We start from the raw sequence: 72,089 nt of genomic DNA, 5'->3' as shown, positions 1-72,089 counted from the left end.
TTCAGCATAAGTGCAACTAGTAACCCGTCATATAATGCTGCATACTCTACCTCATTATTGCTTCCAGCTTCCAAATGAGCTCCCTCCTTCTGAATCAACTTGCTATCTGAATTAGTAATCATGTAGCCTCCTTTAGCTTGATGTAAACTCTTCCTGTATGAGCCATCAAAATGCAAGATAGATGCTCCTGGAATGATAGCATGCTCCTCCTTATCTATCTTCTTCTCCACTTCCTTCACCAAAATGGGACCCTCTTTGTATGTTAACAGATCTGCCAATGTGGCTCTAGAAGTGCTCTCCACTAGAAATGAGAAAGTATATTCTTGTAGCTCAAACAACCACTTCATCATGCTTCGAGAAAGTGTTGAATTATTAACAAGCTGAGGCAATAAAGGGTAGCAAGTCAAAACCACAAATGGCTTCGAGACAAGATATGCATTGAACTTCCTGCAAGCATACACCAAGCTTGATAGAATCAGCTCTGCCTTTGTATATCTCCTCTCTACTTCTGTCTTAACTCTTCTAGCATAATACACAAGCCTCATGTAATGGGACTTCTCCCCTTTCTGCAATAAGATGATAGCATCTGGTCCATATGAAGGGTTCACATAAAAGGTCTAAGAGAAATCTCGAGCTTTCACATAAGCAATCTCTCCCAACACTTCCTTTACTCTATTGAACACTACTTCACAATCCTCACTCCATTGCAGAGGTTCTTCTTTCATAGCTTGTTGTAGAGGATACAATAGCTGAGAGACTAAATGTATAAATCTTGTCATATACTTCACTTTTTGCAAAAGTCTACAACTGTCTAGATGTAGAGGGAGCTGGAAGTAAGATAAGGGCCTTCGCCTTCTCTGGATCAGGCTCAATGCCATTTTGAGATACTATATGTCCCAATAATTTCACTTTGGAGCATCCTAAATGACACTTCCTTGGATTGAATTGTCCTCCTGCTTCATCCATTCTATGGAACACTTGATCTAGCCTCCATGCGTGATCTCTCTTGGAACTGTACACACATATATCATCCAGAAATGCTCTCACAAATTTATCAATGAAAGGGACTAACACTTCATCAGTATTCTCCGTATAACATGCCGATGCACATTCTTTAATCCAAATGGCACTACTCTATAACAAAAGCAACCTCAAGGTGTGATGAATGTAGTTTTGATTCTATCTTCCTCTACAATTGAAATTTGAAAGTATCCAGAATATCCATCACACACACTGTATTTCTCATACCCTACCACTCTATCCAATATATCATCAATAAAAGAAAGAGGATAATGATTGCTTTTTGTTACCACACTAAGAGTTTTGTAATCAATGCATACTCTCCATCCTCCTGTGTGCTTAGGAATGATTACCACTAAACTATCCCAATCTGAATGTTCCAGTAGATATATCAAGCTAGCCTTGAGCAACTTATTTAACTCCTCTCTTAGCACAAGCAAAAGTTCACTGTGTGTCCTCCTTAATTTCTCAAAAATAGGTCTGCTACCTTCTTTTAGCTCAATGTGCATTGGCTCACATCTGAAACCCTGGATCTCTTCATGTGAAGTAATAAACAGCTGAGGATACTGGATGAATGACCTTCATATACTCCTCCTTCTCCACTTCTTCCAGACGGGAATTCAACATGGATAGCAATATCTCCTCTCTCTATTTGGGAAAGTGGGGGTTGCATCAAGTTATCCATATATTCAAGCTTACTCTCCTCCTTAGCTTCTTGTATCTCTATTGCCTACAATTCATATGCATCAGACTCCTTCAATAGAAATGATACTTGCCCCTCCTCCTCAGATGTAGTACTTTCTTCTGTCTCATTTTCTGACTCCTCTTCCATACTTGTTTCTTTTGGTTCTTCTTCTATTTCTTGTTTTCTGCTCATATCAAATTTCTTGGCCTTTCCCTTCTTATTATGCACTGTAATTGTACCCATCTTACATTTTTGTATTGCTCCCACCTGTCTGAGCCAAGGTTTTCCCAAAATCAGCGGGTATGCTCCCAAACCAGCAGGCATAATGTGGTAATTAATGCAACATGATACTCTAAAAGCGTCCACTACTACTCCTGTGCATATACCCAGACACTTCACCTTCACATGGTTTGCTAGTCGAAGCCTAAAATCTGAATGTGAATTCAATTTTAGCCCCAACCTCTCCATACATGCCTGAGTCATGACACTTATCTGTGCACCACCTGAGGATGAGCAGTTCTAAAGGTAGCAACTTGAGTTTGTAGCCACGCTTTTGCATCTCCCTGTAAGCAATAATTCAGGATCTGAAACAAAATCTCAGGGGTTTCCCTATCTTTCATAATTATTGTAAATTCCATCCTTTCCAGGAATCTTACTGCATTCTCATATGGCATCCCCCAGTACTTTGGAAAGTCCTGTGCCACCCTCACAATCCTTCAATTACCACACCCTGGCCTATCTCAACCACAACAAAATTGGTAAGCAACAGTAAACACACTACTGAAGAAGTTCACTTTGCATCTGAAGAGCATTACTTTTCCTTCGGGCAAGCACTTTCAGAGCTCTCTGCACTTTAGCACGGAGTCGGATCACACATACCTAGACTTCAATGCATCTGCCCTTCCTGTGACCACACCCTCCACACTGCTCACACTGTATCACTCTCATGTGGATTTTTCCCCATTGCTTGCAACACAGCTCAAAACATCTACTCTTTCAGTCTTGTAAACTGAAGTGAAATCCTCCGTGAAGGCACTAAAAAGATGATTGCAAAAAAGATAGAGCACTATACTACCTTTATAAGTACTACAATATCTTCCATATTCTCACCCCCTTCCCCAAACACCAGACACCATATACTCCCTCAACCGTAGAATTCTTCACCTCGGACAAGTTCACAGCAAAACACATCATCTAGAAGAGGTCCTATTGATGGCAATGGCAAATCAATTCATTCAGAGTATAAAACTTCTACATGTACACCATTACCAAATTCAATGCTCTGCACAGACGGACCCAATTCAAAGATCAAGTACATGAATATACAATTTCCTATTCTTTTGGTATTTATATCCACTCATCAAACTCAACATCCCATACAAAGACTCATCAGAGAATTTCTTTTGGGAGGTTTTCCATTGCTGGTAACACAACACCCTGCCACTCTTCATCATTTACATACAATAGTAGGTGCCACACACCTTGTGTTTCAAAGTTGAGGATTTCTTCAAACTAAAAGTTCTAGACTGAAGCACACTGTATCATACTGTGATTCTACCTCTAAATAAAAATACATTTTTTTTTTCATTTCCTCTAGTAACATCCTCTACTGGTATCACTCTATCTCCTTCCACAAAAAATATCTATAGAATAAAACCCCACATTCAAGTCACTCTGATATGATATCTACACTCTAGTCTTAGAAAAATTTATATTCGGGTATCATATCTATCTCCTGTGATCAACGACTGGCACTCCTGTGATCACCACGATCCTTTGATATAAGTAGAAAAGCTACTACTTCAAATCAATTGCAATCCTTCACTCTTTTGTAGTCATCCTGTAGAACTGATGGTGCAACTCACGATTGAGTGATGATAGATGCCTTTACATAGCATTTTTATTCACACACACCATTTGTAAAGACCCTCCTTTTTGGCTGTCTGATCTTCAAGGTCCTTTCGCATATTTTGCAACTCCTTGTCCACCATGTCCCCATCATTTCTCACTTCTTCAAGTCTATCTCAAAGCTCTGCTTCTTCTCTTTTGTGCCTTTCCAGGTCGATGAATTTTGTAGCGGCCTTAGCTTTCTCTTGTGCCTGCAAGGCCCTCTCTTGTGCCTCCTCTACCTTGGCTTCTGCACCTTTCTTGAGACTTTTCTCAAGTTGTGTTGCCTTTGCTGCATTGGTGGCTTTCTCTTGTAGAAAAGTCACCTTCTGAGACATCTGCTTCTCGTATTGCTCAAAAATCCCTTTGAGGGTAGATGCCATCGGGTGCATTGCAACTCTAGCGAAGTGAGATGACAATTGGGATTTACCATCCATACAAATCTTCATGTTGGTTAACACGCTTTTGCAGATCACACTTGAGAAAGACACATCATGTCCTTTCAATTGCTCTACTACTACTTCAACCTACCAAAACTTGTAGGCATTAGGGAAAAAGGGAGCTCATTTTGGGGCCCTGTAAGAAATTCACTATTTATTTATTTATTTCTCTCCTAAAAGACCTCAAAAATAGTAAAATACAGAAATGTGGCTCAGAACTGTCAATAAGGACTACAGAACTATCAGTTCAGAAAGGAATAAGATAATCTTTTGTCTGACTAACACGATTTTGCATTAAATATCTCCTTAGATTTTTTTTTGTTTACTGAAGATTCTGCATCTCTTTTGCCGACGTGTGCGGGCCTTTTATAAAGAATCCATCACTGAACTTGGTGATTGCAAGTTTTCAAAATATTTACATGGATATCGCCACACTTCCAGGATTCATGTTACAAAACGACTATGAGATTGACAAGCAAACTTCGCAACCTCAAAAGCACAAAAAATGGCCGATACTAGTGAGTCACTATCTCAGAAGAAGTGATTACACCATCTTCACATCGACTTAGAAGAACAATATGCTCCAGCATAAAAAAGACGAAAGGATACGGTGCTGAATGCTCAACAATAGGAAAATATGAGAAGAGAAGGGCTTCAACATATTGACTTATGGTGCGATGGAAGCATATATCCAAAATGTCAAGGAAAAAACTCTACACCTCCATTTGTCAATCCCACCACATTACTGAGATTTGCTGGCAATGGACAAAATGGACTTCTTGGTTATATTTCAGCGCATTCTGCATTTGCAGAAATGTATAAAATGATGTAGCTACAAGAAAAGAGGGCCAAGATGCAGGAGATAGCCATTCGTGCAAAATTGGAGTAGCAGTTGCAGATTGAAATTGAGGAGCATTCAAAGAGTAAAAAAGAGTTGACAAGAGTAAGAAAGAAGAGAACCGTGCTTGGAGACAGACTATGTAGTAGGAAGATTAAAAACATTGCAAATTTGAAGGCTGGGACTAGTGGATGCAAGCGAAGAATTTAGGAAGCAAGGTTAGATTGAAATTTATCATTTTGTATACTCAAAAAGGCTCTCAAATGACTATATCTATTTCGTCCATTACCACAAAATAAGAATGGAGGTGTTGAATGATATAGGCATATTGTGTTGTTACTATAGGAAATTATTGGAGCCTGCAAAAGAAAATATGGATCCGAACTTTCTTCCTGTTAAACAAATGAAAGGATTGCTTTCTTGTGGTGTAGCAAAAGGTTTGATTGAGGAAAAAAATACAAAACAGTCAAACGCAATGTTGTAGAGGACTTTGTATCCAATAATCAAGTTGATGGCACTACAATCCAAGAGGCTCTTGATGTTAGTAGAGTTAGCAGGAAGGGATATAGTTCGATTTTCCATGCGATATCCTCAACTTTGAAAGATTAAAGGATTAAACGAGTTTTACTGCCAAATGCAGCAACCGTGTGGAGGATAAGAGGTCATTTGAATGAAAGTATAGATGAGTTTATTGGGCAATATATCCATATTGAAGAAATATTTCATGGTGGTAAAGGAACCATTGTGTATGACCCTTGGAACAATATATTTGTAGATCTACAACAACTTTAAAGAAGAATGGTTGAGTTTTATGGAATAACATTTGAGGAGTGCAAAGGCATTTGAAATTTGTTATCAAACTAGATGACTGTGAGGTTGTAAAGGAAAAGAAAATGGAAAGGTTTACCATTACATTGATGAATGGACACTTGATACATCATTGAATGAAGCGAGTTCGAGGTATTTTAGTGTGCAGTCGGAGAAACACATATGGTGGTTAGAAACACAAGGTGTGTGGCACATGCTGTTGTATGTAAATGATGAAGAGTGGCAGGGTGTTGTGTTACCGACAATGGAAGACCTCCTAGAAGAAATTCCCTGGATGAGACTTTGTACAAATGTTGAGTTTGATGAGTGGATATAAATACCAAAAAAATAGGAAATTGTATATTCATGTACTTGATCTTGGAATTGGGTCTGTCTGTGCAGAGCATGGAATTTGATAATGATGTACATGTAGAAGTTTTATACTTTGAATGGATTGATTATCATCAGTAGGACCTCTTCTGAATGACGTGTTTTGCTTTGAACTTGTCCAGGGTGAAGACTTCCAGGGTTGAGGGAGTATATGGTGTCTGGTGTTTGGGGAAGGGGTGAGAATATGGAGGAGATTGTAGTAGTTATAAAGGCAGTATAGTGCTCTATCTTTTTTGCAATCAATGGCTCTGCAACATGAAGAACGCTTTGAACATTGAAAAAGACCAGATGATGGAGGAGCTGAAAAGGGAGAATGCAGAAACCAAAAAGGTGATGCAACACCTTCCTAGGCCAGGAAGGATGCAAAGATCAGCCACATTGGTGCAAGTTCCAGCCACTAGGATGGCTAGCCACCGTAGTGGAGCAATTGATAGTAGCCACGGTGAGGGTTGTTTTTTTGAAACACTATTAAATAGATGTTTACATGAGCTTGTCGTGGATTTCGACAGTTATGAAAAGCAATCCATCGTCCTATGAGATTTCCAAACTAGAGTGGAAGTCTTGGAAACCACCCATTTAGATCTTTTTCAGCAATTTACGTAGCTTCAATAGATGATGAGGGAATCTGATGAAGGTGTTGCACAGAGTGAGGAAAAAGTGGAGGAGATGAAGGAGAACATCCGCAGCCTTAGGAGGAGGGAGGAAGGAATCAAGAAGCAACTTCGTCATGTACAGAGCAAGACTATGGTATTGATGGCTGCAATAGTTAAATGGGATGCCTATCCTACTATGCAGCAGGGTCTGAAATGCATAGTCTGCCATACGCCCATCATAGATCAGTGATGTATCTGATGGCCTGCATGCTACCACCCTATGTACCTTTTTTGCTTTGGAGTGTTTGTGCATACAAAATTGTTATGTAGAGAATGCCATTTGACATTGCCCAGGTCATGGACAAATTAAATGTGTTTGCCTCCTACAGCTATCTATGACGAGAAAATAGATGTTGCAGCAAATCAATTTGCCATTTGGGCAAAAGATCTTAAAGACAAGGAGCTCCAATTGAAGAAGGCCAAGACCGAACCTGAGTGTGAGGAAAAGAAGCTTGAAGGGAGGAACTAGTCCCCTTCAAGAAAGGAGCAAGAAGGGCCGAGCCTACAAAGCTCAAATCAAGGAAAGAGGAAGCGGCCCTTGTAGGAAGGAACCAACCCCAATCTAGAAAGGAGCAAGGAGGGCTGAGCCTGCAATCAGGGAGCTCAACAAGGAGTCCTTGAGATCTTATATGAAGTAAAGGAGCCTTTGGATTGTAATCTATGTGTAATCTATTGAATTGTTAATCTTCTCCATAGTTTACTTGGGCAATGTTTTCTTAGCTATGTGACTAGATAGTGTCCTTTGATCCACACCAACATGGTGATAATAATGAGATAAAAGATTTGATTTGACAAGTAATGTGAGACAAAAGATTTCGATTAGTGAAATGTGAGACTGAAAGATTTTGATTAGTGAACTATTGTACCATGAAAGATTTCGATTAGACAACTAATGTGAGATGAAAGATTAAGATTAGACAACTAACATGAGACTGAAGAATGAGAAGGTCAGGCTCAATGAACTCTCTCCCTATTTAAGTGTGGTGCAAACACAACTAAGAGCCCATTACAAAATGTAGACCCAAAACTCTATACACTGATCCAAAGTCTGTACACTGATCCACCTACTACGAATTTATGGCATACCCAAAAGACTTTGGAATTCTTTTGTATTATCTGAAAACGATGTTGGGGATGAAATCCTCATAGAAATAGATCCAAAGAAAAAGGAGGAAAATAGCTGCAAGGAGGACATGCTTTGATGGTAGGTTTATTACTTGGAGTCAGCACAGATGCTGAATATTAATTTCCCTAGCTATTTTTTTTCCTTCTCCTTTAAGGTACTTTCAAGCTCATGATGTAGGTTTCTTTTGGTAGGACATGATAGAGGTGTGAAGATGTATAGACTGCAAAGACCAGGATGAAGAGGACCCCTAGGGAAAGGAGGAGTTACTATGGGCATATAAGTCGGTAGATTCAAGCAAACAGAGTGTAATACGACTGTGTGAAGAGGTCTGCCATTGTGCAATAGACTGGCCTCAAGAGCCGGGAGATGCTTGCTATAGAGAGGCTGATGAGATTGTTGGGAGTTTGAAATCTCCTTGAAAAAGCAAAATGTCATGTTTTGAAATAATTAAAATCTTGTATACATTTTTTGAACTTTGTGGATATTCTCATGGTGCTCGTAATACCTGATTTTGTATAGACTTGCTTCCATGTTAGTACTTAAATGTTTTAAGTAGCTCGGTGGTTGAAATCTGATGGTTAACTATACCCAATCTAAAGGGCACTAGCACTTGCAACAAATTTTAGGGTAGCACGATAGTAGTGTACGGATAGCATGTACGGATAGCATGGTAGTAGTACATGATTAGTGCAGGATAAGTTATCTCCAGCATGGTGGTTGGTTGCACTAGAATATGAAAAGCCACCAACATGGTGGTTTTCTTCTATTATTACAAGATGAATGGATTCATTATGGAAAACCAACATGGTGGTTGTTTGGATATACTAAAAGCAAGCATGGGATGAAATATGACAGTTTCCAAAATGATAAACAGTCTAAAGGGCACTGTTTTAGTATAGCACTATGCAACAAATTTTAGGATAGCATGGAAGTAGTGTAGGGATAGCATGGCAGTAGTGTAGGACAAGTTATCGCTAGCATGGTGGTTGGTTTGCACTAGGATATGAACAACCACTAGTGCGGTGGTTTTCTTCTATTATTAAAAGATGAATGGATTTGTAGGATGTGTGGATTCCTTATCGGAAACCAGTGCAGTGGTTGTTGGGATATACTAAAATCAAGAATGGGTTTTACCATTTGGGATTTACAAAAAAAATTTAATAAAACTAGCACAGTGGATGTTTGGGATATACTAAAAAGAAGCAATCTCAATACAAATTCCATTTTGTAGGACAAGTGGACATATTGTTTCTGTTAGTACTATCTCAGGCATGCTCGTTCACTGCTCCAAGACACCCCAAGATGTGCTCATGCATGCCTAAATACAATTTGAAGACACTCTTGCCCTTCTTTCATTGTGGCGCACGTTGCATCTGGAACTTAATATCTCTTACTAGATGAGAGTACACACATGTTTGAGGACTCTTATGTAGCAGTTTGTAATTGCAGCCTCTCTTGGATGTTTTTTTGCACCAAAAAGCTATGACTACTACATCCCACTTCTCATAGGTTGTCTCCCAATTATCCTTAGATGTCTCCTCAACCTTGCACTTAGGTTTTGTGCACTACAGTAGAAAGTATGGATCATCTTTCTCATTCTCCCTAGAATATGTGCGACAACTGCAAAGTCATCCCCCTCGTCTAGACAGTCAGTGAGATCATCAAAACTCTCTCCAAACTGTGGCGAGTCATTTGTCTCTCCATTGTTTGTGACTCCATATGAACGCAGAGGAAAAACTTGAACTCACTCCCATGTCTTCTAAAGTTGCAATGTTCTCACAATTGTCATGATCCCCTATGATGCACACACTGCAAAAACAAGAAAGTTTTCTCGTTTTAATCAGTTGGTTGTTTGAAAAGCCCCATATGCTGTGTAGACCACAAACTCCTTTAATTTTCTCACAATCATGCCGACTTCTCCTTTGCACTTCATCCACTTTCACCTCATGGAACACTCTATGTACTACAGTATTCTTAAGGCTTTGTTTACTGTATGTTGAATGTGCACTTGTGGAGAGGTTGGCTGTAAGCCATGTTACAACATCATGGGCATCATTGAGTTTTTCTTGAGGGCATTATAATTGGTGTTTAAACAAAGCTTGCTTAATAACAACACCACATCCATCTTGTTCACCCTTGCCATGGCTAGACCCAAAGAAATTCCACATCATGTCTATACCAGTCAGGGATTAGAACCTTGAGATGAAGTAGAATCCACATGCTGATTTAAATTGAGAGGCAGCACCATCTAACCACACCTAATGTTGTTTTATATTTTTTGCATGGGGATTTTCCTTTTTCAACCATTCCCAATGTAGTAGAAAAGCATGCTACACAAATATGGTGTCATGTTCCCTATCATCTGAAATGTAGAAATGGTAAGTGCATTGCACTGACCTAGACTCCTATGAGTAAGTAAAAGTAGATTGGCATCAAGCATGGAAGAATCAAGCAAATGAATATACATGATATGCACAAGAATTGTTATCTGCTTGTTGTACTAGTGAGCATTTTGTATCTCATCTTGTTCTTGAAAAGAATAATTTTCTGCAAAATCTATGACAGATACAATAGTGTCATCGGGAAAATTGGCAAGGCATGTCCTAAACTTCTTATCTTGCCAGCTGGCCGTGAAATTGTGAAGCACATATTTTGGGATGGATTGAACCATGTGAGCTACAAGCTCCCTTGGTTGGGTGCTCTTATATGATACTAGCCATATATTTTTTTAAATGGATCCTTCAACATTGACATTTTTAAATCTCCTCCATTTTAGAGCAACGTGGTTGTCTTCCCTCATTTCATTTGGATAGACAATGAATGTCTTCTTCTTCACTGTAGAGGCCCCAACAGCCCCTACAGGGAAGAGAATACACAAGGGACTCTCAAAATAGTAGCAAGAAGAGAGATGAGACAAGAATGGAAGGAATGAATAACTGCATTGATAATTGTATTGCCTTGTATGCATACATATAGAGATGTCTATACCCCTTCATTGCCCACACATGTGCCTCTTGGTATTTCCGTGTGCACACACCTTGCGGCTATCCTCCTTCGGATGATATTCCATCATACATAGGCCGCCTTATCGCCACAATCATCCATGTGAGCTTGGTGACATCTGCATTGCACTCGACCACATCCACTGCACATGATGCTGCTCCGTAGGACTCCGCAATACTGTTGCTGATGAATACTCCCTGCAATGGACTTCACATAGCAGAGATGGCCATCATTTTCTCAAATTTAGAATAATACACCATCAATCAAAAGGTTGCAATGAATCAAATACTGAATACAAGCACTCCCATCTGCTCTCCACTAGTAGTATGGCCTATCATTGTACTTGCCTCCATGCACCCACGACTCCAAGCCCTTGCACATTGGAATAGTGGCCCACAGATCATTAGCTCTGCGGGGAACCACTCGGATCTATCTCATGGTCATTCAAGGCTCTCACATGCATGAGCAGGTGCAAAACTCCACCCAGAGGATGTCACTCATGTGCACACCATCCGCTCATTGATCTTTGCCCATGGTTGTGCACATATGATAAACACCCCCCAAAGCCACATCGCATCTCTGTTAGGGTCGCAAATGCGCCAAGTGAGGAAGAGGAAGAGACAATCGAGATGAATAGTATCCTGTATGGACTCATAATCCCTATTGAGATGCACTTCTTGCGAGACAGAGAATGGCTTCGCCCTTTGTAAAAGACAGGAGGAGCGCTCCCATTGAAGCCTCCCTCTAGATATGCTCCATCTTTTGGCCAAACTACATTGCCATAGCCATAAGTGCCCTTGGTCTCGAACAGCTAGCATGTATGATCAAACTCTGATGTGGGCTTGCCCATCAACAGTGGTGGGTTTGCCTTGAAATACTTGAGAAGCGACAAATGTGTTTCGAGAGCCTGCTCTTTTGATAACTCTAACTGCATGGGAGATGACACCTTCCACATTAGCCATGGTCTGCTTGAGGTAGGTTGCGAATGACAAATAGGGAGGGATGGAGAGAGCGAGAGAGATCATAGTGCATTAGAATCACGTGTAGCTTAACTTCAATCATCCCAAGGCCAATGAGCAAGAACCTTGTGGTCACCATGTGTAGAGGCCCCAATAGCCCCTACAAGGAAGAGAATCCACAAGGGACTCTCAAAATAGCAACAAGAAGAGAGATGAGACAAGAATGGAAGGAATGAATAACTGCCTTCATAACCATGTTGCCTTGTATGTATACATATAGAGACATCTATGCCCCTTCATTGCCCACACATGTGCCTCTTAGTATTCCCATGTCTCTTGGCATCCCCACTTAGGGCTAAACCCATTAGGCCCTAACGTTCTGATTCAAACTACAATGCTTGCATGTGCTGGGAATGCATTCAATCTTGTGCCACTCATGGTCTTCCTTTGGGCAAACCACTGGCTCTCACAGAGACCTCAGGCTACAAAACCTGCCCTCCCTTGCAACACATGATGAGGATCTAGGTGGCCTATAGACTATGCATTCATTGGGTAGGTATGGGCATCGATCCCCATGGAGCAATGCTCCAACACGACTAGATCTCAAGTCATTCATAGCTTGTCGGGCCAAGTCAAAGTCTATCTGTGTTTTGCAACAACAAACATTCCTGTCTAGAGTAACCTCACATACTAGGGCTTACAATGATCAAAGCTCCTTTGCCCAATTGGAATGTTCGGATTCTAATCCACAAACTTGAGATACAACTCCATCTACTAACCCAACATGTAGGAACAACATAACAATGAGCCCCCTTTTTGCTACTACTAAAAGAATGCAAAACACAGTCTAATTAAAGTATATAATGAAGCAAAACAATTTTCAACCACCACACTAGTTTAGGACAGTCACAATTTCAATCACCGGGCTGGTTTAGGATAGTCAACCATCGGGATGATTTAGGACACATTTAGGACAATCACAATTTCAACCACCCAGATGGTTTAGGACACTATCATAGTTTCAACCACTGAGATGGTTTAGCCTGATGGTCTCAACTTCACATTTTAGAAAATAACAAGTATATTGCCTTTCATTTCTGAATTTTGCCATTAGAAAATAAAAATATATTGCTTTTCATTTTTGAATTCCACAATTTAACAGTGGTATATGACTCGAATAACAAGAAATTAAATTTAACGAATTTCAGTACTAAGAAACACAATAATTTCAACCATCGATATGGTCAATAACTAATGTATGTTCAACCACGCTGGTTCAAGACAATCACATAACTGGTGATTGAGTTGAAGCAGCCACGATTGCATGATGTTTTAACCACTGGGTTGGTTTAGTAAAATAACAATATATTGCGACATATATTCCCATTAATTTCTACTCAACCATGCCACCAGGATGGACAACAGCTAATGTCTGTTTAACCATGCTGGTTCAGGACAATCACATCACTAGCAATTGAACTGAACCAGCCTATGGTTTCATGATGTTCCAACCACCGGGCTAGTTTAGGACAATCACATTTAGTCCAAGCCTAGTTTAAGAAATGAAACAAGTAAACTATCCTAAAGCTCAATCACAAATAACCACCGGGCTGGTTTAGGCACCATTGACCTATGTTGTATCTAGCATCATGTGTATGATGTGCTCCTCAAACACCTTGCATCTCGTTCACTTCTTACAAATGTCCTTTTTGTATGGAGAAACTCTCGTATTTTTGTGACAAAACGTCATCACTGTAGCAATGAATTTGACATTTAGATTGTCTCTCCTTTTCTAGCATTCTGTTCAAGCCCACAGACTTCTCGGATCGGGATCATAATGCATTGCTTCTACTCTATGTTCAATCGCTAGAGCCACGTTTTTCCTTATGATTGACAACATCTTAGACATTGTGTGTCCAAGCCATTTCTCCTTTGTTTTAGGGGACACTAACATAGCTAATGCCTCCCTCTTTGCAGCTGGTTGATCTAAGCTGTGCACCCCTTTCACTTTCTATAGGCCATTTCTCAAGTTAGAGAGCATCGCCTCTTGGGCGTGCATCTCCCAAAGTGTTGGTAGGGTTGTTACTCTACAAACTTTAGGGTGCAGTCTAAAGCTTGTGAAGACTCGACACTAGTAATCACCTAAATTACCTGATGTTGTTGCCTCGAATGCTCCCACACGATAGCTCATGTTCTTCGCTCTAATGGCAATGATCGAATGCGTGCATCTACAACTACTTCTTACTACTGCTCTACAAGGAGTCTTCTTTTTTCTCATTGTTTCTCCCTTCGCAATTGTTGCAAAAGTGTCTTTTGCTGCTGATTCAATACCATGCCAATGCTTTCCTCGACCTGCACTCTGTTCCTTGTTCCTTGACCTGGCTTTTTGACATTCCTATCTCGCAACCTCTGTCTGCTTCTCTTGCAAGCCATGGCGAGCTCTATGTTTCCATTGACACCATGGCCACAATCAGTCCAGAATAGACGTAGAGAAGCTAGCTGGTGAGGCAAGCAAAGAATAGAAGGTAACTTACCTGAAAGAAGACAATGGCAAACCAAAGTCTTCTCAAGGTCACATCGAGGTGCATTAGGTTTCAGGGCATATGCAGGGTGGGGACAGGTTGTAGGTACTTAATCTTCTAAGATTTGATGGGCGGGAGATGTGAAAATTCAAAATTTGTGGGAGTAGCAAAATTTCAGCTACCAGTTTTTCCCCCTCCAACGATACACGTCAGCAGAATTGGATATCCCAAATAGGTGCAATGTGGCCTAAAATGCTTCAAAACAAAAATAGGCCAAAGGTCATGCTATTGGGTTTGATGCTGTGTATTTTTAAACGAAACGACCTTTGGCATGCTTATGAGCCATATAGCAAGAAAGTGCATGGAAAAATAAACAATTCAAAATTCTAAATAGTGTTGGATTTATTAAAATATCTTTGCACATGCACACATTTCACTTTTCCAACTTCTTCCATTTTAGGGTGAATCTAGATACCAATACTAACAACTATCAATGTTTTAAGACCACCATGCACTATTCCCAATAGTTTGGATTCCAAATTTTCAATCCGTTTTGGTTTTCAACAAATTAGAAGAAAGTTATGGAGTGTTTGTCCCTGATGCTAATAGGACCAAATGTGCCGAAAGTGTATTTTCTTAGGCTACACTGAAGAGGCAAAGGGTTACCGTCTCTATAATCATGTTATCAAAAAGGTAATAGTAAGTCACGATGTGGTCTTCTCAGAACAGCCGCATCAATTGGAGGAGGATGTTTCCTTCCCAGACAACTAGGACCAGGATATCCATCTAGTACAACCACCAACGGTAGAACGAACTCCCCCAACGGTGCTTGGGAGGATTCAAGATAAAGAAGAGGATGAAGAGCCTGCAGAACCACAATGGAAATGGCCATTCCCGAAGTGGGTAAAGCAGCTTTTGGATGGCAAAGAACCTCCATCCATTGAGGAGGAACCATCCGAACACCATCAGTCTAAGAGATTAGAGGAGCAAAGAAGGGCGCAGGAACACTTGGTCAACTACGCTTTGATGACAGAGCTGATTTGTGCTGAAGAACCCAAGTGTCTTGAAGAGGCACAGGGTGATGATAGGTGGATGGAGGCTATGCAGTCAGAGTATGGCTCCATAATGAAGAACAATACTTGGGACCTTGTGGATCGACCACCAAAATGCGAGGTAATCGGCACCAAGTGGGTGTACAAGACCAAGTGCAAGTCTGATGGCACGTTGGATAAGTACAAGGCTCGGCTCATGGCAAAAGGATTCGCATAGCTACATGGTTTTGATTATCAGGATACTTTCGCCCCCTCAACTTGACCAACCATAATTCGCAATGTTTTGGCTTTAGCAGCACAGGAAAGTTGGCCCATGTTTCAGATGGATGTAATATCCACCTTTCTGAATGGAGATCTCAAGGAGGAGATATATGTGGAACAACCACTAGGTTTTGTGATCCCCGATCCCTGCTTCATAAGGTAAAGTTTGTAAACTAAAGAAGGTACTTTATGGGCTGAAACAGGCCCCACGAGCATGGTACCAATGGATTGATGCCTAATTTCTGCAAAACGGGTTCAGGAGGAGCTCATCTGATGCAAATTGGTATATCTATAGAGAAGGAGGCAAGTGTATGATCATTGTCCTTTATGTGGACCACCTTGTCATAACAGGAAACCATGAAGAAAAGATCTCGCAGACAAAGCAGTTGCTAGGAAGAGAGTTTGAAATGACACGGACTGATGCATTTTTGTTTGAGGATTGAAGTTTGGCAAGAGCAAAAACAGATCTCCATCTCATAGCTGAAGTATGCTAGAGAGATACTGAAGGCATTTGGCATGGCTGAGTGCAAGACAGTTGGTACCCCTATGGAGGTTAACCTGAAGCACTCAAACGAGGATTCATCACCACTAGTGGACAAAGCGAAGTACAGAAGGCTTGTGGGCAGTTTGATTTACTTGTGCGATTTACTTGTGCAACACGCGGCCGAACATCAGTTTTGTGACTGGTGTATTAAGCAGGTTTTCCAATAAGCCCCAAGAGAACCATTGGAGGGCAAGGATGAGGGTGCTGAAATACATCAAAGGCATACTTGATTATGGCATCACCTATACCAAGGGCAACATCTTGACCAAATTTTGTGACTCAATTAAGTAGGAGACATGGACAGTAGGAGATCAGTGATAGGTTACTGTTTCTCACTTGGATCTGGAGCTGTATCATGGGTCAGCAAGAAGCAACCTACAATTGCTCTTTCTTCTACAGAGGCTGAGTACAAATCAACATGTTTTGCTTCTTGTGAGGCAGCGTGGTTGAGAAGGATTTTAGGGGACATGGGTGCAGTGTAGAATAAGCCTATGCAGTTATCATGTGAGAATTAGAGTTGCATGGCAATGGCCAAGAACCCTATGTACCACGCTTGCACAAAACTCATTGAGATTCAATATCACTTTGTACGTGAGCTCATCATGGATGGAGAGGTTGACTTGGTGTACTGTCCGACTATAGAGAATGCTATGGACATCTTCATGAAAGCTCTTAGAAGAGACTTGCTAGAGAGGCATCTTCATCGACTTGGCATTGGGCCAAAAAAGTAAGTTCATTTGCAGGTGGACACTGAGGGGGGGTGTTAAATATCAATGCTCCACTCTCGTGTAACTACGTGGGAACCAGCTAACTCTACTTACAAGACCCCCATATGAGGAGAAGGCATTTGAGTAGCTCAGTATCTGGTAGGTCCTGGTTTTGACACCAGACGGGGGCCATGTGTGGCCTAACTGCCGGGGACGGCTTTAGATAGAGTTGGCACACTACAACTAGGCTACATGCAAGTGCGGGAAGGCATCCCATGACTGACCACACTAAGGCTAGATGGAGCATTTCCCGAGGCAGCCCACTCTCGGGCTGCGGGCCCGTTTGGAGACCGAAATGATCTCGGATGGCTCTGGGCCAAACGACAACCGTAGATCAGTTGATCTATTCTATGCCACGGTTCTAACCTGTGTTCGATGGCCTATTTCGGGACCAACCTCCAATCGCAGCATTACTTCAATCCTCAAACATTACTCTAGCATTTACTCTAGCACTAAATGTCCAAAACTATAAAAAATGCTTTGCAGAAGTCTAGCTCAACTTAAAGGGCATAATTCACACAACTGGAGAAGAGTTTAAGAGGGATTTCTGTGCAAAACTAAGCTTGAATACCAAGGTAATTTCAACATAGGCCATAGATGAAATAGTGCGCCTTCTTGTCTGGGAGAACTGTGCCTTCTTTGACTCTCTTTTCAACACTTATTTCATTAATTTTGGACTTATCAATGTACAAATTCATTTTTACATATACTTTTGGACTAGTTTTCATATAAAATTTAAGAAAAACCCAATCTTCAAAGCACATATAAAAACATAAAAACAAGCATTTTTTAATATATTTTTTAAGGACATGAAACTAAAATTATAAAATTTAACGCAGCCTACATAAGTTACATGAAAAAATAAGATTCGGTTGTTGTAAACTCTCTTAATATTTAATGGTGTTAATAAACACCTTCAAAAGTTAAGCCTGAGATTTTCAAGACTACATAAGCTACATGAAAAAATAAGATTCGGTTGTTGTAAACTCTCTTAATATTTAATGGTGTTAATAAACACCTTCAAAAGTTAAGCCTGAGATTTTCAAGACTACAGCCATTCAATTTGATGAATTTTCTATTTTCAAGTCCTTAGCCTAAATTCAACCCATTCAAGAGCTGAGCTCATCTCTTCCTCATCGATGTAGTTAAAATTATAGAAGAGAAGTAAGGATTGATGAATTTTCTCCTGCATAACACTTTGTATATCCGAATGGCTTGCGCTTCCTCGGGGGAAAATCTTCCATAACGAGCCACACGTGAAGATATCTCACTTTGAAAGTCTATCAACTCTCTCCTATATGACTGCAATTTATCTATTTCAGTAGTAGCCATACTTATTTTTCTTTCCTCTTCCTTCTCTAAGTCCTTCTGACAAGCAAAGTCATCCTTCTCGTACTGGGTTAATGGAGCTAGATTTTGCTTTCTCTCCTCTCTCTTTCCTTGGTTCTCGGCAATCCATTCTTTGAGGCTGCTAATGGCTTGCTCGACAGAATCGATTACCTTAAAAAGATCCATAATGGCTGCAAGATGAAAGGAGTATGCTTGAGAAGAGGAGGTAAGGTTGCGGGCAAGATGGAAGGAGCAAGCTTGAGGAGAGGAGTAAGGTAAGAAGAGTAAAGTGGAAGAAGTGTGGAGAGGAGTAAGGTAAGAAGAGTAAAGTGGAAGAAGTTTTTGCTGCGGGTGAGATATAGAAGACGAACGAGGTGAGGAAGGTAACGAGAGCGAGGAAAGATATAGAAGACGAACGAGGTGAGGAAGGTAACGAGAGTGAGGAAGGTAACTAGAGGAGGTAAGGCAAGATGAAAGGAGTATGCTTGAGAAGAGGAGGCAAGGCTGCGGGCAAGATGGAAGGAGCAAGCTTGAGGAGAGGAGTAAGGTAAGAAGAGCAAAGTGGAAGAAGTGTCTGCTGCGGGTGAGATATAGAAGATGAACGACTACTAGGGAATTTATAGAACTACAGATGCAAGACCGTAATGCGAGATGACTAGATGCAAGATCGTAATGCGAGACATTATAAAATAAAATGATGGGATGCAAGACCGTAATGGGAGACATTTGAGACATGTAAGATAGTGATAGTACATTGAAATCTATAAAATAAAATGATGGAACACAAGAATGATATAATTAATAGAATCTCATCATGAGATATTCTTTTAATATAATATAAGTTAGTAATTATTAGAATCTCATCATGAGATATTCTTTTAATATAATATAAGTTAGACTTGCTGTACATAATAAATGATAGATTTTGAGTACATTGAAATCTATAAAATAAAGTGATGGAACATAAGAATGAATTCTTTTAATATAATATAAGTTAGACTTGCTGTACATAATAAATGATAGATTTTGAGTACATTGAAATCTATAAAATAAAGTGATGGAACTAAGAATGATATAATTATTAGATTCTCATCATAAGATATTGATTGTACATAATAAATTAGACTTTCAAAAAAGTAAAACCTAATGTATTGTAATGAATAAATATCATAAAATATCCTAATGTATTGCAACATTTAACATAAGTTTTAAAAACACTATCATTAATCAATACAAACAAGATAAAAATCTTCAAGGACTCATGTTTCTTTCTACATGTTTTACAACTAAATAGAGTCTGATGAGTCCTCTTGAGGCTGTGATTCTCTAAGAGTACATTGAGTCTCTAATTGTGTGGATGGTGTACATTGAGATTCTACTTCTAGTGCAATCGGGATAGACTTAATCTCTTCCTAGTCCTTTACAAGATGTGATGCACATTGAGTCTCCACTTCTTGTATAGAAAGAATGCATTGAGTCTCTAATTCAAGTGTAGACTGTAATGCTTCTACTTGAGGCTGTGATACAGAAGGAGACTGAATTGTCTCTTCTTTTTCTTTGGCTCCCTCAGGTTCTTCATTGAGTCCATCATGTTGTTTCCCAATGATAGCAGTTAGATAGTGAACAGTCTTAGCCACAAAATCTTGTAGCTCGAGCTTGGTATATGCTTCTATGGAGACATGTTCAAAAATTTCATTGAGATACAACATGAAGTTGTAGGCAATTCTCCACCCACTACTAAACATGTCTTTTTGCTCCACTGCGACGCGTGTCTGGAAATTTGGTTGGTCTTGATGCTCCCAGATTTTCATAATCGCAGAAACTAACGTGTTTGCAGACCTGTCCATCATGACATATGACAAAGTGAATTTGTGTAGTAAATAGTAAGATGCATGTTCATAATGATATGATAAAAGAACACTTACCTGAACACCCCGTGAAAGCTTGTAATTGAGTTGACAAACCAACAATGGTTGTCATCAAGGTCCCATACTATCAGCTCCAATGTGAACTACATCACCAATAAAGAGCGATAAGATTTATCACAATATTAAGTATTAATTGACACAATATTATAAATAAGAGAGTAAAAGAAAGATTGAGACCATACTTACTTCTCATAGTATGGCATAAAGACAAGTAGTATGCCATCCAAGTCTAAAGGTTGTACAATTGAACAAACATCATCTACTGTCTTCTTGGTATCACTAAGTACAGCTGAAAGAAGAGAATCGAGCATACAGACGTGATTCTGTACTGATCTAGGAAAATGAGATATAACCATACTGCAGCAATAAATAAACAAATGTTAGAAGCAGATTGAATCAAATGATTGAAGTATCAAGCCAAGAGATGTTCATATCAAACCTGAGGATGGCCATCATGACTTTGTCATTAGCCTCTTTCAAAGGGTCGGAGAGGATTATAACTTCCTCGCTACCAAAAGTCAAAACACGAGGTTGCTTGCTAATGATGACCTTAACCTCAGAAGAGCTCCCCATTTCGTCCAATACAGCGGTTACATCAGGACAACTTATGGGCGTAGCAACCAATGTTTCCTCTGGATGCTCCACCACGTTATCAATAAATGCCTTAATGATAGATGACATAAATGAATATAGATGCAAGTCTGTATATGTGGACAATGAGGTTTCACCGCCTCTCAAATTAAAAATTTGCGCAAGGAGCAAAAATCAGTTATATCCAACTCTCCACCCACAACTGTGGTCATCATTCTGCTTCACTGCAGGGCATGTTACATACTCTATTTGATCTTCCAAGTCACCCTCCATTTGCATAAGTGCATCTATAGCACTTACCAACTTTCGAGCAGATCTACACATCAAAATAGAAAACATAAATGAATGTGCGCATTGCATAGGATGCATCTCATTGACATAATTATGACACAAGTAGGTTATACTTACTCTGACACATTGCCATGGATAGATGCTATTGAATTGACAAAGAAGCATTGCTTGGCTAAGATGTCCACAATTACGAAGCTCCAATGCAAGCTGCATTATCAATTAAGAATAATTATTATTTGATATAATCCTCCACAATGTAAGAGATAAGCTAGGTAGGGATTGATACTCACTCCTCGTGATATGCGGTAAAGATAACTCGCGCCGCAGTCAAATCAATAGGTTGCAACCACTTAAAAACATCATCTATGGTCTTTTTCTTATTGCTAAGTACACTAGAAACAAGAGGATCGACCATATATGCACATCTTTGTATATATAGCGGAAGCTATTGTAAAACCATACTGCAATAAAAAGAAAAGAATATTAGTTCATTTGATCCAATGGAAATACAAAAGCATAAAGTCAGTAAAAAGTTTGTGTCAAACCTGAGGATGGCTATTATAACCTTGTCATTGACCTCTTTCTTGAAGTTTATGAGGATTGAAATGTCCTCTTCATCGAATATAAAAGTAAGAGGTTGTTCTCGAACTTGAAACCTAACTTGAAATGACTTCTCCATTTGCTGCAATGTATGATTATTTTCTAGAGTCATCCGACGGATAGCCAGAGCAGCTTTGCTTTCTTGAGATGAGCTTTCTATATTCTCTGCTCCAGCTATGTCCTCCTCATCCTCCTCCTCTCCCTTCTCCTATAAAAGGATAAAATAATTATGAGATTCAAAATTTTAAATTAATTATAAATTTAAAAAGACCTTTAAATGAATAAAGAAAATTAAACATAAGTCTTCATACCTCTACATATCTTCGTGGTCTTTTTATGTAACCTTCAGAGGCAAGGTTAGTGTCATATCCATCTTCTTCTGCTTCCTTGCTATCGCTGGTGTCCTCACTATTATATCCAGAGCTTTGATCATTTTCATCATCTTTCTTGCTCTCATCATACATGATCATCTCTATGTCATCCTCTTCATGTGAGATCGGACCTTTCTTATCAAACTTTATTGTGAGAGAAGCCACGGTATCAAGGTATTCCAAGCAAGCAGGGCTCTCAATAATATTTACATTGTGTCCTTTTCTGATAAGAGCTTCAAACAGATGTCCCATTCGGCACAATGTGACTTCCCATCCGGACGGTAGCAAAAATTCCATCATACTAATTAAAAGATCAGAACTTTTTGCTAGCCTTTCATAGTGATTTGCATTGCGATGGAGGGGACTTGGAGCTTCATGCTCTTCCAGTAGTAGTTGCAATCTCTTTGCATTCCCTCTTATATTGTTTTGTAAGGAGTGATCATTGTAAGGGCTCTTCATGCACAAGAAAAAGGTTTCTAGACTCTGTATCTTGAGACCGCATTCTCTCTTGTCCCTTTTTCTTGAGTATATCCCATTGTAAATCTTGAGCTCATTGCCATATTGTTTTTCTAGGGTAGCAGACATTTGTTCCTTGTCATCTTTATCAGCAAATCTGACTATATTACATTGTCCCACTCTACCAATGGTGGTATGTAATATTCTGTCAAGGAGTTGACGGATGTCATTCGGTGATATTTCATAGACAAAGAAAAGCTGAGGTCTCTCCCAAGCAATGTCGTCAGACAAAAAATCACTCAATGAAACTCCCTTGCACTCAACACTCTTTCCAGACTCTGAAATGATTTCATGTATGAAATAAAAGCCCTTGTTCAAAGTTTTTTCTTTTCTGAGAGTGTGGTTATTGATGACTTTTTGTGCATATGCATACACATTTTCCGGAATGTCACTTCTCATAGAGGGAGTAATTTCAGATCCATCATCTTCTACCTTCACCCATTTATGCGCCCAAGCCTTCTGTTTAGCTGACAGTAAAGCTGATGCCATCTGCCTCACAATGTTATGATCAATTTTACATTGGCTAATTGGAATATTTTTTTCTCTCAATAAATATTCAATTGCACTCTTTACTGCATCACGCTTGACCTGTTGGATGATGCAATCTTCCATGCAATGATCTTTATCCTTTTTGCCAAAAGCCCATTCTTTGGACATTAATTTCTCTGCAGCAAGACTTGCGTATTTGTCTAGTAGGTCTCTTAAAGGCCTCCACATCTGAGCTGTCATCTCTTTTTTCTCAATCTTCTTTGCCTTCTCTTTATCCAATGATGGAGCCTCATATGTAACATCTCCTTTCTCACATGCAAGACACACGTCTTTGATCTGATGAAAAACTTCATCACTACGGAAAAGTATGCTTGTGTAGTCTTGATACCTATCCCTTACTGTCTTGAAGCTTGTAATCACCTCTGCTCTTTCTTGCTTTCCCCTTGGTACAATGGCACTCAAGCATGTGTAGAAGTCAACAAGATTATCCGCTTCCACTTTAGTTGCAGTTCTTTTGAGAGTGGTCAAAGGAGAATTAAAAGTTTTCCATATGGTCCTAGCTTTGAGCAACATCTCTGAAATGGAGGTGATTTTTCGTAGTGCATAAATGTCATGATTAAGTCTTTCTGACTCAATCAAATATTTTTTCTCGTTCTTGAAGATACAGATGCATGCAGAATAGTAGTGAAATTGAGGCACACTCATGAAGGTTTGATAAGTAATTTCTCCTTTCTTGTATGCATCTCTAGAGCGCTCAGTACAAGCATAGGCATAGTGCTGAACATCTATTGCCTCAAATGTACAATGAGCTAAGAAATTTCTCTTGGCATCCCTTATATGTCGTTCTGGATCATTCACTGAACTTTGTCCTTCTTGAAGTGAGGGAACTTGTTTTCCGAGGAACTTAGTGAATTGCATCTCAAAATCTATAGGCTGACAGAAATTGATGGATTGACTATAATCTCCCATGACTGGCCAAAATGTTCTTGGACGGAGTACTTAATTAGAAACAACTGGTTTTTTTCCATCAATCAAAGCCTGAAAAATCTTTTCAGCATAGGCTGTATCTAAGGTCCTGCTGTTGGTGAAGACACTTGCTTTGACCACTGTTGAAGCATGTATAACTTGAGTCTTCTGGCCCCATATATATCCTGGATCCTCATCTATCACAGCCTCATTCAAGCGAAGATTTAGGTTCTTCATTGATAACATTTCTGCTTCTAGATCTGACTCCATTTCAAGACCCTCCGCATCCTCTTCATGTTGTTCCTCTTCTCTTCTTTGCCCTTTCTTTGTATATGAATGACCTCTTTTTCCAGTTATAGGACTTGGAACTGTAGCTCGTGAAGTACTTGCCTTTCGCATTTGATGTCGAGGTTTATTTTTTAGGGGCTCAATGTGAACTGCTTTAGATCGCCCTACTTCTTCTTCTATTGCCTCAACTTCAGTTATACTTACGCCGCTTATTCGTGATTTGCATTGGGTTGTAGTTCCTTTCCCTCTCTTTCCTCGCCTTCTTCTCTTTCCCTTCCCTCTTCTTTCTCATGGAATCACACTGACACAACCTGATAGACACTTAAGTGACACAATTGTTAGGTTGATGCTTACAAAGCTCTCACAAGGAGTTGCGGAGTCATTGTCAACATTCCTCCAAGATCCCGACAACACATGAGTCACCACCGGACTACACAATTTTTGGCACCATTGTCCGGGAGTTCGAGGTATGCCTTTGCCATGCATAAGCTTTCTATTGTAATCACCCATTACACAATGCTTTCTAGCTTAACTAGGAATGTTGTTAGTGGACAATAGGATTGGTTTGAGAGTGTGTTTGGAGTAGAAATTGTCATTTTATAACCGTAGAGTGATTTTGATTCATTTGAGCTTGTTTTGGAGTGTTTTTTTGTTGTCAAATCATAGGAGTAGTTAGTTTGAGTGGTTGCCAAGGTATGGTACTGTCAAATCTCACTAAAAACACTAAGAAATGGAGTTCAAATTAGATTTGGAAGAAGTGTGAGTCAAGGATGTTTTTATCAAAGCTATACTTTAATATAAATTCTTGGCGAAAGTTTATCGAGTTAGTTTTTTGGTTTCACAATATTTGTAGAACAAATTACAATTTTATATATTTTCTTTTGAATTTTAAAGAAAAAGTTGCAAATCTTGGCATAACTTTATGTTTTTTCTCATAAAAGTTTCAAATCTTGGCGAATTTTTAAAACCTTTATTTTTATTAGGGCATACAAACTTTCAACACCAATATAAAAGTTTCACTTCTTAACGAAACTAATAGGAAAAAATCATCCATGACTTAAGGGCTTCACTTGTTCTGTTATTCCATCAACTTCATGAGTTACACCATCCAAGTGAGTAATACAATGAACAAGAGATGTGTGTGCATGTCCTGTCTTATCTGATGCATGTCGTGTCTCACTCAATTCAATTTATGTCTGAGATGCATGTGCATGTCCGGTCTCCACCAATTCAATTCCTGTCTCAGATGTAGATCCCTTGTAAGCATCCACGTGTACAAGACCCTCATCCATTGCTACAATGTGTTCTGTCTCATCCACTCCACTTCCTCTCTCATTTGTATTACCATGAACCAGGTCTACATGGCGTGTCTCATCACTTCCTTTCTCATGTGTGGATTCTTGCACCTTAGGTCCCTCCAATGAAGTTGAACCTTGTTGGATGACACCCTGAAAGTATTCAAGGATAATCTTTGACTGCATTTTTCTTGCTTCCTCAATGGGAAATTCCTCCCACACATGTTGAAGGATCTCCAATGCAAGAACCAATTCAGGAAATCTAGGTGCTTTTGGCGGCGGCATCACAAAGTGCATTGCATCTTTCTTAGAAAGAAGAAACGATCTGTTGCTCATTCTTGACTTTGTGTAAATCATCATTGTACTGCTGTCTTTTTCAATTTTTATTCCTACTAAGGTGCCCCCTTGAATCAAATTGCTCTTTGAGAAAGATACATTTGATGCCCACTCATCTTTCTCCAACTCTCTCTTTGTCATCACTAGAATGAGATTTCCTTTACTTAAGACCAAGAACCATGCTTTCTTTGTTGTGTCAACAACTGTCTAGTTTGTGAAGTCCTTTGGGGCATAAATTCTTCCATTGTATTTCAGTGTCATACCATTGACAAATGCTGTAGCCTCAAGATCCATCCTTTATTCAAGCACAACACAAATTTTAAGTACTTTGACAAACTACAATTACTTTGAAAAATCAAAAGTACAATGAGTCCCATTAATACACCTCAAGTTTTTATTCTTCCCAATCATATAAGTATCAATTTCATGCTTTGGGAATAGCCTAAAAGGCTTTACAAGGCTTAGAGCATAAATGCTTTGGGAATAGCCTAAAAGGCTTTACAAGGCTTAGAGCATAAATGTGAAAAAAAATAAGGATTTACAAAGATCTCTGAATACAAATTTGAAGTCTGTCATATATAAGTGCAAAATGCTCTGTCAACTCCCGCAACTGATATAAGTGTAAAATGCTCTGTCAACTTCCACAACTGTAATCTATCATGTCCACTGATACAACTTTCAATCATCTTGAAAGTTTAAAAACCTTAATCGTTGCTTAAATGGTAGGGTTGTTGTGACTGTGAAACCGAATGTGAACGAATGGACTGACTCCAATTAGGAACTAGTCGGGAAATTTTGAGCATGGCTTTGATTGGTTTTTTTGGAGTTCTCTCCTCTAAGGACACACTAATCTATGCTAATCTAGACTACACCAACCGTCGAAGCGAAGAAAAGCAAGAAAAATTTTCTTTTCCATTGTTCTTTTTAATATCCTTAGGTTGCGAATTAAAAGCAAAAAATAATCTATTTTCCATTATTCTTTTTAATACACTAAGGTTGTGAGTTTTAAAAAGATAAATTTTATATTTTATCTTTTTTAAACTCACACCCCTTTCTCTCTCTCTCCCCCCCTTCTCTCTCGCTGCCGCCCCCATCCTCCCACCCCACCTCCCCCATTCTCACTCCCACGCCCACGTCCATTCTTTCACCTTCCCCATTCCCACTCCCTCTCCCACTCCCATCCTCCCACCCCTTTCTCTCTCTCTCCCCCCCCCATTCTCTCTCGCTGCCGCGGCAGCGGCCCCCCCCTTCTCTCTCTCTCCCTTCCCCTTCTCATTTTAAAAAAGATAAAATTTATATTTTCAAAAACTAATTTACTTACAACTCATAAGAATTGAACATTCACATTAATAAGAAGTTAAAATCTTGATAAATTTGAATTTAAATAATAAAAACTATAAAGTAGTTTAACTTAAATTTTAACTTAAAGTTTATGAAAAAATAACGTAAAATAAAGAAAACAAGACTTAAAATTAAAATTTTAATATTTACCTACATTCACATTAATAAGAAGTTAAAATCTTAATAAATTTGAATTTAAATAATAAAAACTATAAAGTAGTTTAACTTAAAGTTTATGAAAAAATAACGTAAAATAAAGAAAACAAGACTTAAAATTAAAATTTTAATATTTACCTTGAAGAATATATTATTTCTCCCTAAAAATAAATAAATTAAAGTAATAATAACGAATGTAAGTTAAACTACTTTTAAAATTTTAATTTAAAATGTAATAAAATCCCCCCCCTTCTCTCTCTCCCCCCCCCCCTCTCTCGCTGCCGCGGCAGCGGCCCCCCCCTCTCTCTCTCCCCTCCCCTCCCCTCCCTCTCCCCCCCCTCTCTCTCGTTGCCCCCCCTTATCTCTCTCCCCCCCCTCCTCTCTCGTTGCCGCGGCAGCGGCCCCCGCCTCTCTCTTCCCTCTCCCCCCCCCTTCCCTCTCCCCCCCCTCCCCCTCTCTCGCTGCCGCGGCAGCGGCTCCCCCCTCTCTCTCCCCTCCCCTCCCCTCCCTCTCCCCCCTCTCTCTCTCTCCCTCCCCTCTCTCTCGCTGCCCCCCCTTCTCTCTCTCCCCCCCTCCCTCTCTCGCTGCCGCGGCAGCGGCAGCAGCACCCCCCTCTCTCTCTCCCCTCCCCTCCCCTCCCTCTCCCCCCTCTCTCTCTCTCCCTCCCCTCTCTCTCGCTGCCCCCCCTTCTCTCTCTCCCCCCTCCCTCTCTCGCTGTCGCGGCAGTGGCAGCGGCCCCCCCCTCTCTCTCTCTCCCTCCCCTCTCTCTCGTTGCCCCCGCCCCCCCCTTCCCTCTCCCCCCCTCCCCCTCTCTCGCTGTCGCAGCAGCAGCAGCGGCCCCCCCCGTCTCTCTCTCCCCCTCCCCTCTCTCTCGCTGCCCCCGCTCCCCCCCCCTTCCCTCTCCCCCCCTCCCCCTCTCTCGCTATCGTGGCTCCCCCCTCTCTCTCTCCCCTCCCCTCCCCTCCCTCTCCCCCCTCTCTCTCGCTGCCCCCCCTTCTCTCTCTCCCCCCCCTCCCTCTCTCGTTGCTGTAGTAGCGGCAGCGGCCCCCCCTCTCTCTCTCTCCCTCCCCTCTCTCTCGCTGCCCCCCCTTCTCTCTCTCCCCCCTCCCTCCTCTCTCGTTGCCGCGGCAGCGGCCCCCCCTCTCTGTCTCTCCCTCCCCTCTCTCTCGCGCCCCCCCCTCTCTCTCTCCCCCCCTCGTTCCTCTCTTGCTACCGCGGTAGCCCCCCCCCTCCTCTCTCTCCCCCCTCCCCCTCCTCCCTCTCCCTCCCTCTCTCCGCTGCCGCGACAGCCCTCCCCTCCCTCTCCCCTCCCCTCTCTCTCCCCTCCCCTCCCCTCTCTCCCCCCCTCTCCGCTGCCGCGGCAGCGGCCTCCCCCTCCCCTCTCTCTCTCCCCCCCCTCGTGGCTTCCCCCCTCTCTCCCCTCTCTTCCCCCCCTCCCCCTTCTCTCCCCCCTCCCTTTCTCTCCCCTCTCTTTCCCCCCCCTTCTCTCCTCTCTCTCCCTCTCTCTTTCTCTCTCTCTTTTGCTGCCGAGGCAGCAAGACTCTCTCTCTTATATTCTCTCTCTAAAAATCTTTCCTTCACTTTTCTCTCTCTATAATAAAATTTCAAAGAATACAAATTTTAAAAAAAGTTGAAATCGATGCTTGTGCTTGCTTTTGCTCTTCCTCCTCTTTTTGCTTCTCCTCTTGCTCTTCCTTGTTGAAATGAGAGAAACAATGAGAGAAGGAGAGTATATATAAGAAAAACTAGGGTTTTAAGTGCTTCTCTCTCATTGGTCCTTCTATAACATTATCTCCTCTCCCATTGGCCTCTCTATTAGATTATCTTCTCTCTCTCTCCCACCCACTCCCAGCCTCCCACCCCATTCCCACTCCCACTCCCACCCCCATCCTCCCACCCCACCTCCCCCATTCTCACTCCCACGCCCACGCCCATTCTTTCACCTTCCCCATTCCCACTCCCTCTCCTACTCCCATCCTCCCACCCCACCCCTCCCACTCCCACCCTCACCCCACCCCCACCTCCCCCATTCCCACTCCCACTCCCACTCCCATTCTCCCACCCACTCCCATCCTCCCACCTACACCTCTCACTCCCACTCCCATCCTCCCACCCCCACCCCTCCCCCCCCATTCCCACTCCCACTCCCATTCTCCCACCCTTATCCTCCCACCTCACCCCTCCCACTCCCATCCTCCCACTCCCTCTCCCACTCCCACTCCCACTCCCATTTTCCCACCCCCCCACCTCCCCCATTCCCACTCCCACTCCCATTTTCCCACCCCCCCCCACCTCCCCCATTCCCACTCCCTCCCCCATCCTCCCACCCCACCCCTCCCACCCCCACCTCCCCCATTCCCACTCCCATCCTCCCACCTCACCCCTCCCACTTCCACCCCCACCTCCCCCATTCCCACTCCCTCTCCCACTCCCATCCTCCCACTCCCACTCCCCACCCCTCCCACTCCCACTCCCATCCTCCCACCCTCACCCCACCCCCACCTCCCCCATTCCCACTCCCTCTCCCACTCCCACTCCCATTCTCCCACCCCCACCCCCACCTCCCCCATTCCCACTCCCTCTCCCACTCCCACTCCCATTCTCCCACCCCCACCCCCACCCCCACCTCCCCCATTCCCACTCCCTCTCCCACTCCCACTCCCATCCTCCCACCCCCACCCCCACCCCCACCCCCACCGCCCCCATTCCCACTCCCTCTCCCACTCTCCCTTTCTCCCACTACCACCCTCCCAACTATCAATTCCACTATTACTTATGAATTCTAATTAAAACTATTACTTAAATAAATGATATTACTTGAAAACACTCATAGGATTTAAGGTTTAGGATTTCATGGTTTGGGTTTAGGATTTGGGGTTTGGTGAGTTAGGGTTTAGGGTTTAGGGTTTAGGGTTCAAGGTTTGAGGGTTAAGGTTTGGGGGTTAGGGTTTAGAGTTTGGTGGTTTAGGGTTTAGGGTTTGGGGGTTAGGGTTTAGGATTTAGGGTTTAGGGTTTAGGATTTAGGATTTAGGGTTTAGGGTTTGGGGGTTAGGGTTTAGGGTTTAGGGTTTGGGGGTTAGGGTTTAGGGTTTGGGAGTTAGAGTTTAAGGTTTAGGGTTTAGGGTTTGGGGTTTAGGGTTTGGGGTTTAGGGTTTAGGGTTTGGGAGTTAGGGTTTTGGGTTTAGGGTTTAGGGTTTAGCGTTTGGGAGTTAGGGTTTAGCTTCTAGGGTTTAGGGTATAGGGTTTGGGAGTTAGGGTTTAGGGTTTAGGGTTTAGGGTTTAGGGTTTGGGGGTTAGGGTTTAGGGTTTGGGAGTTAGAGTTTAAGGTTTAGGGTTTAGGGTTTGGGGTTTAGGGTTTAGGGTTTAGGGTTTAGGGTTTAGGAGTTAGGGTTTAGGGTTTAGGATTTAGGGTTTAGGAGTTAGGGTTTAGGGTTTGGGGGTTAGGGTTTAGAGTTTAGGGTTTAGGGGTTAGGGTCTAGGGTTTAGGGTTTAGGGTTTAGGGTTTAGGAGTTAGGGATTAGAGTTTAGGGTTGGGGGTTAGGGTTTAGGGTTTGGGAGATACGGGTTAGGGTTTGGGGTTTGGGAGTTAGGGTTTAGGGTTTAGGGTTTGGGGGTTAGGGATAAGGGTTTAGGGTTTAGGGTTTAGGGTTTGGGAGTTAGGGTTTAGGGCTTAGGAGTTAGGGTTTAGGGTTTGGGGTTTAGGGTTTAGGGTTTGGGAGTTAGGGTTTGGGGTTTGGGGGTTAGGGTTTAGGGTTTAGGGTTTGGGGGTTAGGGTTTAGGGTTTAGGGTTTGGGAGTTAGGGTTTAGGATTTAGGATTTAGGGTTTAGGGTTGTTATTGGTTAGGGTTTAGGGTTGTTTTGGTTTACGGTTTAGGGAAACAGACTACCCAACCTCAACCGTGTTGCTCTCCCAAACCCTGTTGTAGGCTCCGTGTAGGTGTGGACAGGCTTAAACAGGCTGGCGCAGGCAGGCTCACGATTCAAGGAGCTGCTTCAAGGCACTAGGCAAGGCTGTGGTACAAACTCAATACTGTCTCACTCATTAGCACCCCCCTCAGCACAGGTTTCACTGACAACAGTGAATTGAGAATGTTGTTAGATAATTTTAGGGACGTATTCCCACATCACCAGTCAATTAAGTATGTGTGTGATGGATCAGAATTAAGGGGAAGGAAAGCTAGATGGGCAGAATTAATGCAAGATTTTGATTTCAAAATACGTTATCGCAAGGGTTCGTTGAATAGTGTGGCAGATGCCTTAAGTCGATTCTTGTTAATTACCGAAACAACAAATGAAGAAAGTGAAATCAAAACACACTGATAGACATCATAATGAGAACTGTTTAATATATTCCGAAGCTGCATCGCAGATATAATAGGCCCCTGAGAAGAGGGAATTTTATCACACTGAATACAAAATTGGGCGTCCTTATCTATAAAAGAAAGCGTATGCTCCGTCCATCCGATCTGAATATTGTGGGTTTTAAACCACTCTATCCCGATCAACAAGTCTATAAATCATTAATAAAGTAGATTATTGAGAAGAGACTAATGTTCTTTATAATGGTTGTTATAGCTTGTTTGCAAAGGAAACTCACAAAGGAGATGGCTACAAAATTTATTCTGGGGATGGAGGTGATTTTATGTCGCAAAAGAGAAGTAGTTGCATTTGCTACAATCCATGAAAGTGATCCAAATTCTATTTGTCACTTTAGAAGACTTGGCGAAGATAAGGTGGCGGTTATAGTATCAAGGATTCTTAGTGCACATGTTGAGCTAAAGCATAAGTGTGGGGATATGGAAATCCTTGGAGATGTTATGCCCTATAATACTTCTAACAAAGCATTTATTGCATGGGACAGAGATGAGACTTATCCAACACATGTCATCAGGAATACAAAGTGCATATCTTTGGATTTTAGAGTGGGAGATATTTTACAAATGTTATCATTTACAAATAAGTATGTAGCAGAAGGTCAAGTCTTCGGATTTGAACAAGTTGAACACTAGACATTTGCGCAGATGAGAATTCAAAAAGTTACTGATGATGGTATGGATGATAACTCAATGTCATTGGATGGTCCCTACTATGAGGTAGGTAAGGATTTGAGATGGAGCATGCAATTTTTAAAGATTGGAAAAACTCGGCATGTGGTTTTTAATGATAAACATAATGTATACTACAACATCAAAGAATTGAAAGAATATGCCAATGTACCAAGCTCTATTCCTTCAGAGATGGATGATTCCAATGCACTCAACTATAGCACTGACGTCTTATTAGAAGTCGATGAGTTCATTGGTACCGAGAAAGAAAAATATTTCACAAGTGATGCCTTATCCGGGGTGGATGAGTTCATGCACATTGAGAACTTGGGCAAAGATGTCAAAAGTGTTATATCTTCAAGCATGGATGGCTTCATGGATACTGATAAAGTTCTTGGAGTCAAAGCAGGTAACTATGGAATTATGGAAATCATGCACGATAGTATAATGAGTGATGTTCTCTCTGGAGTAGAGGAGTTTCAAGACTATGGAGTTATGAAATCCATAGAAAGTGCATCAATGAGCGATGTTCTCTCAGGAATAGATGAGTTTGAAGATCATTTTGGACACTCTATCACCACTGACTATGAAGTTATGAAATCCATAGAAAGTGCATCAATGAGTGATGTTCTCTCAGGAATAGATGAGTTTGAAGATCATTCGGGACACTCTAATGCCATTGTGACAAGTGGTTCTACGATTGTATCAAAAAAAGGGATGAGATCAACAAAGGACTATTCGGTGTTTGACTTTGATTGTGAACTTGTAAATGTTACAAATGGTTTGACGAATGTATTAAAAGCAAGGATGACATCAACAAAGGAATATTCAGTATTTGACTGTCAGAGTGATAAGATCAAGGATGCAACATCTCATGAAAACAACGTGACAAATAAATCTTACAAGGAGAACTACACAAATCCAAATAAGAATGTACAGAAGGTCCCAAAACGGACATACAGATGCATGAAAAGACAACGAGTGCAGGCAGATCCAGAAAAGCAACCAAAGAGAATAAGAGTAATGAATTTTCTGTTATGCTAAAAGCAATGCGATCTACATGCTATAAGCATACATGTATGCGATCCATTAACTTACATGACATCAAGGGTTGTAGAGAACATGTCTGGCAAAGGAAAGGAAGCAGAAGAAATGAATACCTACTCACGAGATTGTCTTGCTTTCTTGTAAATGATAAGAGAAGGCGAAGTTCAGGACATCAAATAAGGCCTCTTATAAATGGAAAAAGTATATGCAATAATGCATATCGCATTATTATAGGATTATCACATGGCACATATTGGAATTTGGCTAATAAAGCAAAATATGGAGTTAAATTTAACATTCATGCAAACATAGGAAGGCCCAAAACAAGAGCCTCAACGGTTGCGGCAACAGCAATTTTGAAAGATTACATTTATGAAAATGCTTTACCGCAACCCCACCTATCAGAAATGCATCTTCTGATAGGTTTGACCAAAAAATAAGTATTTAACTCTATTGGAGAAACATAGAGGCAAAGAGGGCATGCACCGGCATCTTTTCATACTTTGTATACTGTTTGGAAAAAAAGCTTTGGACATGTTAAAATCCCAAAGAGGCAAAAAATGTCAAAGTGCAACAACTGTGATGATCTAAAGCGAGCACTTGAGAGTGCAACATCTCCAGAACAAAAAGAAGCTTACAAAAGAAAGAGAGAATTTCATCATGGACTTGTTCGACATTCTAGAATAAAATATGCATTTTGGAAGGAGCAAGCTATTTCTCACCCAATGAGTACATGTGCATTATTGTAGATGGTATGGATCAAAATACAACAACATTAGCTCGATTCGTTAACACTCCACCTAAGCTACAAGGCAAATACTTTTTAAAGACACATCTATGTGGAGTGTTAGTGCATGGATTTAAGTTTTTTGCAAACATATGGATTGATTCCTTGCATCTACACGATAGCAATCAAGTTGTAACATCCGTTATGAAGACAATTCACAATGTACATGCAGAAAAAGGTCGCCTACCAGCAACTTTGAGAATACAAGCAGACAATTGCGGACGAGAGAATAAGAATGTACTCTTCTTTGCATTTTGCTCAATGCTAATCGCTCATAGAATCTTCAATGAGATTGAAGTTGGGTTTTTGTTGGTTGGGCACACACATGAGGATATCGATCAGGCATTTAGCACAGTTTCAAGAGAACTAAAACACAAGGACATGGAGACAATGGATGACTTGATAAGAAAATGTGGGAGGCAAGTTGGTGGCCGTAAGGAAGGAACAATATGCTCAATGGTTGAGAGGATGTATGATTGGAAGAGCTTTATTCTACCTTTCATACAAAAAGGTGGTGATGCCCTGATTGGTCATAGCGCTCCACACTATTTTTGATTTTTCTTAAAGGATGAAAAACCAGTGATGCAATGGCAACACTATTCTCTTGATACAAAATGGGAACCTGAAGAACCTTACTCTCTCTTAACTTCAATCCCGAGCAAAGAAATGCATCCAACATGGGCTCCTATAAAAGAATTCAACGAGAAATCCAAAGGTGAAATAGAAGGCTTAAAAGCTTTTATTGCATACAAAGAGGAAATGCTCCGGAGATTTCCTGATTGGAAGCCCTCTTGGAAGGAACACACTACTCTTGTAATTAGCAAGACCTACCAATTGATAAAGGACCTTGCAAAAATGCGAGAAGATGATATTAAGGCAGAACGGCCTTTATTTTGGCCAAATGTTGGTAATGACTTGCGTCTAGCATGTGGTCTCTTTGAAAATGAGTTTGAATCGTTGCTCCCACATCCATATTGTGGACCCAAGAAGAGAGAGTTTATGCCACAAATAGACATAGATGTCCATTGTTTTGTTGCAGTTCGACCATCGGATGATGAACATGAGAACGTGAAGTTTTGGGTTGTGAAAGTAGTTGACGTGAGCATGGATGACCGGGGGAGAGCTACAACATTTACAGCGGTATGGTATGAGCCAAGGGGCAGGAAGGAGAACCAAGATAATAGTACATCGTATAGAAGTTATTTGAAAAAGGAATGGGTCCCAAACCATGAAGTAATTTCAAGACTTTCCACAGAGACAGTCATAGTATCCTGGAAATCAAGGTCAAAGAAAACAAAGAAGCACATGGGGTATGATGTAGAAGACAAAATAAAATTACCGCAACCAATTATTATGCACATTACAGAGTTCACAAAGATGCTCGCCCGGGAGGAAGTAGAAGGAGATAGTGCAAATGAAGAATGCCCATGATAACACCATTCAAATATCGAGAAAGAGTGAAGGTGGTGGTGGTTGTCAGCAGATGAGAGTGAATGAAGATGGCACCCAAGCGACAAGTGATGACAGAAAGGACATTCTAAACAAGCAAATGTTTGGATCGCTCATTTCTGTGATCATGATAGAAAAGGACATTCAAACAAGCAAATGTTTAGATCGCCCATTTGTACTAAACTCATTGTAAAGGAAAAATTAAATTATTGAAAAGGCCACAGGAGATCCTTTGTACAAAGACTCATCCAGAGCAATATTTGTTGTAAAACTTATGACATGATAATGTAAAATTACAAGCATAGCTATTGCTATTTTTTGGAGTACAAAAGAGGCTTCCATCATGTCTCATGTGTATATAAACCTTTTAATTTCTTGAATATTCAAGAGTGTTATAGTTTTCTGCATTGAAAGTAAAAAGAGTCTTACAGGTCTCTTATGTATACATTTTTAAAATGGTGTGAATCCTCAATAGCATGGTTTTTCATGGATTTAAACTAATAACTCGGATTTTTTATTTTAAGAATATGATTCTTATAAACAAGAAATACAAATTTAGGATTTAATAGTAGTTTTTGCATTATTTGTACAACATTGTAGAGAGATATTTTGAAATGTCTTATGTGAAAATGATAGTGCCAGAAAGTAAACTTTTGATTCTCGAATGACAGTTTCATAAAGTAAACTTTTCAGTTGGGAAGGATTTTAAGGAATAGTCCAAAAGTAGAGATATGAGTCCAAAATTAATGAAATGAGCATTTTTCTTTGATTTCTCCTTGATCCATCAAGCATTGGCCTTTCAAATTCACCAACAGTAGGCTTTAGGCATGGACCAACTTGTGCTAGAAGGGCTCTAGCAATGGTTGAGTAGAAAGGAAGAATTGCATGATTTGTCATCAGAGCTTGCTTGGATCAATGCGCGTGATTTACTTCATCTCGAGCTAAGCCATTTTTGAAGAGGAAGGAGGAAGAAAGCTCAAAAGGAGATGGTGGAGAAGATGATGAGATGGCACTACCAAAATGGGTTCTCCAAAGCCTACCAGCTTTGATACCAAATGCAAAAGAGTGTGGGGTAGAAGAGATGCATCATGGCACAAAGAGTGAGAGCACAAGTGAGGAAAAATACATGTATTAGAATGAAGGAATGACCTCCATTTTATAGAAAGAGAGGATGGTGTAGGCACCTCCCCTACATCAGTGGCAATTAGCCCCTACATTAGTGGGATTGGCCTAAATCAAAGGAACCTCCCATGTGGGGGCCTTTAGCTTACATCATCACTTAGGTCACACACTAGACACATCATAGCACTAGATGTGCTTCTACAACACATGCACAACCATATGACTGCTAGTGGATGCACACATGCACCTAGCAAGCCCTTGCCCTTGATCACACATATCCCAACACTGCTATTGCCTAATTTGTAAGAATAAACACACTAGTCTAGATGACATCTATTATAAACCTTTTTTGTCATCATAAACCTTTCAAACTTCAAATACCACTATCTTGGATCTTGATTTAAACCATAGAATTTTTCAACTTGCATACTAATTCTTCCTTTCCTTTGACCTCGTAATGTACCTGTGTGAATCCTTTTGCCACGACCGAGCCTTGTACTTATCCAACATGCTGTTGGACTTGTTTTGGCTACAACATATAAATTTATTGATCCAAATCTCCATGAAGAAAAGTAGTCTTCACATCTTGTTTTTCTATATGCAAGTCCTTAACAACCACAAGAATCAAAATAGTTATGATTTAAGTCATTTAAACAATAGGAAATAATATTTTGTAAAAATCTATACCTTTCTTTGTTGCAAACCCCTTTACAACAATCCTTGCCTTGTGCTCCCATTTTCCTCCATCTTCTTCTTTGACCCTATAAACCCATTTATTCTACAATGTTGTTTCTTCCATAGGCAAACGAAGCAAACCCCAAGCTTGGTTTTGTAGTAAAGATTCCATTTCCTCATTCATGCCTATCTCCCACTCCTTTCTTGATTCTACCTACATTGCTTCTTCATAAGCTCAACAAAAAATAATTAAAAGAAGGAGTAAATCGCTGAGTTATTATACTTACTCTCATATATCTTCTAATTGAATCTGGAGGCATTTGAGGTTCTTCCTGCTATTGATCCTCGTTCTCATTTTTTGCAACTTTTCAAATTTCATCTCCTATGATTTCATCAATAGTTGTGTATTTTGTGTCTACATATTCTTTCTTCCTTTTTAGCAAGCGAACTTTATATGTAACAGTCTCATTGAATAAATCTTTGCTCCTAATGATTTTTTTACTTTCATAATCCCATAGATGATAACCCCCAAACTCACTACCTCCATATCCACCAAAGATGCACTTTTGGATTTTGCCTCAAGCTTTGTTCTCAATTCCTTATCAACATGTGTCATGGACAAATGCTTCACAACCAGAAAGCTTCAAAAAAGAATAGTTAAGGTTTTAACCTATCCATGCCTCTTCTAGAATGCCACCATCAAAAAAACTTAAACACGACCTTCTTATCAAATAAATAATTGTATTCACTACTTCAATCCAAATCTACAAGGGCAACCATGCATGTAGTCTCAATATGCTCCATGATTGTGTTGTTCATCCTCTCTCACACAGGATTTTCTTGTGGCATTTTTGGAGCTGTCATCTCTCTATTGATTCCATTTTATGAACAATAACTATCAAAATATTTGCTACAGTATTCACCTCCATTATCAATATGAGGCCCTTCAACTTCTTTCCTACCTCATTCTCAACCATATCTTTGCATTTCTTAAAAGTTTCAAAGACATCAGATTTTCTTTGAATGCAATAAATCCAAGTTTTTCTAGCTACATCATCAATAAAATTAACATAATAATGAGCACCACCAAGAGATGATACATTAGTAGGACACCATATGTCTATATAATTATGCACATGCTCTAACTTTTATTTCTTCTTTTCTTTTCCAACTCTGAGAAATGTGACTCTCTTTTGTTTTGCATAAACATAGTTCTCACAAAATTCCAAAACAACCTGCTTCAAACCTGGCAACAACTTTCTTGAGTGAAAAATCTGTATCCTCTACTCACTCATGTGTCCAAGCTTGTGATGAAACAAAGTTGTATCTACTCTTGTAGAAGCTAAAGCAATAGAGAAGTAAGAATTATTGGTACATAAATACAATGTACCTAAGTTTGGTCCTTTTGCTCTATTACCATTGAAACTTTAGTGACCTTCCACAAATTTCTAGAAAATGTGTATGTGCACTGTTCATCATCCAATCATCCTACTAAAATCAAGTTTCTTCTTAAATTAGGAGCATGCCTTACGTCCTTTAGCAACCATTAGTTTTGATTTCACAATTTTATTAGCACCTTTCCCTTTTCCAAAAATCTTCAATGCTTCATCATCACCTAAATCAACTTCTCCGAAATCACCTGTAACATAGTCTTGCAAATATTATCCTAGAGTTGTAGCATGAAGTTGTAGCATGAAATGAAGCTACTGAGTCCACTAACCATGCATCAATGATAGTATCTAATGAAAGAATTAAGGCATCTTGCAATACATTACTTGCAACATTCTCTTCCTACATATTCTCTTGTTGTCCATCTCCTTCCTTTTTTTTTGAGCCTCCTTCTCAGAAACTTCAAGTATGATAGACCCTGCGGAGCCCCTAAATGGAAGGACTATCCCCTTCTCTTAGCCATAGTGAATCTAGAACCATGCACAACCAAAGGGAGCCAGCTTTGGAAAACTCTATGGTGGGCCTTGAACAGATAAAATGTCACATTATCCTCTCTAGAAAAGGGAGCTTTATGGCTTTAGATTCAATCTTAGTTGATACCTTCTTCATCAAACAACAATTAAGTGATGATGACTTCCTGAGGGCATGGCATTTGGTAAAGAAAGGGTTATCTTATTGGGAAGATGCATGGGACAAGACCAACTTTAGGTGGAAGACATGGTTGGAGATAAGAAGAGAATTTAGACTCAACAATGCAGATCAAGAGTTGATTATGAGAAAAATATAGCTGTGGGAGGAAGAGATCATTCAGAAAGGGGCCAGGGTCCTTAACTTCTCGAGAGAGTTTGGCTAGGTAGGCAACTCATCCCTCTTACCTATTCCCACTCCCTCTAAAGGCATTGAAGAGATTGTGACTAAACTTAATGCTAGATGGAACAGTTTTGATAATGAAAGGAAATGGGGTAACTGATTTGAGATGATCTAGGATAGAAGAATCCCAGAGAAAATCTCCACTTTGTTATGGTTAATTCTTCAGAAGGATGTCTGGACTAACTACAAGAGCCTAAGAATTGGTAAGGGACATGGTACATGCAAGCACTATTTGGGTATCAAGGAGGACATATTCCATTTGTTTATAGCTTTCCCAGAGCAAGAAAGGTCTAGAAGTTTGTGCAGTTAAGGATAGGGGAACCAATAAATTGGAGGTCTATTCTTTTGGGAGATGCACTCAAACTTCCTTATGATACATGGGTACACATCAGGGCACATGCATTATGGTTTATTTGGATTTCCAAAAATACTTTCAATTCAATGAAGAGGTCATGCATGCTGATCAAATCTTTTTTAATTGGTATGAAAGCTATTCTCCTACTAACTGATCACTATTTGCAGTGGTCCAAGCCAAGTTCTTATTGGACCAAGAATTTCATAACTATAATGATCAGGTCTAACAACTACATGCAAAGGTTGAAGACCACATCAAGGATGCAGGGAGGTGTACCAATTCAAGGGTTGACCTGCAAGCATAATAATATAATCAACTATAAACTTATGAGCCCCTCACACCTAACTTATTCCCTTCCCTTGCTAATCCTACCCTCAAGGAATACCAAGATGCTCAAACCATTTGCCCAGTTCTTCCCCCCTCCCCTCTGATTCCCCTTCCACAACTAACACTCTTCCATATTTCTCCCCCATGTCCCCAGATTCTCTCCCTGGCCCATCATCACCTCCGACACTACTTGTGCTGCCATTAGAAGAAAATGAACTAGTATTTTATTTTGAACATCAGGATTTGGATAATCCAATCCACATTCCCATGCCAAATTCCAATGATGGGTATGATTTTGATGTGATACCACTTCCCAATAACCCCAACAAGGATTTCTAGAGAAAATATCATGATATGAAAACTCGAGGTGGATCAACCCTGGACAACAACTTCCCTACCAACATTTGTTAGTGCCAAGTTACTGAAGATTGGGTAAGCAAGTTGGATCCCCAACCTGATTGGAACCGTTCCAAGCTCTTTGATGTAATCTTCTTGAAAGAGTACCTGCACACACCGCCATGTCTCAAAACCCATCCCAAGTTCTATGGAGTTCCATGACATCACAGATGGGATGCCAACGTACACACTTTGGGTGAAGATCGCACCACTAATTGGCCAATGGTTGATCCATACTCTTGTGTAGAATGGAATATCCAAGGCACACTTATCTAAGCACTTCAACAGCACAAGCAAATAATGTGCGACAACATTGACTGCATCCTTCGCCAAAGTGCTACCTTCTGTAAAACATTGGAATGCATTTTGGAGATCCCCAGCCACATCAACCGCCATTTTTCTCCACTCAGTTTCAATCCTAATGAATGGATCGATGCTTAGATTGCAAACCAACTCTACCATAGAGTCATCTTCTTAAAAGCACGCCACATATCTCTGTTCGAACAAATGGTGTATACTGTCTACTTGGAAACAGAGAAAAATATTATATGGTGCCAAGGCTTTATAGCAGCATTGACTAGCATGACACAAGTTCCACAACCACTAGATTACACGCATGGCATCCCAGCTCCATGATCACAATAAATGATAACCCGAGCCATAACCTGATGATAGGTAATAAAATGGATCTGAGAGTATGTTGTCCTTGTGCCAACATGGACTTAGGTAGCATAGAATGTGTGTGTAGAGTAGCAAAAAAGCTCCGCTTGTACTTGCATAAGGCTAGGAATAATCTCTCTTAGGAATCCACATGCATGTTTTACATTCGAGTTCTACATGCAACTCCTACATGCAACAGGCAACTTGTACCTCCTACATGCAACTTCTATATGCAAGTTCTACATGTAGAGAGAGAATGTCTTACAATTCCTACATGTAGAGAGAAACTCTCCAACTTGTATAAATACCCCATAATGGAATGAAGCCCACACTCTTTGGGACATTGTGTTGAGTTCTACTTTGGTATTCCAAGAAATTGTCTCCAAGTGTCCATGCTTCCTTGCACTCCATGTCCAAAGCATGTCCTAACCTTGCAACTCCTCCTCCTCCCTCTCCCTCCTCCTCCGTCTCCCTCCTCCTCGCTCCTCACCCTCCCTCTCCTCCTCCCTTCTCCCTTCTCCTCCTCCCCATGCTCTTACACCTTCTTCCTCTCCCACTCCTATGCTCCCCCTAAACCCTTAGTCCCTCAACCTTTGACCTCCATGATCTACGAGGGAGATGAGTTCTCTGCCATGTACTCTACCTTGAACCCTCAATACTCCTTTTGAACCCTAAATCTCTTCTAGACCTTGGAACCTCCTTAACCTTGGAGCCTCCTTTTTAATCTTGAACCTCCCTCTTACCCTCAAACTCTTCCTAAACCCTTCAATCCTCAATCAAGGGAAAAGCCTTCATTCCCCAATCATGATGATGCACATCTCTTTCACACATGCATGCACTATGTTTTCTTACCACCCTTAAGCCTATGTCTCTCATTGGAATATGACCCCAGGTCCTAAGCTACACTTATACTACACTTATACTACAAATGATGACACCGATATATCTGTAGGTGGCAAAAAGCCTCGGAACCCTGTATACTCAGAATACCCTACTCTTCTCATAGAAGCCATGGAAAAGATCCAACACAGATGTGCATTGGATACATGGAGGTTTAAATAACACACCTCAATGCATGTTTTTTTCATGATTGTGCATGACACTAAGTGAAAAACATGGTTTGATGGGTAATCGACCATGGAACCAAATCCAATGAACTTTTTAGGTGCCTTAAAATAGGTGGGATTAATAAGTGTGCAAATCATGATGCCCATCGGATACATGCGACTTCAAATAACACACCTCGGAGCATGTTGTTGGCAATTGTGGATGATACTAGGTGAAAAAAATGGTTTGATGTGTGACCGACCGTGCGAACCAAATTTGGTGGGCAAAATACTTTGAAACTACCTCAAAATATGTGGTATTGACATGCATGCAAAGGGGGATTCCCATCAGATATGTGCAGGTTTGAATAGCACACCTCGAGGCATGTTGGTTTGACGATTATGCACGACAGTAGGTGAAAAACATGGTTTAACGCATGATCGACTATACAAACCACATACGATGGGCATGAAACTTTGTACATGACTCAAAACAGGTTGGATAGATGCACATGCAAAGGGATATGCTCATTGGATACGTGGGACTTTGAATCACACACCTCGAGTATGTTTTTTTATGATTATGCATGACAGTAGGTGAAAAACATGGTTTGATGAGTGATCTATCTTGTGAATCACATTTGATGGGAAAAATAATTTGCACGTGCCTCCACATAGTTGGGTTTGCATGTGTACAAAATAGGATGCCCATCTGATATGTGCAGGTTTGAATAACACACCTCGAGGCATGTATTTTCACGAAATCGTACATGACACTAGGTGAAAAACAAGGTTTCATGGGTGATCAACCATGTGAACCACATCTGATGGGCACAATACATTGCAAGTTCCTTGAAATAGGTGGTATTGATGCATGTGCAAAGAGTCATGCCCATCGGATACATGCAGGTGTTAGTAACACACCTTGAGGCATGTTTTTGGATGACTGTACACTAGGTGAAAAACATGATTTAATGCGTGATCAAAGATGCAAACCAAATCCGATGGGCATGAAGCTTTGCACGTGCCTCAAAATAGATGATATTGACATGTGTGAAAAGTGTGGTGCTCATCAGATACTTGCATGTGTGACTAACACTTCTAGAAGCAGGTTTTTTTACAATTGTGTAGTATACTAGGTGAAAAACATGGTTTGATGTGTGATCAACAATAAGAACCACATCGGATGGATAGCATTCTTTTTATATACCTTAACATAGGGTGTATTTATGTGCCTACAAAACTAGATGCCCATCGAATACATGTGCCTTCGAATAACACACCTTGGAGCGGTTTTTTTAACGATTGTGCATGACACTAGGTGATAAAAATGGTATGATAGGTAATCGTCAACCATATGAACCACATCCGATGGGCACCATACTTTTCATAGGTCTCCACACAGGTGGTATTGATACGCATGCAAAGAGGCATGTTTTTTTATGATTGTGCATGATACTAGGTGAAAAACATGGTTTAATGTAAGATCGACCATCTGAACTACATCCAGTGGGTACCATAATTTGAACATTCCTCACCATAGGTATGATTAACATGCGTGCAAAGGGGTCATCCATGAGATACGTACAAGTTCAAATAATACACATGCAAGCGTGTTTTTTGGCCATTATGCATGACACTAGGTGAAAAATATTGTATAATGTGTGATCAACCATGCAAACCATATATGATGGGTATGGTACTTTGCATGTAACTCAAAGAAATTGTAATTGACATGCATGACAAGGGGTATTTCCATCAGATACATGGAGGCACAAATAACACACCTGCAAGCGTGTTTTTTGAGGATTATGCATGACACTAGGTGAAAAACATGGTTTAATGCATGATCAACCATACAAACCACATCATATGGGCATGATAATTTTCACATGCCTATAAATAGGTGGTATTGACATGCATGCAAAGAGGGATGCCCATCGGATACATGTGACTTTGAATAACACACATGGGAGCACGTTTTTTTATGATTGTGCATGAGACTCAGTGAAAAACATGGTTTGATGGGTGATCGACCCTGCGAACCACATCCGATTGGCATGATACTTTGCACATGCCTTGACATAGAGGGTATTGACATGCATACAAAGGGGCATGCATGCACATCGATACATGTAGGTTTGAATAACAAACCTTGAGGCATGTTTTTTGTTGATTGTGCATGAGACTAGATGAAAAACATCGTTTAATGCGTGATCAACCATACAAACCACATCCTTGTTGGTTCATACAGAAAGCAATGAGGCACAATGAACAAATCGTTATTTAAGAGCAGTTACATATATAGGCAACTTCCTCCATGTTGGTAGATCCCAGATCCACAATCATCTCCATGATCATCTCAATCAGTCACCTCCTATGATCACTCACACAACACACCAACCTGACATACCTAACTACCAAGTCACTAGAATCTTCTAGCACCCCTACACTTACACACTCCTTACATAGGACTCCAAGCCCACAGGCATACACACACACACATCAATTTGCCCCTTCATTCCCCCCACAAATTGATGACCTCATCCCTCATTAGTAATACATGGGATGCTCCATGGCTTGCCCACCATCATGTGGCAACACACATGGCCCCAACCTATGACTCACTCTTAGGATTCTTGGTTTACAACTGGGACATAGAAAATGACTATGTATGAAAAGCCCAATGAGTCCAACAAGGAAAGAATCTCAAAAGACTAACAATCATTTAAGGATGGACTATCCATGGTAGAGAACCATTATTGACCTCACACACACATAACTTAGAAAACAAATGGATTCTCACCCTTGTCAAAATTGACTTGGGTGTTGTAAGTAGTGAGAGCTTTAACATTCTCTGATTATTCTTCTTCTTCAAGCTCTACTTCTTCAACAAGATTGGCTGAACATCTGGGAAGTAGCAAGCTAAGGGTGTCCACTTTTTGTTCACTCCCCAATCCTTAGGAGGTGGAAAAACAAGCTTTTTAGCACACAAAAATGCAAATCTCACCTACTTTCCTATGGATCTAGTCTTTGAAGTCTTTGAACACAACATCACACATGTTATTGTGCACACAATTGTATAGTTTGATCGAAAATTCGATGCACACACAAAAAATTCCTTTGTGTCACACGGCATGGTTCTAGGGTGGTCACACCTTTGTCACGAAGAAAGAGTGTCATATTAGATTCTAAATTTCTCACTCATTTTAGATTAAATGTTATTGAAACTTTGTAGGTGGTCTCTTTACATTATCTAGAGCTTAATTTGATTTATTGATAATTTTTTGAATGATTTATCTAATTATAAATAATTATTTATAATAAATAAAGTCATAAAATACATGCATTTTAGTAGCACACAACATTTTTTTAGTATTTTGAATAATTAAGCAAATCCAATTGGTGGAAGGTTAGTAGACACATAAGGGTGTGTGGTTGAATCATCAAATCCCAAATCCAATGGTTAGATTTAGGAAGATTGAAGTTTAATTCTTACTTTTACTCCTTAGAGGATCAATAAAGAATATTAAAAATAAATCTACTAATTCTCAAACATGACCAAACATTTCAAAAATGTCAATATTTTTAGTCCTCTGCATGATGAATAAGAGGAAAAAAATTTTCTTAAATTTGAGTAAGGGAAACGTATGATATGGTCTCCAAGAGTGAAATCTCCCTTTTGTGGGGGAAAAAGGGCCACCCAAGCCTAATACCAAGACAAGGTAGGCTTGGTGAGGTAGGCTAGAGCATCACTGACCTAGTGGCAAGCCTTTGGAGTGTGCATGCTTCCCATGCGGAAGGTTGAGTCATCTATTTTTGCCTTGCAACCATGCCACGTTGTTAGACCGCGTGGTGCCATGTCATCAAGGAGATGTGACATCACTCCTTGCCATGTCACCTTACATTGCCACACGTGCTACCACATCAGCCACATGTGCCACCTCATCATTCCACATCATAGGAACTCTTGGAGCCATGTCATCACACCTTGCCACCTTGGCATACCTCATCAACCTTGCCACATCACCAATCCCTCCACCTCAATTTGCCATGTCAATCTACCACCTCATGAATGCCAACTCATCATGCCACATCACATTTCCACGTCATGGAAGAGACTCATGTATTCCACACCATATTGCCACATCATGACCATGCATGGTGCCACATCAGCCACATGTATACACATCACGATGTGCGCGAGGCATAGAATACCTCGATTGAGGTTTATGACCATGATGTGCGAGGTATAGAATACCTCGATTGAGGTTTATGACCTGTGTGAGGCATAGAATACCTCGATCGAGGTATATGACCATGGGGCATAGTACCTTGATCGAGGTTTATGACCTGCGGCATTGAATACCTCGATCAAGGTATATGACTGACCTAGGCAAAGCATACCTCGATCGAGGTTTATGACCATGATCGAGGTATTTGGAGGTACAAAACTAGAATAAAATCAAACGATGCAAATATTTGAAATTAACATTGGATTCCAGCCAATTAGTTTCAATCTTAGCACCTTCTCCACCAATAATAATCAAGAGCAATCTGGTGGATGAGTTGAGGCTCTCTATAAGACGCCACGTTTTGGTTCATTTCACCCATTCTTAGTCATTCTTGCCTCCTCAACGTGGAAGGTATAATGCGTAGATTTTTACAAATCCCTACTAGCACGACTAAACCCTAAACCCTAAAATTTATTGGGGATGAAACTTCGCATGGCTCTTAGGCTACCCGAGACGTACATCCATGCAAGATTTGGTCTCCAACTGATTTGGTATGCACCACGTGGAAGGTATAATGCATACATTTTTACAATCCCTACTAGTACGACTAAACCCTAAACCCTAAACCATAAACCCTAAGAAACCCTAAACCCTAAAGCCTAAATCCTAAAAAACCCTAAACCCTATTGGGGATGAAACTTTGCATGGCTCTTAGGCTACCCTAGACGTACATTTATGCAAGATTTGGTCTCTAACTGATTTGGTATGTGCCACATGGAAGGTATAATGCGTACATTTTTGCAAGCACTCCCTACTAGTGACTGCATATGAAAAATGGCACACGTACTAACCAAATATGCATGTGGAATTATCTGTTGGGGATTAAACTTTGCACGGCTCTTAGGCTACCCTAGACGTACATCCATGCAAGATTTGGTCTCCAACTGATTTAGTATGCACCACGTGGAAGGTATAATGCATACATCCACGCAAGATTTGGTCACCAACTGATTTTGTATGTGCCACGTGGAAGATATAATCCCTACTAGTGACTAGGTATGAAAAATGGCAAGCATTGATATATACAAAATTCAATATGATATTCAAAATGATAAATTTCATAGCATGAGAGAGCTCTAGAAAGAGAGAGATAGAGAGAGCGAGAGAGAGACCTTATAATTGAACACCTTTTCAATGCTTAATGTTTACAATTACAACACACGGCATTATTTTTAAAATACCTTATGTATTAGATGTGTGATGAGATATCTGAAATTCAAAATCATACTCTTAATTTTAAATACGCACGTGGGGATGAAACCTCACACGGCTCTTAGGTTTAGTGTAATAATTGCAAGCATTGATATATATGAAATTCAATATGATATTCAAAATGATAAAGTTCATAGCACAAGAGAGAGAGAGAGAGAGAGAAAGAGAGAGAGAGAGAGAGAGAGAGAGAGAGAGAGAGAGAGAGAGATGTTGGAAGGCTGAAAGGAAAGGAAAGAGTGGACACAAACTCAGAATACTTGCATTACTTGGTTGTAGAATGAAGAAGAGTGAGGTCCTTAAGTAGGCACCTCATACATGCTCACTGACGTCACCGATGACCTCAGAGCTCCACAATCATCTCCTCAATCTACTCCTAGATTCTCTCAATCATCATATGTGGCTCTCCACCACCTAACTGTGCTTGTGGGCACCTAACTGTGCCTTTAGCACTCACACATAGAAACATAAGGTGTGCCTGAGGCATACACCTTGAGATATCCCAACAAACCCCCCCTCAAGGAAATGCCTCGGGCTATGTCAAGGATACATCTAGTCTCATAGTTTCTCATGCCATCTCATGGTGGTCAAGGATAAATCTATGGCTAGGTTCTCATGCTAGCAAGGGTTCCCTTGGGTGTAAGGTAAACAAAAGGGATACAAAAAGACCTTCCAATGGTTATCTCCCCTGCATGTACATGCACACAATGTCTGCAGGAGGTACCATGGAACAAAACATACACATGGCCTACATCATAAGGTGACCAGAGGTGTTTACAAAACACACAAAACACAATAGTTTATTTTCATTCATTTTGGAGGACTATCCAAGTTGAGTACCTTGACATAAAAACAGAGATCTGAAGCATACATAGAGATGTGTTTAAAATGCATAATCTTCAAAGGATGCCTCATCTTGTGGAGGCTCATTAACTGAAAGTAGATTTGCATTTTCTGTCTTTGCTTTGGCTCTGCAAAACTTCTCATTATGGTTGTTCTTGCCACAGTGCTTGCATGGATTAATTTTGAAGCAGTCCTTTGAAAGGTGATTTGTCTTTCCACAGTGATTGCAAGGGGTATACTTGCCATTCTGGACTTTTACAGCATAAGCAGTGTCATTGCCTTTCCTGAGCTCCATATGCCTTTCTTCTTCTTGGAGAGCAGAGATAATACCTTCAAGATTAGGATTAGGAAGATTTTTCAAAGTGCTAACAATGTGATCATAATCTTCAGGCATACTCTTAAGTAACAGCATCATCTGGAGTAATAGGAGAGTTGATAGAAGCTAATTGAGTCATAAGACTCCGCATATAGTTGACATGAGCTACTAAAGTAGTACCACTAGCCATCATCAATTCAAAGAAAAAGATTTTAAGTGATAGTTTAGAGATGTGAGAGCTAGCACCAAAAATCATGTCAAGCTTCTGCCAAGCTTCCGAAGGAGACTCCAAGTCAGAGATATGGTGAATATAATCATCTCCTAAAGCAAGAGCAATGATACCGTATGCTTTTTCTTCTCTAGCTGGATCCCTTGCCAGTCGTGTCAGTGGAGTTGAAGATTCTCTAGCATTGGAGGCCGTAGAAGAAGTGGTAGGAGTCAGTTTGACAAGTCCCCATAAGTTCTCCCTCATCAATGCAAATTTTACCTTCATCTGCCATGTGTGGAAGCCCTTTCCATTGAACTTCTCGAGATTAAATAGGGTAGCCATGAGAGGGTCTAACCCAGATATTGGGCAGTGTCTATCTCTCTTACAAGGAAAAAATAACTGAAAGACTTCCAAAATATGAGCACTTGATGTAGCAAAAACTAGTGACCAATATTCAAACAATGATGCTTCTTCTTACATGCTTCATAGAAGTGGGTGAAATAAATACTTTCCAATCAAAACCAGGTCTAGTAATTCAAAACAAAACTGAAGCCACACTTGTACTGAAGTTATTGAAAGCTTCAAAAAACCAGAAATGCTAGAGTAGCATTTTATGTAGCATCATCTTCAAAAACTTGTCCAAAACTGTCAAAACTGAAAAGCTGAACTTGGAGGGCTTGTAGCTCACTCTTCAAAGCAAGGAAAAGAGGGCTTTCTAAAGCAAAAGAAAGCTCATATACCAGAGAGGGTCCAGCACAGAGGTTGGACGAAATGGTGCGCACTTTTGCCTGGGAGAGTTGCTACATACTGAAACTGAGTTTTGACGATTTCTCCCTCGTTACTGAACCAAATGACCTGAAAAATGGCTCAAAATCTTTGTCTTGAGGTCGCCCATTTACTCCTAAGAGGGGTCAGGCAATGGCAGAGCAGGCAGGGAGTATTGAGCAACAGAAGAAATTCGCTGTTTGGAGAATGGCAGCCACCACAGACATTTTTTCTTCAATTGCTTGCAGGTGGAAGTTTGCCCATACTAGAGGAGTTTCCAGCTCAGAGGGTTTGGGCAATGGTCGTTTGTAGGTGGAGAACCAAGCTCTCAAAGATTTTGGAAAGAAAGAGGAAAATGAAGAAGAAGAAGATGAAGAAGAAGATGATGATGTGGCAGAAATGGGCTCAAGGGGGATCAAAGGGCTCTGATACCATGTTGGAAGGCTGAAAGGAAAGGAAAGAGTGGACACAAACTCAGAATACTTGCATTACTTGGTTGTAGAATGAAGAAGAGTGAGGTCCTTAAGTAGGCACCTCATACATGCTCACTGACATCACTGATGACCTCAGAGCTCCACAATCATCTCCTCAATCTACTCCTAGATTCTCTCAATCATCCTATGTGGCTCTCCACCACCTAACTGTGCTTGTGGGCACCTAACTGTGCCTTTAGCACTCACACATAGAAACATAAGGTGTGCCTGAGGCATACACCTTGAGATATCCCAACAAGAGAGACCTTATACTTGAACACTTTTTCAATGCTTAATGTTTACAATTACTTCACATGGCATTATTTTTAAAATACCTTATGTATTAGATGTGTGAATTGAGATATTTGAAATTCAAAATCATACTCTGAATTTTAAATGTTTATGTTAGATTTGAACAAACTATAAACTGAGATAAACAAAGTAAGAAGAACATCATGAAAGTATGAAAATGCTCATACATCATAAAAGTAAGAACAATATCATGAAAGTACCAAAATGATGTGTACATCATCATCATCATCATGCAGAAGTGCATCCCTAAACAAGATATGTGTGAAGCCTAAATAATCATCCTGAATCAAAATCTTATAACTCCACATATGATCCTCTAGTTATTCTCTGACGTGGCTCCTGTATGACCCGCTTCCCAACCATCCGCTGTGTGCCCTTAGGCAAAGCCGGATCAGATGGGCCAACCTCATCTCCTGCATGAGATGGGCTAGCCTCCTCCTGATGAAGAGGAGGGCATGCTGCATGAGCCACCGCTGCCATCTCTGCCTCCCTTGCCTCCTCTATGTATGCGTGTCTCAGCTCCCAAAGTCATGCATCTGTGAATACTCGTGCCTCACATCTAGCGCAAGTAATCGTCTCTACATGTAGAAGACGCTGGCCGCCCAAGCTGCTGCTCCACCCACTACTGCAATGATATCTGAAGCTCTTCCTCTCGCTCAATACGATGTGCCTCCTCTACTCATGCCTCGTCACCTGGCATAAAATCACCATATGAAAAGTGTCACAGAACACACGCTACAACCACTGACGTATCAGCGCCCTCCTGCTACAGCAAAGCTCTGTGTGCCTCCTCCTTATAGTGCTCTGTCAAGACCATGTGGGCAAATCGATCAATGGCCTGACGATGACCACGATATAGACCATCCATGCCTAGTCCTCTGTATGTGGCCACATCAATGTCAGCAAAGCATACAGGGCACACTGATCGTGCCACCATGTGGCGGGTCATGCAATGGAGATGTGCGATGTGGCTGCCAAACCACCCTACAGGGTTAAACTCCTCGTGGCAAAGGACAAAAGTGGCAGTAGGAAACCTGGCTATGACTCGTGCATCTATGGGTGTCCTAATTGGCACATCTACAGGAGGAGCGGGGTACAAGGCCATGCTGGGGTCGATCCTATGGTGAGATGGATCACGACTAATATGTCTCAACTGCAAAATTTAGTGCTTTGCTCGATGGTACGCTATGCATGTCTAAATCCTCTGCTCCTCCAAATCTGCCTCCAATAGTCATACATGAAACTCCATATCTTGTTGCAATAGATGTGCCTGCAATGCAAACATGTCGCATACATGGTGAGAATTAACCAAAAAACTTCAGTTCAAAACACGCAACGAAAAAATAAACTAAAATAATCAGAATAACTAACCTCATCCCTAGACTCGGCCAACAATGCCTCCAACTCTGCAATCCATGTGTCTCAAGTCTCCAACTCATGCTGAGGCGGTGTAGATGTGGGAGGTGGTGTAGATGTGGGAGGCTCCATAGATGTGGGAGGTGGAATCGAAAGTGATCTCGATAGGGCAGAGACCATGTTGTGCAAGGATGATGCCAATGAATGAACATCCCCCCTAATTCATCCTCCAACAGCTCACAATGCCTCTGCAGGGATAGTGTGCAGCTTTGGTGCCTCACATCGATGCCAAACACCTGTAGTCTAATGCTCCTGATGCCCCATCCTACCATGTCCCACTCCTGATCCTAGATAGGTATTAAGGTAGTCTACCCGATAACCAAGCACAAACTCAGCGTATAGCTGCATGGCAAATGACCCGGCTATCTGACGGTTGTGAGGCAATCGACCACCATTCGCAACAAGATATCTCGGATAAATGTGTGCTGCTATGACGAGGTGCCTACAACGTAAAATATGAAAGGGTAGCCCTGATCATGGTCGCATCGCCTTAGTGTGACCATCCCAAAACATATCCTCTACGGCCTGCCTATGAGGTGACTCATGCTCAAACAACTCTCGAATGGCTCTCCAATCCAAGCCATGACCAGTGATCTCTACCTCAGTCTGTGCCTGAAAGGTATCCACAACGTCCTCAACTGTGTCCAATTGACCCAGAGCGTCACTAACTGAATCTATACTCGCAACCAAGTCAGGGGGTGCCCTAGCATCCTGCAGTGCCCTCATCTCAGCTCTCAGAATCGCTATCTGCATACGAATAGTGGTGCCAGAACCTGTGCGTTGGCTAGCGCATGCATTAAAAAAACACATGGAAATTAATATTCTATTTGGGTAATGAAAATAATATTATATTCAATATGACTTATAATCTAGTTACGTAATGAAAACTATTTGTACGTATTCCTTGATGAGGTAGGATGTCGTTGGGATCATCTTGTGCACCTACCGGTAGATGGGCCAAATGTGTGGCTATGCCTACAACAGTGCTATGTTGCAAATTCAATTCATATTTACAATTATTTACAAGTTGTTTACTTTAGAAAGTTGGTTTCTTCAAGCTCATTCTCCTTGTCTATACTACCCACCCTTGCTGTAATTAATAGCAAATAGCTTTTGTTCTAGATGCTCCCTCCATTTTTTGAGGCTCTAGACTACCATGGGCTCTACTAGCATGTCAAAGTATGTAGTAGAGGTGTATTTTTTAAAGAGAGATGTAAACATACTGAGTGATAGAAAGAAAATGTTATGTACAATACATTAAAATGGACTACAAGGAATAGATGCTAACTTGAAAGATATAATTCAAGGCAAGACCTGCATACTAGAATATTCCACATGAAGGTGGACAAATGCACCTCTCAATAATTGCAAGTGGAAGTCAAATTGCACCTCTAAACATATGCCAAACTAAAGTAGAATAGCATCTTGAAATGTATAGAATATATAGGAAATGATAATATTTATAGGATAGAGATAGGTTATGGTCATTGAGATAACCCTGGTTATACTGCTTGACTTGGAGCATCTGTTGAATGATTGGTTAGCATGACTGGCTCCTTGCTAGTTGGGAATAGCTAGCCCTAAACAAGTTTTTGACTAGGCCTTAACTAGATCATCTTGCTCTAGCTTGTTAACTCAGCCTACTTACTCTACCTAAATTATGAAACAACTCTTAACCAACTATATAATCTATAATATTCCACATAAAGAAGATAGATAAATGCACATCGTAATAATTTCTTTTTTTTAATAGATGATTTCTAAAAACAAAATTTAAACGTTATATTTAATTCAAAACTTCACTAATTTAAAAAATAACATGCAAACTACTTTAATCTCTTTTTTTTTTAATAGATGATTTTAAAAAACAAAATATATATTTTTTGACATTTAAATAAAAACTTCACTAACTTAAATAACATAAAAGCTACCTTGGACTCTTATTTTCTTTTTTTTTTAAAGATGATTTTTAAAACTAAAATTTAAACATTTTTTTATTCAAATAAAAATAGCACTAATTTTAAAAATAACATGAAAACTACTTTAATCTCTCTTTTTTTAAATAGATGATTTTAAAAAATAAAATATATACATTTTCACATTTTAAATAAAAAATTACGTACTTAAAAAAATAATTTAAAAAAACTTTAAAATGCATTTGAATTTTTGAAATATTTTATAATTAAATTAGATATTCCTAAAAACTAAAATAATATAAAAGCTACTTTAAACTCTTATTTTCTTTTTTTTAATAGATGATTTCTAGAAACAAAATTTAAACATTATATTTAATTCAAAACTTCACTAATTTAAAAAATAACATGCAAACTACTTTAATCTCTTTTTTTTTTAATAGATGATTTTTAAAAACAAAATATATACTTTTTGCCATTTAAATAAAAACCTCACTAACTTAAATAACATAAAAGCTACCTTAAACTCTTATTTTCTTTTTTTTTAAAAGATGATTTTTAAAACTAAAATTTAAACGTTTTTTTATTTAAATAAAAATAGCACTAATTTGAAAAATAACGTAAAAACTACTTTAATCTCTCTTTTTTTAAATAGATGATTTTAAAAAACAAAATATATACATTTTCACATTTTAAATAAAAATTTATGTAATTAAAAAAAATTATTTGAAAAAACTTTAAAATGCATTTGAAATTTTGAAATATTTTGTAATTAAATTACTTTAAACTCTTATTTTCTTTTTTTTAATTCTAAAAACAAAATTTAAACATTATATTTAATTTAAAACTTCACTAATTTAAAAAATAACATGCAAACTACTTTAATCTCTTTTTTTTTTAATAGATGATTTAAAAAAATGAAATATATACTTTCTGACATTTAAATAAAAACTTCACTAACTTAAATAACATAGAAGCTACCTTAAACTCTTATTTTCTTTTTTTTAAAGATGATTTTTAAAACTAAAATTTAAACGTTTTTTTATTTAAATAAAAATAGCACTAATTTGAAAAATAACATAAAACCTACTTTAGGTGAAAAACATGGTTTAATGCATGATCGACCATACATACCACACCCAATGGGCAAGATAATTCAATAGAAGTATGATTGATGTGTGTCCAAATTGGGATGCCCATCAGATTGTGCATGACACTAGGTAATAAACTTGGTTTGATGGGTGATCGGCCATTGAACCACATCCAATGGGCATGATACTTTTCATGTGCCTCAACATAGATATTATATATGGTTGTGCAAATGGGAATGCCCATTGGATATGTGCATGTTTGAATAACACACCGTGAGGTGTGTTTTTTTACAATTATGCATGACACTAGGTGAAAACAATTGTTTAATGTGTGATCGACCATGTGAACCACATCTGATGGGCATGATACTTAAAATTGCCTCAACATAGGTGGAATTTATTTGTGTGCAAAGGGGTATTCCCATCAGATACGTGCAGGTTTGAATAACACACCTCCAGATGTTTTTTTTAACAATTGTGCATGATGTTAGGTGAAAAACATGGTTTAATGCGTGATCAACCACATGACCACATTCGATGGGCATGATACTTTGGACATGTATCAACATTGGTGGTACTAACATACGTAAAAATCGGGGTGCTCATCGGATATGTGCATGTGTGAATAACAATCCTAGAAGCAGGTATTTAGACGATTGTATAGAACACTAGGTCAAAAACATCCTTTCATGCATGATTGACCATACGAATCACATCCCATGGGCATTGTGACGCCAAATTTTGATATTTTTAATTTGGCATTGGTATTTTTTTTCTCTATGATAAGAGTTTTGAGTATCAAGTGATAGCCTAGCGGCTCTCACTTAGTTCTATTTTCTAAGATATTGTATGGGATTGAGAGGATCAGTGGAATGGATCATTGTAAATACCATAGGTATGAATTATAAATACCTTGGTATGGGGTGCGAGTTATTTGTGTATGGGATATTATGGGGTTTTTAGATAATAGGAAGAGTGAGTCATATAAAGAGATGGGCTCATGTCCATGTGTTCCAATAATATAAGAGAGGCCACATGCCAAGCATATGCAAGGCATGTGGAGGAGTGTGGATTCAAGAGGAATCCTTCTAGAATTCCCATGTGGAATAAGGAGGATGTGGACATATGGAAAAGAGAGGGCCCCTATGGGCTCCATGTGGGGAGAATCTTGACTTTCTTAATATTTTAACTCTTGAGCATCTTTTGATGGGACACATGGCAAGAGTAGCCAAAAAGGACATGGATCATGACATAGGGGCTTATGTGATTGATGGGGAAAGGAATCTACAAGAGTTAATTGTAAATGGGTGAAGGAGGGTGATAAAATCTCTATAAAAGGAACCCTCCTCTCCCTTGTTCATCATCTCTCCACCATTAGGCCTCATGTTGCTATAGCTCTAGTCTCCTCAAGCCTCTTCCATGAGCCTTATCTCCCTCTTGTAGATATTCTCTTATGTAGACTCTTGAGTCCATCTCTCTTTAGTTCATTCTCTCTCTATGAGTAGTCTTGGAGCTTCCGCTCCCTCTTGTACGTATGAAACCTCTTCTTCTTTCTTGTCTTTGTAGTATTTTGAGTTGCATTGGAGTGGAGTCTCACTCTATTGACAATGAAGATCACTTCATATTCCCTCTCTTGAGTCTCTCTTCCCTTTTCTTTCTTTCAAAGCCTTAAAAGTTCTTTCTATTCAACCACTCATTGCACACACATGGTCCATCCATTTCTCAAGCCACCAAGGGAGTTACTTACCCTATCCTAGGCAAAATCGATGAGTGGTGGATCGTTGATAAAGGTGGAGTCTTGAGGGAGCATCCTGCTCAGTCGAAATTAGCATGGGTGGAGGGTAGTTTTCATGACATTTTGACCCCCTGTTAGTGTTTTGTTCATAACTTTTCACTCGTTATCCCATTTTGATGAAATTTATATCAACGCAAAGCTCTCTTCAAGCCGCATGTCTCAAAATTGTTAAACCTTGAATCAAATACTATAGTAAAAAGTTATGAGTCTTTGAGTTGATAGTCTGTCTTCATGACAATTTTCAACCTCGTCTAGTAAACTGCCCATAACTTTCTGGCTGTTTCTTTGTTTCTTACATATCATCGCGAAGGCCATCTCAAGTGCATATCTATATGTGTTTGAATGTTTGGTATCATGTCTCTACCAAAAGTTATAGGCCTCTGTGTCTAATGATAGTTTGCAGAGTGTTCTGAGCTAAGTGTAAAGGTATCTATGAAGGAGGTACAATGTTTCCTCGGAACCTACCCATTTGACCCAATCAGTGTTGAGATATTGAGCTCCACTCGTGATATTCCAAGGTGACCATTGTGCATTTATGTCATCAACTTGTTAGCTGCAAATGCGGTTGGTACACCGCCCATGAATAATAGCTGGATGACAGCTATCTTTATGTACTCTAGTTAGTGGCTCAGTTAGTATGCCACTTATGTTAGTTGAGTTTGGTTTGAGACCCACATATAGGGTTCATCTATTCCTTTTTGTAAGAGAGAGTTTTTGGATTTCACAACTAAGAAGAGGAAAACTGTTTTCAGCCTCCACCTTTGTGTGTATTCCCCCATTATGTATGTGAGAAAGCTACAAGTGAGACTCCTTACCTCTCTCCCTCTCTCTTAACATGGTATCAGAGCTCAGTTCATGGTAAGGAGCTCATAGAATCAAACCAAGTTCGCAGTGTCTTGGTAAGAAGATTAGTGTTGCTTTCCTTTTTCGAGTTTGGGAGCAAATCTCTGTAGGTAGCACAGCCGAAAAGTGCAAGAGTGCACTGTCTCAGATTGAGACGCCCTTCGCAGAGTGCGACAAGAGGTTAGTATATGCTAGGGTTGGTGACATTATTTTTTTGATTTGAGGCCATTTTAGGGCTCGTTTTAGTGGCGTAAGTTTTTCCACAAGCACTTAGAAAATTGGCTTGTTTTGGATGTGCGACAATTGTTCTAAAGGTTGGTGAAAAGTTGCCGTTGGAATTGCATCATATTCCTATGCACAGAGATATTGGGAGTGACAGTATCATTCTTATTGCCTGTTGATGCAAAATTGTCACTAGGAAGTGACTGTGTGGTCCAATACCACTTTCGTCAGTTTTGTAGATTTGCCTTGTGAGGCAGAAGTTGTGTTTTTTGCAGTGACAGAATATTTTGCAATGTTCTGTAATGGCGTCTGACTCTCTTTCACAGATTGTCACTGAAAGCTTGACAAGAACAACTTCCAAGCATGGAAGTTTAGAATGATGAATTTCCTGATGGGAAAAGGCTATTGGGAGTTCATTACAGGAAATAAAGAAGAACCAGTTCTTCCTAATGTTCCCCAATCAACAGGAAATGCAGGCATTTAAAGGCTGGCATGAGAGAGTGATAAAAGTTATGTACTGGCTGTCTATCAGTATTTTAGATTCTATGATTGTGCATATTCAAGATGCAAGCACGCCAAAGGAGGCATGGGATACTTTGGCAAAAATGTATAGCACAAATATGCAAGCCAGGAAAATGCAGCTCAAGCAGGAGTGTGCAATGTGCACAGAGAAAATATGAGCATCAATGACTACCACATGAAGGTGAAGAAGATTGCAGATGCACTTGCTTCCATTGGGTTGCCAGTGGAAGATGATGATTTAGTTTCTATGACCTTGAATGGTCTAGGAAAGGATTATGCACAGTTCTGGACATCCATTGCCATTCGTGAAAAATTTCCTGATTTTGAGGAGTTGATTGCTCTTCTAATTTCTGAAGAGTAGAGAAATGGTGGTGCATCTTCTTTAGGAGAAACTTCAAAAGAAATTGTCTTCTACTCAAATGCTAGAAGAGGTAGAGGCAGAGGTAGAGTAGGCTGATCTAGAGGCCGTGGCAGAAATCAAAATATGCAACAAATTCAAGAAAACTAGTCCTATGGAGGAGGACATGGTGACCTTAGAGGCAGGGGGAGCCAAAGAGGTTGTTGTGGATGGCAGAGAGGCCAAAATGCAAACAGCAATGTTGAATGCTACTATTGTGGTAAAATGGGTCATATGGCTAAAGACTGCTACAAAAAGCAGAATGACATTATGAATGGAAAATTGCAGCAAGGCAATTATGCATCCTCTAGTAGATAGGGTGATGACAGAAATGAGCATTTGTTTATGGTGCAGCACATGACCAATTTTGTGACAAGTGCAGAAGAAAGCAATGATGTATGGTATGTTGACTCAAGTGCGTCAAAGCACATGACAGGTCATGCAGAATGGATGCAGGATGCAAGGAAAATGAAAAAACCAAGATTTGTGGAAATTGGTGATGATACTGCACATCCTATTGTGCAGATGGATAAAATTTCTTTGTCTATGCAGGATGGGAAAAAGAAATACCTGTCTGATGTAAATCATGTTCCGAACATCACCAAGAACCTGGTTTCTATTGGTCAAATGGTTGAGTAGGCTTGCAAGTCATATTTAATCCTCATGGATGCTTTGTTGAGGATATGAAAAATAAAGGTCGCTTGATAGCAAAAGGGAAGAAGAAGGGCAAGATGTTTACGTTAGATGTGGACATGCCTGAATTGAGTGCATCAATGTTTGCACATGGGACCGGTGTAGTTGCAGATATTGATATTTGGCATAAACGCATTGGTCATGTTAATGTACATGGACTTAAATTAATTCAGGCCCAAAATATTGTTGTAGGATTGCCCAAGTTCAAGGTTGCAGAAATGCATAAGATATGTGAAGCTTGTCAATTTGGAAAACAGGCAAGGAAAGCATTTCCTAGACATGTTCAAGAGAGTAAGAGGCCATTGGAATTAATCCACTCTGATGTATGGACTACTAAAGCTGCATCTATTAGAGGGTGTCATTATTTTGTCACTATTATTGATGACTACAGCAGAAAAGTTTGGGTGTATTTTATGAAAAAGAAAAGTGAAGTGCTTGGGCCTTTCAAAGCATTTAAAGATATGGTTGAAAAAGAAACAGGTTTGTAAATAAAATGCCTAAGGTCAGATGGAGGGGGAGAGTACCTCTCAAATGAGTTTGCAAGGTTCCTACAAGAGCATGGCATAAAGCAGCATATTCATGCAGTCATACCCCACAGCAAAATGGACTTGCAGAAAGGAAAAACAGGCATATTGGAGAGGTATCTCGTGCCATTCTCAACAAAAAAGACTTGCCAGATTTCTATTGGGCTGAAGCAGTTGCTACAGCAGTCTACATAATGTACAGGACTCCCACTATAGCAATACATGGCATGACACCAGAGGAGAGGGTTACTGGTAGGAAACCAAATATTTCTCATTTGAAAGTTTTTGGTTGCATTGCCTATGTTCATGTGCTAGATGAGTTGAGATCCAAGTTGAGATCCAAGTTGGATCCAAAAGTTGAGAAGTGCATCTTTATTGGTTATTCTCTATAGCAGAAAGGGTATAGATGCTATAACCATTCTACTCGTAAGTTTACAGTAAGCAGAGATGTTGTTTTTGATGAGATGAGTAGCTAGTATAAACTAGTAAATGTGGTTGATGATGTAGATGCACAAAACGGTAATGTTGCATAGAATTCACAGTAGCAATCACAAAATATTAGTGGACCTATAGTGTCCTCTAGCAGTGGTTCACATACTTCACCATGGAGAGGCAGATTGAGATTAGGAGAATCTCCTCAAAGCAATGCAGATAGTGGTATGTAGGTATCACGAAAAGGAAAAGAGAAAGTAGATCAGCGCATGGTTGATGTGAATTCAGGTCAATCTTATGTAGATGGTGAATCTAGTGGCTCATAACATAGCATTGATGATGAGTTGGGTATTCCTTCTGTTGTTACACCTAGGGTAAGGAAGACCAAGGATGTTTTGAGAGCACTTGGTAGTGAGCCTATTTTGTGCAAGTCTACCAGAGACAAATATCTTATGGATAGGCTGAAATATGATGAATTTATAGCCATTCACTATGCCTATATGGTTAAAGTGATACAAGAACCAGAACCCACTTCTTTTGAGCAAGCCATGGGAAAAGAAAAATGGAAGAAAGCCATGGATGAAGAAATGGATGCCTTGGAAGAAATGCTACATGGGAATTGGTGCCTTTGCCTAAAGACAAGAATGCAATTGGTTGCAAGTGGTTCTATAAGGTGAAGCACAATGTAGATGGTTCTATGAGCAGATACAAGGCAAGATTAGTTGTCAAGGGGTCACAGACATATGGCATTGATTATGAAGAAAAATTCAGTTTGGTTGCAAGGATGTCAATTGTAAGAGCAGATTGCTATGGCTACATCGAAGGGATGGTCTTTACATCAGATGGATGTAAAGAATGCCTTCTTGCATGGTGATTTGCAAGAAGAGGTCTATATGGAGCAACCACCAGGTTATGTGCATGCTGTTCATCCTGAGTTTGTTTGCAGGTTGAAGAAAGCCTTGTATGGCTTGAAGCAAGCACCCAGAGCATGGTCTGACAAGATAAGACAATATCTTGTCACTATTGGCTTTCAGATTTGCACGGAAAATTTCTCACTTTATGTGAGAAAAACAAAAAAAGGTATTATGTTGCTTGTCATTTATGTTGATGATTTAATTATCACAGGTGATAGTGATGAAGATATCCTTCATGTGAAAATGCTATTGAAGTAGAAGTTTGAGATGAAGGATTTGGGAGAGTTGCGTTACTTCTTGGGCATTGAGGTGATTAGATCCACAAGTGGGATATGGCTCTTGCAGAGGCAGTATGGATTGGACATGCTATCCAAATATGGGATGACAAGCTATAAGCCTATTTTAGTTCCTTTAGAGAAGAATGTGAAGCTGAGTGCAGATGCAGGTGAGCTTCTGGAAGATCCTACTATGTACAGACGCATAGTAGGAGGTTTGATTTATATGACTATTACCATGCCAGATTTGAGCTATGCTGTTGGGTTGGTAAGTCAGTTTATGCAGGCTCCAAGGAAACTGCATTTGGATGTGGCTAGATGCATACTGAGGTATGTGAAGTCCACAGCGGCAATATGGACTATTTTATGAGACTAGGGTTCAGATACAGTTGCATGGATACATTGATGCTGATTGGGCTCGTAGTATTTCTGATACACGATCTACCAGTGGATATGTGTTTTCTTTTGGGAATGCTGTAGTCACTTGGAGCAGCAAGAAATAGCCTACAGTTGCCTTGTCGAGCACAGAGGCTAAATACAGGGGTGCAGCAATGGCTGCATGTGAGGCAGCTTGGTTGCATAAGTTGCTTTATGATATGCATCAGTCTATATATGGGCCAGTTGTCATTTATTGTGACAACATGAGCAGTATACACTTGGTAAATAACCCAGTCTATCATACTAGAACAAAGCACATTGAGGTACATTACCACTATGTGTGGGAGAAGGTTCTAGTAGGTTTTATTGATCTAGTATATGTCAGCACAGAGGATCAGGTAGCTGACATATTCACAAAGGCATTGGGTGTAGAGAAGCTGCGCAAGTTCAGAAACCTACTTGGTGTGCAAGAATTGGGATTGAGCTCGAGGGGGAGTGTTGAGATATCGAGCTCCACTCGTGATATACCAGGGTGACTGTTGTGCATTTATGTCACCGACTTGTTAGTTGCAGATGCAGTTGGTACACCGCCCATGAATAATAGCTGGATGACAGCTACCTTTATGTATTCTAGTTAGTGGCTCAGTTAGTATGCCACCTAGGTTAGTTGAGTTTGGTTTGAGACCCATATATAGGGTTCATCTATTCCTTTTTGTAAGAGAGAGCTTTTGGCTTTCACAACTAAGAAGAGAAAAATTGTTTTCAGCCTCCACTTTGTGTGTATTCCCCCATTGTGTATGTGAGAAAGCTACAAGTGAGACTCCTTACCTCTCTCCCTCTCTCTTAACAATCACCCCTTCAAGCTCCTTGATATATATCAATTCATGTCATGTTGAGCCGTAAGATCTTCTTTCAACAACGTATCGCTCTTCTCTTTGGCATAGACCGGCTTGTTGAGATTATGGCCTCTGTTGATCCTTTCCTTCTCCCTATGCTTGAGTACAACGTCACTTGGGGTGTTACAATCTTCATTCTCATCTAAGGGAGGAAAGTATGGTGTGGTATATGGGCATAAAAGCTTCCTTTTAATGTCCCTTTCTCAATGATAAATATCTTTGTCACTCAGTACTGCCATGATTGCTTGAACCTTGTCAGGATCCATTTGCAGGCCTTTTTAGACACAATATGCCCCAACAAGACTACTTTTGTTTGAGCCAAATGACACTTGCTAGGATTTAGACACCCTTTTTCTTCATCAATCCTAGCTAAGGCCATCTTTAACTTCTCCATGTGATCTATGCACTGAGAATATATGCAAAAATCATCCAAAAACACCCTTATGAACTTTCCTAAGTAATGCTTGAGCTTGACTCATGAACCTTTGAAATGTAGCTGGTGCATTGGTCAACCCCGAAGGCATCACTCTATAAGTAAAATCTCCCCAAGCTATGACAAATGATGTTTTCTTTTGATCTTCCCCCTGTATACAAATTTGAAAGTACCTAGAATACCCATCACATATAGAATGCATCTCATGCCCTGCTACTTGGTCTAGTATTTCATCTTGGAATGGCAAAGGAAAATGGTCCCTCTTAGTGCATGCATTCAAAGGACAAAAGTCCACACAAACCTGCCACTTATTTCCTTTCTTTGGTGTGACAACTATAGGAGATATCCATTCTAAATCATCAATAAGAAAGATGAATCCCACCTCAAGTAGTTGTGTGACCTCTTTCTTTAGTGCTCCAGCTTGGATCAACCCCAATCACCTTAAGCATTGCACAACTAGCTTGCTTTCTGGCTTCAACTCAATCTTGTGCTCCACAAGAGAGATTGGTCAAATCTGTGAATAGCTTGTTGCAAAGAGACATGGAAAATCATCTAACATATCCAAGTACTGGAGCTTCTCACTACCTGATAGAGAATCACCAAGAAGCTCTTCATTGCATTGGCATCATTTAGTGTGCTCCACATCCTCCACATGAAGTGTCTCTATAGGATCTTCTTGCACCACTACCTTGTTCCTTCCTGACTCATCCCGATCAGCACCAAGACAAAGACCAAAGGCCACTCCTTCCACCTCACCCGTTGAGCTGGACTCCTCAGAGCTACACCTTGTCTCTTCTTCTTCATCAGTTAAGTTAGAGCTCGAACTCTCTGATGTTGAAGACTCCTCCTTGACAACTTCCTTTATGTAACTTCTAATGTTGTAGTGCACCTTCTTATCATTTCCTTGCAAAATAAATTCTCAAGTATCCCACTTTTGAATAGCCTTCACCTTGCGTAAGCAAGGCCTTCCCAAAATCAATGGATAGGCACGTGCATCTAGCTTGGGAGGGATCACCTGAAAAGTAGTCGGTGCAAAAATTCCACATACATCCACTTCTAGATTCTTCACAAATCCCAAGGTCTTTACCCTAGTGTTGTCAGCCAATTTGATGCGATAAGGAGAGGTAGTACTAGACTATTTTAAATCAGCATCTATCATGGTCTTCTCACTCATGACATTAATCGATGCACCTCTATCAATGTACACATTAGAAATCACTTGACCATCAATGATCACATCAACCATAGGGACATCATCACCAACATCTATATCTACCTTTTGAACAATAGGAATGGCACTTTTCTTCTTTTTTTTCTTTGACACTCTTGTGCTTGCTAGTTTTCCCCATTCTTTCCATACTTTTGGAAACAAAGCAAGTAATTGACCAAAGGTGATATGAGCTTCCTTTTCTTTAAGGTTGGACAACAAGTCATAACTTCCAATGCCTTGTCCTAAAGGAAAGTCTGACTGGCTAATTCTCCTTCTAGATGCTCTCTTTTTCTTAATGTACAGCGTTCCTCTTCTTGATGTTCCTCATCTACTTCTTCCTTGCTTTCTTCTTCTTCTTTTGCTTTACCACACCCCCATTTAGCCACCATTACCTCTCTTTCCTCATCCCCTGAAGAAGCTTCTAACAAGGATACTTGTTTTTCTTCTTTCTTTCTCAATCTAGGACACTCGGGGTGATAGTGACCTTTTTCATTACATTCATAGCAAGTGACCCCACTCTTATCTCGAGGCCTATCCTCACTCTTTGGTGCTCTAGGTTGTCATGCATTAACCAAATGCAATTTCAAATCAACAAACTGTGCCATCAATTGGAAGATATTTTGATCTCACTCAAAGGACTTTGGTACCTGAGGAGTGCCCATCATTGCCAAGTCCTGAGAGTGTCACTGGTGTCCACAGAATTCTAGAAAAGAGCAAGTATTATCAATGCTTTTGTGATGATTTCATAGAGATAGTGCATCCCATGAACTTGTTAACAAGAAAAGGAGTTTCCTTCCAATGGGGTGTGGAGCAACAAGATTCTTTTTAGCAACTTAAGGAGGCCATGAGTAAGGGCCCAATATTGAAGCCCCTTGATTGGTCTCAAGACTTTTATGTAAATCCAAGTGTATCTTTGCATTCTCAGTTGGTGCCGTATTGCTACAAAAAGGAGAGCCAGGTAGAATGCAACCCATCTATTATGCCAGCCGACAGCTTACAAAGGTGGAAACAAGGTATGAAGAAATGGAGCAGCAAGCCCTCTCTTTAGTGTTTTCAGTCAGAAAGTTTCGCTCCTATTTATTACCTCAGCCATTTTTCTTCCTTACCTCTTAATCTGTATTAGCATATCTAGTTTGCAAGCCTAATCCTAGGGGGAGATTTGCTAAATGATTGTCAGAGCTTCAAGAGTTCTCTTTCTCTTTTGTCACTGAAAATACCACTAGGTCCACTATGGCAGATTTGATGGGAGGATCTAGGAGAAGAGAAGAAATGTAAGGAGAACATTCAAGATGAAAGGAATACACCACCAACAGCTCTTGTTTTGTATTTTTAGTCCTTCACGCAAACAAGGAGCCAGGGGGATAGTCTTGATGAATTCTGAAGGTCAAGAGATGTGGGCAAGAGGACAAGAGTTTCGAGGTATCACAACTAACAATGCAGCTGAGTATAATGCTTTGATTCTTGGTTTTGAGGGTTGTCTTTAAAGTCAAGTTAAAGAATTGGAAGTAAGAGGAGATTCTTAGCTTATTATAAAGTAAATGCGAGGGCATTATAGGACAAGAAGTCCTCATTTGAAGGAGCTTAATCAAAAGGCTATGGCACTATGTAGTCAATTTGATTTTTGCAAGTTTCTTCATATAAACAGAAAAGAAAATCAAAGGGTAGATGAGTTAGATACTCAAGCCATTGTAGCACAAGACCAGGGGGTGGTTTCTTTGGTAGATGCTGGATGGCCAGAACTACAAGATGTTCAGCAGTATGTGGTGTTTCCTCGAGGGTTAACTCCACAACAAAAGCAGAGATTGGTAAGAAAGGCTTGTCCTCTACTATTGTTGACGACATTCTTTATAAATTGGGAAAAGACAAGGTGCTCTGTCAGGTAGTCCATCCCATTGAGACTAGGAGAATCCTAGAAATGTGCCATGAATGCTATGGTCATTTTGCTTCAGCAAGCACTACTAGGAGAATTCTTTATGCAAGTTACTTTTGGGCATGCCTCCATAAGGATGTATATGAATGGTGTCGAAGTTGTAAAGTATGCCAAAATTTTGGAAGGCAACAATTGATTCCTGGGCCCTTGAAGCCTATTCCAGCATATGGACCATTTGAGAGGTGGGGGTTGGACTTTCTAGGACCACTCCCTCGCTCATCTCAAGGCAAGCATTATTTATTGGTGGCCACAAATTATGCAACTTGGTGGGTAGAGGCAAGGGCCACACAGTCAATAGCAAGGCAAGCACAGTTGCAAAATTTCTCTTTGACCAAATTTTTTCACGCTTTGGTTTTCCTTTGGAAATTCTCACTGATGGAGGAACCTCTTTTAGAAATGAACTAATTGAAGATGTGGTGCATAAGCTAAAAATAAATCATAGCATGTCCATGCCATACTATCCCCAATGTAATGGCTTGGCTGAGAAAACAAATGGATTGTTGTGCAATTCAATGGGAAAGCTTGTAGACACCAAGAAAAGGCATTGGGATAGGCACTTGGCAGAAGTTTTATGGGCTTATAGAACCACACACAAGCTAGCTATTGGGTTTAGACCATTCCAACTAGTGTATGGAATAGAAGCCATTTTTCCCATTGAATTAGAGATTCATAGTCTTCGCACTGTTGTTGCAAGAAAGGAAGGACAGGAGGATGCCTATGCTCAATGCTTGGTATAGCTAGAAGCCTTGGATGAATGTAGATTACAAGACTTACAAAACTTGGAAGCTTCTCAAAAAAGGTGCAAGGCTTGTTTTGACACCAAACTACACAAGAAGAAAGATATTGCAGAAGGAGATTTGGTCATGAGATTTGATAGTCTTCTAGACAAGCGGCTAGACAAAAAGTTTATCAGCCAATGGGAGGGACCATATCAAGTCAAAAAGAAGTTCATGAATGGAACCTATCAGCTTGAGGATGTCGGATGGCATGGTGATACCCGAACGCACCAATGAGTATCACCTTAAATTCTTCTATGATCAATCACCTTGAGGGCCAGCAAACCCTCTTTATCAGTAGACAGGATCTGCTGGGGGGGAAAAGATGTGACGCCAAAAATTGATATTTTTAATTTGGTATTAGTATTGTTTTTCTCTATGTTTGATAAGAGTTTGAGTGTCAAGTGATAGCCTAGTGGCTCTCAATTATTTCTATTTTCTAAGATATTCTATGGGATTGAGAGGATGAGTGGAATGGATCATTGCAAATACCATAGGTATGAATTATAAATACCTTGGTATGGGGTGAGAGTTATTTGTGTATGGTATATTATGGGGTTTTTAGAAAATAGGAAGAGTGAGTCATATAAAGAGGTGGGCTCATGTTCATGTGTTCCAATAATCTAAGAAGGGCCACATGCCAAGCGTGTGGAAGGCATGTGGAGGAGTGTGGAGTCAAGAGGAATCCTTCTAGAATTCCCATGTAGAATGAGGATGTGGACATATGGAAAAAGGAGGGTCCCTATGGGCTCCATGTGGGGAGACTCTTGACTTTCTCAATACTCTAAGAGTCTTGAGCATCTTTTAATGGGACACATGGCAAGAATGGCCAAAAAGGACATGGATCGTGACATACGGGCTTATGTGATTGATAGGGAAAGGAATCTACAGGCAACAATTGTAAATGGGTGAAGGAGGGTAACAAAATCTCTATAAAAGGAGCCCTTCTCTCCCTTGTTCATCATCTTTCCACCATTAGGCATCATGTTGCTGTAGCTCTAGTCTCCTCAAGCCTCTTCCATGAGCCTTACCTCCCTCTTGTAGATATTCTCTTATGTAGACTCTTAAGTCCATCTCTCTCTAGTTTATTCTCTCTCTATGAGTAGCCTTGGAGCTTCCGCTCCCTCTTGTACATATGAAACCTCTTCTTCTCCCTTGTGTTTGTAGTATTTTCAGTTGCATTAGAGTGGAGTCTCACTCTATTGAGTATAAATATCACTTTGTATTCCCTCTCTTGAGTCTCTCTTCCCTTTTCTTTCTTTCAAAGCCTTAAAAGTTCTAAATTCTATTCGGCCGGTCATTGCACACACATGGTCCATCCATTTCTTGAGCCACCAAGGGAGTTAATTACCCTATTCTAGGAAAAATCTATGAGTGGTGGATCGTTGATAAAGGTGGAGTCTTGAGGGAGCATCCTGCTCAGGCGAAATTAGCATGGGTGGAGGGCAGTTTTCATGATAGTTTGACACCCTGTTAGTGTTTTTCTCATAACTTTCCGCTCATTAGTCCAATTTTAATGAAACTTATATCAGTGTGAAGCTCTCTTCAAGACACATGTCTTTGTGTTATCAGACCTTGAATCAGATACTCAGCAAAAAGTTATGAGTCTTTGTGTTTGAGAGTCTATTTTCATGATAGTTTTTACCCCTGTCTAGTAAACTGCCCATAAATTTATGGCCCCTTCTTTGTTTCTTACAAAATGTATATCAGCGTGAAGTCCATCTCAAGGTGCATCTCTATATGTATTTGAATCTTTGGTATCATGTCTCTACCAAAAGTTATAGGCCTTTGTATCCAATGATAGTTTGCAGAGTGTTTTGAGCTAAGTGTAAAGGTATCCATGAAGGAGGTGCAATGTTTCCTTGGAACCTACCCATCCGACCCAATCAGCCCCTTCAAGCTCCTTAATATATATCAATTCATGTCATGTTGAGCTGCAAGATCTTCTTTCAACAACATTTTATTATATGATTGAATAAAATCCTTTCATTTGTATGTCATAGAGATGCATGCTTTGTTGATGTGATTGACATCAATTAGTGGAGCATGTTGAGAGGGTTTTATCTAGTTGTGCTTGTAAGAAGAAACTAGACTAATGCTAGGTTTTTAAACCTCATTTCAATAATTTGTCTTCAGTTAGGGCTCTTGTAGGTTATGTCCCACATGTGGATTAATGTTCAATGAAGCCTTTATGGCATTATCAATGTGCTTGTAACTTAAAATTAAAGATGTAGTTATATTCCAAGGAACTAGTTTGGATAGGTTGTAGCTCGGGGGGGTCACTCATCATATGTAACCCTATCACGTGAGTTCAATAGAAGGATATTTTTTATTCCTAAAATTTACAGAAATAAATATACATAAGGGACTATTTAAAATAGTTTTGGAAAAAATTTACAGATTTGTATAGAAAAGGGGTACATTTTATCAATGAAAAAATTTACAGATAAGGGATTTTAAATATAGGCCTTGAACGCACGTGATATAGAGGGTTTATACATAATGACCCCCCCGAGGGTTGTAGCTAGCGATCTATTTGATGAGTGATGATTAAAGAAATGATATATTGTAGAATGACTTGATATAGCTTACATTGTGAGATAAAACTTCAAACTATTAGATGCACTTATTGGAAATTGTGGATCTCAATACCACTAGAGGACCCTAAACTACTCTTCAAGAAGAGATCTGGAACCTTATTGTACCCTAATCATGATAAGGTTTTACATGGTAGGGAAAGGAGAAATCAAAGAAGAATATAACTTCTAACATACATTAGTTACAGCATACCAAGGCACTAGACCATCATGAGTTCACATTTATTATTGTTTGTGGCTTAGCAGACTAGTCACCCCAAAACACTTATTTCATTAATTTTGGACTCATACATCTACATTTGGACTAATCCTAAAAACCCTTCCCAAATGGAAAGTTTACTTTATGAGAATGCCATTCAAGAATCAAAGTTTGCTTTCTAGCACTGGCTTTTCCACATAATAAATTTCACAATATCTCTCTACAAGTTGCACTAATAATGCAAAAGCTACTATTAAATCCTAATTTTGTATTTTTTGTTTTAATAATCCTATTGATGTTTAAAAAATTCCTTGAGTTGGTATTTTAAATCCATGAAAAATAATTTACAAAATAAAGAATTATTGAATTAATCCATGCAAATGCACTTAAAATTTAATGCAGAAAACTACAATACTCTTAAAGATTCAAGAAATTAAAAGGTTTATATAGACAAAAGACATGGAAGACTCTTTTGTACTCTAAAAAAAAGCAATAGCTATGCTTGCAATTTTACATTATCATATGTTTACAAGAAATATTGCTCTGGATGAGTCTTTGGACAAAGGACTCTATCATGACCTTTTCAATGATTTAATTTAGCTGTTATGACAAGGAGTTAAGTGCAAATAGGAGATCCTAAAATTTGCTTGTTTGAATGTCTGATTCGGCATCACTTGTTGCTTGGGTGCCATCTTCATTCACTCTCATCTGTGACCACTGCCCGACCACTGTCACCTTTAGTCTTTATTGACGCTTGAATGTTGTTATCATGGGCATTATTCATTTATGCTATCTCCTTTTACTTCCTCCTTAGCAAACGTCTTTAAGAACTCTGTAATGTGCAAAATGATTGGTTGCGGTATTTATATTTTTTCTTCTACATCATACCCTATGTGCTTCTTTGTTTTCTTCATCCTTGAGTTTTAGGATACTATGACTGTCTCTGTGGAAAGCTTTGAAACTACTTCATGGTTTGGGACCCATTCCTTTTTCATACAACTAGTATACAATGTATTGTCATCCTGGTTCTCCTTCCTACCTTGTGGCTCATACCATATAACTGTAAATGTTGTAGCTCTCCCTTGGTCATCCATGCTCACGTCCATCACTTTTGCAAGCCAAAACTTCACGTTTTCATGTTCATTATTAAATGGTTGAACTACAACAAAACAATGGATATCTATGTCTATTTGTGGCCTAAAATCTCTCTTCTTCACTCCACAATATGGATGTGGCAGCAGTGATTCAAACTCATTTTCAAAGAGACCACAAGTTGGGTGCAAGTCATTACCACAACATTTGGCCAAAATAAAGGCCGTTCTCTCTTAACATCATCTTCTCACATTTTCTCAAGGTCCTTTATCAATTGGTAGGTCTTCCTAATTACAATAGTAGTGTGTTCCTTCCAAGAGGGCTTCCAATCAAGAAATAGGCTTCAACATTTCCTCTTTGTATGTAATAAAAGCTTTTAAGACTTGTATTTCACCTTTGGATTTCTTGTTGAATTTTTTTATAGGAGCCCATGTTGGATGC

This window comes from Dipteris shenzhenensis, chromosome 7, assembly GCF_047967505.1.
Source record: "Dipteris shenzhenensis isolate YYH24624 ecotype China chromosome 7, Dip_SZ_1.0, whole genome shotgun sequence".
Taxonomy (NCBI): domain Eukaryota; kingdom Viridiplantae; phylum Streptophyta; class Polypodiopsida; order Gleicheniales; family Dipteridaceae; genus Dipteris; species Dipteris shenzhenensis.
Note: the sequence above shows the minus strand (reverse complement) of the source record.